At 48.4% G+C, this 72,089-nt stretch overlaps 2 protein-coding genes across 2 annotated transcripts; one reads left to right on the top strand and one right to left on the bottom strand.

Moving 5' to 3' along the window:
- The first annotated feature begins 37,536 nt into the window (after positions 1 to 37,536).
- Positions 37,537 to 67,697, top strand: LOC142588679 (peptidase M20 domain-containing protein 2-like). Its single transcript, XM_075700501.1, has 5 exons — positions 37,537 to 37,685; positions 37,875 to 38,028; positions 40,070 to 40,211; positions 41,704 to 41,946; positions 67,366 to 67,697. Exons 1-5 carry the CDS (start codon positions 37,537 to 37,539, stop codon positions 67,695 to 67,697), a joined length of 1,020 nt encoding a protein of 339 aa, XP_075556616.1.
- On the bottom strand, positions 57,577 to 59,068 carry LOC142587494 (uncharacterized). Its single transcript, XM_075698549.1, has one exon. It carries the CDS (start codon positions 58,987 to 58,989, stop codon positions 57,790 to 57,792), a length of 1,200 nt encoding a protein of 399 aa, XP_075554664.1. The 5' UTR covers positions 58,990 to 59,068; the 3' UTR covers positions 57,577 to 57,789.
- Positions 67,698 to 72,089: the final 4,392 nt, after the last annotated feature.

The raw sequence follows: 72,089 nt of genomic DNA, 5'->3' as shown, positions 1-72,089 counted from the left end.
CAAACTCTCTCCCTTTGCGCTTGCGTTTGCCCTAATACCGGACTCGCGAAACGCTATTGCGTTAGTAATCTTCCGGTGTAAAGTGACGGCCACAAACGCGGAAATCCTGGCGCCGATCGGATAGCGGCAGTCCGATGCCCAGGAGCCAGTTCGCTAGTACGCTGCCTTGCAGAGGGACACGATGTCGCGGCTTGACACATTGCCACTCGCTACGTTTGCAGTCCACAAGGCAACAAAGTCAAATCATAGTGCTCGCGAAAAGACTGAGACTGATTCTGACCACGGAGCTCTCGTCAAAATGGAGTACGTTGTAACACAAGCAGACGACACTTACTGTGTGCCGAAAAAATTAGGTAGTTAGGTTGAAGTGTACTGAAAAATTATTCTTGTGCATTCTCTTTATGTTACTTTCTTTTCATAAAAACAAATTAGCTAACATTCCAACTATTATGAAGATCATTTGTTTACCATAAAGTTGGAAAAATTATCGATCACGCGCCCTTGTCAACCAATCGGATAGCTCGCCCCACTGACGTCGTATGGGTGATTTCGGTCATATGGGTAGGGGCGGCTTAAAATTCCGCCGAGCACTGTGCTGCGATCGGCAGCGATGTGCATTTTTAAAACCTTATAATAAATTACACGCTTTACGCGGGGCACTTAGATGTGTCAATTAATGATCAGAAGAACGTACTCTAACGACTCAGTACGTTTGTAGAAAATCGTCAAAAGCGTTTCAGGGTCCCTTTAAACGACATCTTGAGTTTGTAAATTGGTCGTGTTCAAGAAAATGTTGTGTTAAAAATTCAACAATTGGCAGTGATTAAGCGTGTGCCCAGAAACTTATTGCTTCGTGTGTTTAGAGAAATCCAACGGCTTGGAAAGCGCGAAAGAGGAAACGTTGTGAATGCAGACAGAAAAAAACCTTTCAAGCTTACAACGCGAGAATAGGACAACCTGATCTACTGCAAAGTTCTTCCATGGTAGCTGCGCGATTGCAGCACCAGATTTTCCTCTATTGACTTTTGTAGGAAACTCTATAGAGTGAAAGAAAAAAATGTTTGAGGTTTTACTTCATGATTCTACATGTCTACTGCAGGCACACCGCAGCATGGTGTTCATCTTTTTATTTTTTCAATGCATGCGTGAGGCTGAGATTTGGTACAAGCTACGACAGTTCCAAGGAAGAATCAAGGGTTACCTGTGGCACATGTCCAACAGCATAGCATAGACCCCGTGTTGGTTGTTTGTCATGCAAAAGGGATGAATTCATCTTGTGCCTAGTACATGGTCTTTGATTTGAACGTCGGAACATCTAAATGGCGCGCACAGCCCCAGCATTGAGCTGAATGTCTTACACAGGCTACCATATGCATTAAACCCTTGGAAATACAAGTGTGACGTGGGCGAGCTGTTAATGCTTCATTTTATGCAAAACAGCGCGCATGAATACCAGAATGCGTAGACCCAACGTTCACATAGTACAGGTAGGTAAAACGGTGCTGGTTGTGGGTGTCGTTCCATTTATTCATCCTGGTTTTTATGCGCACTGTTTTATATCAAAATGAAGCCTCCGCTGCCCAACGAAACGTTGAGTTATTTTGTACAGATTTCTGTTCGCGAACATATTCAATACATCGACATACGGGTTGCTTCAGCTAGCTACTGCCACACTTTAAGTATGCACGGGTGCGTGACGAGAATGTAACAAACTTATTGTATGGTTCACTGTTCCTTGAGCAACTCAAAATGTTATAAGTCGAGAAGGTCTTCGTCTACGGAGAGCAGTAGCCTGATCGTTTCCTCACAGATGGCTGTAGAAACGATCAGAAGTACTCGCCAGACGTTGAGTTCGGCGACATATATGTTTAACTCGTGAACACGCCATGGAGAACACACTATATAGAAGCAATGAAATCGTGCCGCTCGCTTAAGGCATGTACGGCCTTCCCACAGAAAGACAGACATCTGTGTACATTTTGTTGACCTCACCGATCATTGAGAGTACAAGCGATCGACATCTACGACTGCCATCGGGAAGGTCCTTCTCGATTGAATGAATCATCAACGAGCAAACTTGCGATCGAAAATGTCCTTACTGGTTCTGACTCGGCCGCGATGGAAAGTGCCTCTGTGACCTCAATCAATGCTGCAGCAGAGTTAAATGCTTGTTTGCTACTGTCCCAAACCGCTATTCATGCAGTTCACACCAGTGGCGTAGCCAGGGAGATGGAGGGATGTAAATGGAGGTTGCCGGGATTCAGCCCCTCTCCTCGAAATTATTCCGGACGGCGCCCTGCTCTCTTTTACGCCTGGCACATCGCCTACGGACCAAGGCGCAAATCTTTCGAACGCCCGCACCAGACAAGTACAGTATGACAAACGCCCTCAGACAGGCCAGGTGCCTGCTCAAAGTAATAGTTGTATTATTATGCGTGTATTAGGGAAATTTAACTGAGAACAATGGTACCTCGCCCCTCCCGCCCCCCTTTCCGAAAAAAAATCCTGGATATGCGCCTGGTTCACACTGATCTGATACAATACGTCAAGTAGAGAGCGGTTTACGAGTCATGTTCTATATTCATAATGCAATTGCGAATGGGATCGCATTTGTCCCGGCGGTTGCCTACTGTATTTGCGCCCTAAAATAAACACCATCCAGCATGAAAGCACCAGCACACAAAAGGTGCGCTGAAGTCAACCACAGCAGCGCAGAAAATTGCTTTCCGTATAAGACAAGGTAACAGAAGTGTCACTTCTTCGAAGAATCTGCGGTTGCTTCAAGCTGTTAAGAATGGAGGATTCGTCGTCTTACGAGAACAAGATTTCAACGAAAAAGGCGGCGGTCAAGCTTTAGCTAGGAACTGTGAAGCATAAAATCCAGTACCACAAGAATCACGAGCAGAGCGGCCACTCTATGCAGGGGTCTCGAATTGTGTAGGGTTGCAAGTTCACCAATTATTTGTAGAAAGAAAGCGCTTTGGGTGTTCTTGAGGGCAAAAGAACACAAGGACTACGTGCTGTTCAGAACAATCGTAAGTGAAAAGGGCTCGTAACAGTTTCTAATTAGCCAATATCTGCAGAAACATTTGAATTGAAGGTTGAAGACGCATTTGCCACAAAAAAGTGGGGATGATGTACGTTTCTTGAATTCCAATGCTCATATTGGTGCGTTTTGGCTATTGATGTGGAGAATTTGTTTTATTCGGTGCCGCATGATGAATTGTTCGTAGCCGCCAGAGAATGCACTGCAAGGAATGGTGAAATATGGGTTCAAAAGTGCGCTCGAGTACCTGTAGACAGCTTCATTTCTTTGATCAAATTTTATTTGGAAGCCACCATTATATTATTACGATATCATCGAGCGATGCTCAAGAGACGAGCCGCCGCGAGAACGACAAAGAAGTTGGTCGGTGCCCTTGGCACGAGCGAGTGTCAGCCTGGCTGCCTGGCTCCAGTGTAAATAGCGTGTAAATAGCATTATTCGTCTGTGTCTTTCCACACATAACATCTCTGGTGGAGGTCAGCAATCCCCGTCCTCACCACGGAACTCCGAAGTGGTCGGCACACCGAGCTTGTCCCTATGCCTCCCTGTGACGAGCCCGCCTCTGCAACGGCTTCGGCTTGTCCGGCTGCTCCAATCGTCACGGTTGCCCCACATCGTGACGCAGGTGTGTTCTCTGGCCTGGAGGGACAGGATGTCGACGACTGGATAAAGCTCTATGAACACGCCAGTGCTAATAACAGGTGGGACCCAACGATTATACTCGCCAATGTCATCTTTTATCTCGGCGGCACGCCACGCGTGTGGCACCAAACGCATGATGACGAAATAACCAGTTGGGGCACTTTTAAAGAAAAGCTACGGGAACTGTTCGGCGACACCATCGGGCGCAAGGCTGCCGCGAGAAAGGCTCTTGCGTCTCGTGTTCAGTCATGTACAGAGCCATACGTTTCCTACATCCTCGACGTCTTGGCTCTATACCGTAAAGCTGACGATAATATGTCCGAAGCAGATAGAGTGGCACATGTGCTAAAAGGTATCGCCGACGACGCTTTCAATCTGCTTGTTTTCGGCATCGTCTCCACTATCGACCCCATTATAAAAGAATGCCGTCGCCTTGAACAGGCTAAGAGCCGTCGTATCTGACACCACATTGCGCGGCTACCCAACACTGCTGCTACGTCGATGTGTGAGGGTCGGCCGCGTCAGACCACCACCTGTGACGACGTCACCCGTATTGTTCGCAGCGAACTCGAGGCTGTCTGTTCCCCAGCCTTCTCCACGACGCCTCCCAATCCGCCAGCAACCACCATTGCGAAGATTCAGGCGGTCGTCAGACAGGAATTTGAAAACATGGTTCTGAACACCGTGTGTTCCACGTCTCGACCCAGCGTTCCCCAGTTATCTAGCGGCCATCCTCGTCCCCGGCAGTCCTTTTCTGCCACAACTCGCCGCAACCCGTCCGAATCGCGTACCTCTGATGACAGGCCGATCTGCTTCCACTGCTGTCTCATCGGCCACGTCGTCCGTCACTGCCGCAACCGATGGCCACCACCTCCTCGGACTTACGCCGCCACTTATTCCCGCACCTTTGGGCCTACTGTACCCTATGCCACTCGCCATGAACCCACTACCGCTGATGCCCCTGCTCCGAACCTTCGCTACAGCCGCTCGCCCTCACCTCACCGCCACCAGTCTCGTTCGCCTCAACCCCGCCGCTTCTCTTCGCCGCCTATCGCCTCCCGGACCCAGCCGGAAAACTAGGCACTGCAGCTTCTGGAGGTGAAGCTGCGTCGTCGACCCTGCCCTCAAATCCTCTGCTCACGTTACCTACTAACCGAAACCTTCTTGACGTTGACGGCTATCCTGTCACGGCACTCATGGATACAGGAGCACGTCTTTCTATTACGATTGCTGCCTTCCGACGACGACTGAGCAAGCTCCTCACCCTAGCGTCGGCACGCGTCGTCCGCGTTGCGGAGGGCGGTACTGTGCCTATCATCGGCATATGTACGGCACGTGTCAGCATCCCCAGCCGCCACACTCCTGTCCTCTTCACCGTGATCGCTCATTGCCCCCACGACCTCATTCTCGGCATCGATTTTCTCTCCAGCCATTCTGCTCTTATTGACTGCTCTTCCAGTACCCTTCGCCTTGAGTTGCCGATTCTCGCAGAACCTTCTGAAGCACCCCAGTGCCGCCTACGCGCCACTGGCTTTATTCGCCTGCCGCCAAAATCAATCGCCTATATTGAACTCTTCTCTTCCCCACCAGTCCTTGATGGCGAGTACCTCGTCACTCCTCTGCCCGACATTCTACTACAGTATGACGTTACCGTGCCTCACACTATACTTACTATTACTGCGAACTACACTCGCAGGCCTGTCTGTAACTTTGGATTTGCAAAGCAAATTCTACCGCAAGGTATTTGCCTTGCCAACGTTTATTGTCTCGGCGACCGTCACGTGGCAGCGTTAGCAACCGATGCTTCTTGCAAGCTTAGCAGGCCCATCGTGCCAGCCTCGGCCGCCGATCCCAAGACACAGAAAATGGTTGCGACGGACCTGTCTTCTGCGCAGGCTGAAGACCTTTACCAAGTATTATCGTCCTACCGTGATATTTTCCACTTCGACGATCGCCCTTTAGGCCAGACGCTCGCGGTCAAGCATCGGATTCTTACTGGCGATGCTGCGCTTATTCACCGACGACCGTATCGAGTTTCTGCGTCGGAACGCCGAGTAATTCAAAATGAAGTGAACAAAATGCTCGATAAAAACATCATTGAGCCTTCGCCGAGTCTCTGGGCGTCACCTGTGGTGTTGGTTAAGAAGAAGGATGACACGTGGCGCTTCTGTGTAGACTACCGTCATCTGAACAACATTACTAAGAAGGACGTCTACCCGCTCCCACGTATAGACGATGCCCTTGACTGCCTGCGCGATTCCAGCTATTTCTCGTCTATTGATCTTCGTTCGGGATATTGGCAGATTGCTGTTGACGATATGATCAGAGAGAAAACGCGTTCATCACAACTGATGGCCTATACCAATTTAACGTAATGCCGTTTGGATTATGCAACGCCCCTGCCACCTTGGAGCGTATGATGAACTCCTTGCTCCAAGGTTTCAAATGGTCCACATGCCTCTACTACCTCGACTACGTCATGTCATCGTCTTCTCGCCAACGTTCGACATTCCCCTTGAGCGTCTCACAACTATACTTGATGTATTTCGAAAGGCGAAGCTGCAACTTAACTCGTCGAAATTTCGTTTTGGCCACCGACTAATTACTCTTCAGGGCCATCTCGTTGACGCTTCCGGAGTACAGCCTGATCCCGACAAAACTCGCACTGTCCGAGAGTTTCCGGTGCCGTGGACAGCCGCAGACGTTCGAAGTTTTGTAAGGCTGTGCTCGTACTTTCGTCCTTTTGTTCCAGATTTTGCGACAATTGATACGCCCCTAACTAATCTTTTGATGAAAGGCGTGCAATTCTCGTGGGGTACTGCAGAAGCCTCCGCCTTCTCTTGTCTCGTCACTCTTCTAACCTGAACACCCATTCTCGCCCACTTCGACCCTGAGGTCCCTACAGAATTACGTACAGATGCCAGCGGTCATGGCGTAGACGCCGTCGTAGCCCAGCGTCAGCGTGGCAAGGATCGCATTATTGCTTATGCGAGCCGCCTCCTAGCACCATCGGAGCGAAACTATTCCATTACGTAACGAGAGTACCTTGCTGTTGTCTGGGCGGTTGCAAAGTTCCGTCCTCACCTTTACGGTCGCCCTTTTTCCGTAGTCACTCACCATAATGCTCTCTGCTGGCTCTCATCGCTAAAAGATCCTACAGGCCGGCTTGGTCGATGGGCTTTGAGGCTACAGGAATTTTCATATACCGTGATGTACAAGTCTGGCCGCCTCCACCAAGACGCTGACAGTTTGTCGCGTTACCGTGTTGACGACTCCTCCAATATTGCCAGTGCTTCTTCCCTATTCCCTGTATCCCAGCTGCTTCATTTCGCCGACGAGCAACGCCGTGACGCCTACATCAGGGCACTCATCGACCGTTTTGAATACTCTCCGGCCGATGCTGCTCTGCGCCTCTTCGTCCTCCGCGACGGTACCCTGTACCATCGTAACCTTCATCCGGGCGGCTCTTAGCTCCTGCTTCTAATACCTAAACACCTCCGCTCCACCGCTCTAGAAGAGCTTCACGACGCACTAACGGCAGGACACTTCGGCGTATCTCGAACCTATGACCGTGTACATCGCCGTTTTTTCTGGTCGGGCCTTGCCCGTTCCGTACGACGCTACGTCACCGCTTGTGAACTTTGCCAACGACGCAAGAAGCCTTCCCAGCGCCCGCCATGTTACCTACAGCCGCTCGACATCCCTGCCGAGTCCTTCCATTGTGTCGGCTTGGACCTTCTCGGCCCATTTCCAGAATCCACGACAGGAAACAAGTAGCTTGCAGTCGCGGCGGACTACGCTACCCGCTACGCCGTAACCCGTGCTCTTCCGACCAGTTGCGCAATTGATGTTGCTGACTTCCTTCTACATGATATCATTTTGATGCATGGTGCTCCGCGTCAATTGCTTACAGACCGCTGCCGCACCTTTTTGGTCAAAGTCATTGACTACATCATGCGTGCCTGCTCAATACAGCATAAATTTACCACTTCCTACTACCCCCAAACGAACGGCCTCACTGAGCGTTTGAACCCCACCCTTACAGACATGCTATCCGAATACGTTTCAGACGACCACCGTGACCGGGACCTGGCTCTACCTTACATTACCTTTGCATACAACTCTTGCCGTCTCGAAACTGCTGGCTTTTCCCCATTTTACCTCTTGTATGGCCGCGAACCAACGCTACCACTGGACACTGTGCTTCCCTCCGCCACAGCTTCAACTAGCGATTATGCCCGTGATGCAATCGCCCATGCTGACCATGCTCGCCAACTTGCGCGCGCTCGTCTACAAGTGTCTCAAGACAAGCAGAAACAACGCTACGACCTCCGTCACCATGATGTCCATTTTGTGCCCGGCGCCCTTGTGTTGCTTTGGTGACCATCCCGTAATGTCGGCCTTTGTGAAAAACTGCTTTCCTGTTACACAGGCCCATATCACGTGATACGCAAAGTGACCGATGTCACCTATGAAATCATTCTAGCCACGCCCACTGCGTCCTCCGCTGTGACAACCAGTGACATTGTCCACGTTGCCCGACTCAAGTCCTACAACTCTCCATGCACCTTGGATATTTAACAGCACCGTGACGGTGCTTTTGCCGACGTGGGGTAATATTACGATATCATTGAGCGATGCCCAACTGACGAGCTGCTACGAGAACAACGAAGAAGTTGGTCGGTGCCCTTGGCCCGGCTCCAGTGTAAATAGTGTGTAAAATATTATCTTTCGTCTGTGTCTTTCCACACGTAAGATTATCTTTTAAAGACGGCTTGTACATACAACGGCAAGGTATTTTCAACGGTGCTTGTGCACCCTCGATCATATGCGATATATTTTTGGGAGCCATCGACGGCTCCCTGAATCAAGAGTTTTGTAATCAGGGTGTATTAAAGCTTTTATATTTGTTGAGTATTTTTTATTGTTGTATCTAAACAAAAAACATTCATCTGCACTGTCTCAGTGAGCAGAATTTTAACCCTATTTAAGACAATATGAGAAGGGGGGGGGGTGGCATTTACGCACGAACTTCCAACTAACGGTTCCTTGCAGTTTCTTATATTTTGCAGTTCGGCTTGCATCAATATCTGCTGGCATTACGCACCACCAGTACAGAAAGAGCTCCTTCCTAGTAATTCTGCGCATTCGACGCTAGTTAAAAGGGCAATTGCAAGTTTGTGTCTGGAATCTGCTCTTGCAAGATTATGGCCGCACGCAGCACAAGACCGCTTCTATAATCAAAGTTACAGACCGCTTTCAGCCGGCTGCCCCTGCGAGGTCATCACAGCCTTCTTAAGGAGGTAAACAAAGAACAATGCAGCAAAACTGAGTGCTTGCTCTGAAAGAAGACCACGATTGTGCCGGGGGCAAGAACGGGGCCAAACAGGTTTTTTTATGCTCCAAATAAGATCGCTGGGTTATACCCGGGGCTCAGCGGAGAAAGAGCCCGACGATGCTCTTGCGGAATAAAGCATGCCGAAACTTTAGTGAAACGTGCCACGGGCGTGGCATATGGAATCCCGCTCAAGTGTGGACGATTATATCTGCGCCAAACATTTCGCTACGTGAACTCTACGCACAAGGAAGTATATGTTGTCAATTCGGAAAAGCGAATGAGCGAACTTGCCCACTCATTGCATTGTTGCAAAGGATGCGGACCGCTGTTCAAGAACATTACTATTCTAGGCAGCAGCAAGGACAATATAGCCCGTGATCTTTTAGAAGATTTTTTAAACAGCGGAGCTGTTTAAGCTTTTAGTTTCACCGTGGAGCGTTACCAGAAATGTCCGCCCAGCTGCGCACCGCCTCGTGTTGCCCAGCAAGGACCTGCGAGAGCACCGAGCTACGTAACCTCCTCGCACACCACGCTCGAAGGGCAGAGTCGTGACATCACAGGCAAGTAAAACCTCGGAACAGCCGGCGCGGCGACACACTGCTCGGCTCCTCTAGTCCGTGCGTACGTGCAACTGCCATGGGAAGACCGAAGAAAGTCCGGACGCCCGAAGGAGAAGCGGCATACCAGGAAGAGTGCCGTACTGCCAAGCGAGGAGCGATGCTAGACCGCCGAGCTGATCCGGAACACCACCCGAAGCTGCGGCTGAGAAGATGCCATGCCGAATCTAGGATCCCGAGTTTCAGTCCAGGGAACGCCAGAGTCGGCGCCTGAACTTTCCACGTCGCCGAGAAAGCGATCCCGACCCGCGACTGCTCGAAAACTTCCAGCGCCAAGCCCGCCGAGACATGAGGGGTCCGAACGGCCGATTCCAGCGCGAATTCCTGGGCATGGAGTTTTGACACAGGCCTCGCAAAACCTAGAAACGACTTAGCCAAGCCTACCAACAACTTAGTAAAAACTTGCATAACCTCGCAAAACCTACACACAACTTAGGCAAGAAACGTAAAAGCTAGGTGATCACAAGTACCGCTGTTGACTCCAGCCTTGCAGCACTAGTTCAAACTGCGCACATTTTTTACAATAAAGAAAATATCGATAACTGCCTAAATGACACTTCTGCTACCTTGAGAAGAAATTAAAGTGGACGTAAATATACCTTGTTGCAGGTGGGAGCCGTACCAACAACTTCCCCTGTATGCATGCTTTGCTCTACCAATTGTGCTGCGCCGACGGCTACCAATTCGTCCCCTTATTTGGGTATTTATGTTTACTACATATGGCCCTAGCAGTGTTGGCCAGAGCCACTCAGAGCCAAGGTATGCGGATGTAGAACACCCTTCTTTGCCTGATGGCGTCACGTAACATGTTATCTTATGAGAGCAGGCACGCAGCTATAGTAAACCCTCGCACGCTACCTAATGACATCAAGGCTGCCATATTCGAAGCCGTCGTAATAAATAAACGAGAGAAGGAGGTGAACTGAGGAGCTCAGTATTGGTGCTAACATTCCTGGGGTTAGATCTAGCAAACATAAGCACACAAGTTTATGGACGAATTGGTGGCCGCTGGCATAGCACAATTGGTAGTACCTCGCACGCGCAATGCGGAGGTGGTGGGTTCGGCTGCCACGGGCAACAAGTTAACTTTTCGTCCATTTTCATTTGCCTCTTCCGCATTATTTTCTACATCGCAATTTGAACTAGAGTTAATTGCCCCATGATTTCCTTGGCTTCATTATCTGTTGGCTTTATGTAGTCATGATTAACAAAATCGAGCCCCTCAGTTCCCCTTCTTCTCTCATTTATTCATTGCTATTGACTCGAATGTAGCAGCCTTGATGTCATTAAGTAGCATGCGAGGGTTTATTGGCCACGTGCCTGCTCGCCTAAGATCACGTGTTACGTGACGCCATCAGGGAAAAAGAGGATGTTCCACATCCGCCCACCTTGACTCTGAGTGGCGCTGGCTAACACTGCTATAGGGCTCGATCTAGTAAACAGAAATACCCAAGTTAGTGTACGAATGGGTAGCCGTCGCCGTAGCGCAATTCATAGTGCAACGCACGCGTAATACGGAAGTTGTGGGTTCGGCGCCCACCGGCGACAAGCTTTCGTTCGCTTTCTTTTCCCTTTTCTCATTATTTTCCACATTCCAATTTAAGCCACAGTTAATTTTCCCGGTGCTTTCCTTGGCTTAATTGCCTGTTGGCTTTATGTGGTCAATTTAGTTACCTTGTATTATGCCCAAAACAATTTTCTGCGCAGCGTTCTTTTCGCTTGAGGCAGGCTTGATTTGTCGCCTCCCCCAGCCCTTCCTTTTTGGCACGTGCGAACACTGTGCAGCTTCGACATAACTAAAACCATTTTATTGTTTATGCTCTTTCTGACTACTTCGTTTTTCCTGTGTACGTCCTTTTGTACGCGCAACTGTTCCTCACATAGCAAAAATACGTCGACGGTGAAATCATGTTCCATTGAGCGAGAAGCTCAGGGGCCCTATAACGTAAAACATTTCAAATCAATCTCCTGACGTCAAAATTACGTAGCCACAACGCAAGCAGTGCTAACGCTTTACGTTGTTTGAAAAGCCCAAGGAAACGGGCTGCTCGTTTGTAGGAGGTCACTTTTTTTTGTTTCAGAGCGAATAACATTGCCTACATTGAGCAACCCTCTGCACATCAAGTGCAAAGGGTTTTGATGGGGTTGAGCGAGGGGTCCTATAACGCATAACTATTTCAATATGTTTTTATTGCAATCTCCTGACGACAAATTTGCGTAACGGCCGACACAAGCATTGGGCGGTGATCCGCAGGGCTGTCTCAACAGACTAATCAAACATCTCCTCGTTCATAGGAGATCATTTTTGTTTGCTTTAAAAAAAATAACGTTGCCTGCAATGAGCGGCTTGCCTTAGCTAATTGGCTGCTAAGAGGCGAGGAGCAGGCTGACGTGGAGAGGGATTGGATGGGACAAAATCGATAACCGAATGATGAGGGTGGTGCCGGTGTCTGCGATTGGTCCGTTTTCCCTTACTTAGCTTCACATGTCTTGTCAAAAATCGCGGTGGCATGGAACGGAAGCTGAAGAATGCCGCTAAAAAGGATCCTCTGCAAAGAAAAGTTGGCAGAACGAGGTCTTAAACGTGCCGAAAGTGCTCGAAAACGTTACGTGGCCACGCAGAAAAGCTTTATTGTACGCAAATAAACCCATGCTGTCCGGCAGGTGCGAGTATTCAGTGCCTGAGCAAACGGTGGCAGTCATTTTTTATTCCTTTAGAAACTGGACTGGCAGCCTGCAGCTATTCAGAGAAAATTTCAGTTTTGTTCGGCATATTATTGCACCTTTAACGCGTACACCTCACTTTCACGCGGCGAGTTTTCGCGGTTTTCTGACGCCACGGGACAGGCAGGTGAAGTGGGTGCAGCCCGAATAGTTTCCCCAATAACAGAGGGCTAATGGCGAAAAGGCGTCGAATCAAAAATAATTATATTTCTTTTGTTCAGTCTAATGATGAATAATGAGAATGCACACGTCATATCAGATGGGGAGCTATCGCGCTTTGCGTGACGTCGCGTGACTGACAGGCGAAGTGGGGGTGGCCCAAAAAAGTTTTTGACCAATCGTGGAGGGCTGATTGCAGAATTGGAACGGAAAAGTTTGGAACAGCTTTACGTTATAGCGCCCCAGCAGAGTGAAAGTAGATAACCGGATAAGGAGGAAGGTGCCTGCATCTGCGATTGGTCCGCTTCTCCTTACTTAGCACTCGGTAGCTGGTCGAAAATCGCAGCGGCGTACAACGGAAGGTTAAAACTGCCGCTAAATCGGATCCTCAGCAAGGAAGAGTTGGCGGAGTGATGTCGTATATGTGTCGAAAAGGCTCGATTAGTTCTACAGCCTCGCAGAAAGACTTAGCAAATGCAAATGAATCCGTGCTCTCCTGCAGCTCCGAGTTAATTGCCAGTGCTAGAGAGATCGGCAGGAAGCCATCTTCTATTCATTTAGGAACTAGGAAAAAAACAGCTTTTTCGGCATATTATTGAGTCTTTAGCGCGTGCACTTCACTTTGACGCGGGGACTTTTCGTGGTTTTATGACGTCGTGTGACAGACAGGCGAAGCGGGCGCTGCCCGAAAGCGTTTTACCAAGAGGAGAGGCCTAATGCTGAAAGAGGCGTCGGATCAAAACTGATTATATTTCTTTCGTTTATTCTAATCATGCATTATCACAGTGCACATATCATATCAGATGGGGCGCCTTCGCGGTTTTAGTGACATTGCGTGACAGACAGGCGAAGTAGGGTAGGCGCGAACATTTTTTGGTCATTTTAGAGGGATGAATGCAGAATTGGAATGCAGAAGTTTGGAGTAGATTTGCGTTATAGCGCCCAGTACGTGCTACCTCCCTAGGAATATTTCGCTCTTATTTCCAAGTAGCTGACTCCAAAAAAAAAACATATAATACTAGCTCCATATTATTCTGACATTATCAATGCACATCATTAGGTGAGTTGGCATATAGTTTAAAAGTGGTAACGAGCATCAATTGGCAAGAACGCAGTAGGACACAAGACATGTCACTCTTACTTGTCGTTCTCCTGCTGTCCACGAAAAAACAATGTCGCAATTTCGCCCGAAAGACTAAGCACCGATTGCGATGGCAAACTAGTGGATAGCTGTACGAAATAAGGATAGTAGTTTTAGCGGCCGTATAAACTTGTAAACATTCACTTACTAACTAAATTAACAGTGATAGAATGAGTAAGCATAACTGAACGAGGACGTAGAAAGAAACAGACACTCATATACAGCGCTGTCTCTGTATGTCTTAAGCTGCTGGAGAGAACACATAGGTATGTCACGAATCGACTTATATCTATATCAACTCATACTACAGCTAGAGGAGTGGTGCGTAACTGCTCTGTCCTCTACGGAATTACGCAATGAAACAAGCAACGCTTCCTAAACATTGTCACAGCGTTGTCTTCACTACCGCCCCGGAATGGACGAACAGCTTGTTCATAGAAGCATTTGATTACTTGCTTACATTGACAGTCATGATTATGTGACAATTATTATGACATTATGACAATTAATTTTTGCACAATTTCTTTATTGCGACAGAAAATATACACTTGACCGGGGGGAGGGTGGGATATGAAGGTGTTTATCACGTGTCGTTTAATGCCGGGTAATCCTGGTAAAAAATATTTCGGGGAGGAGGGAGTGAAACGTGCCAGATGTTGCCTCCCCCCCCCTCCCCTGAATACGCCCTTGCTTCAAGCTATACAAACACTGTCGGTGTTCTTTCGGTCTAATTTCGTGCACCATCGATGTGGCAGACCTGCGACGCCAGGTTCAGTGTTTCCTCGATACGCCAGCTATTTGAGACGCCGAGCAGCTGCCAGGCAGATGTTTCTGCTGCACAGCGGCAGCTGCCTGGAACGCTGCGTAGCGGCAACACGTCGCCCCGGCGTATTGTTGGGACACTGTTCGAGGAACCTCAGTGCAACGCTAAGCGTTGCTAAAGCTTTTATGGCTTCAGCGTTCGTGCGAAACTGCCCTGCATTTTTCAACGCACACGGTATACGCACCGGAACTTAAACTGACACTGGCGTTCGTAACGCAGCAAACGTCATTCAGCGGTAACGACGGCATCCAGATTGGCGGCCTGAAAGAAAACCTACATTATCTTGCGCAATGTGACTTAATCTATCCTTCGGAGAAACTATATATATATATATATATATATATATATATATATATGTGTGTGTGTTTGTGTGTGTGTGTGTGTGTGTGTGTGTGTGTGTGTGTGTGTGTGTGTGTGTGTGTGTGTGTGTGTGTGTGTGTGTGTGTGTGTGTGTGTGTGTGTGTGTGTGTGTGTGTGTGTGTGTGTGTGTGTGTGTGTGTGTGTGCGTGTGTGTGAATGCATTCACTACGCTGTAATAAGTTTTTCTCTTCAAAAGATCGTTCTCGCGCCCTCCTTCCCGCGATAACAGCAGCTCCATTAATCCTTGTGCGCTCATCTTTGGGTGTTTCTGAAATGGGTCGGGCCGTTTTAAATTCAGTTTCGCTTTCCCTTGCCTTTTCTAAGCCGGTCCTCACGCGGCACTGCTACCCTTGCTACGAGTGCTGAGGCTCTTGTCATTTATGCTACGCATACACCATTTCACTGCTCGTCCGCGTCTGGGCCCGTATTCACAATTAGCTCGCGCGCTAGAATTATTCGTCAGAGCTGATTTTAGCCAAGCTTGATGCTGGATATATATTTTGGGAAGGCGGCTGCCCAGTGCCAAACAGGACTTACGAAACGAACGAAAACGCTTCTGAATTCAGTTTCTACGTTGCAATAATTCAACTTAATCAGTGCCTAACTTTAAGTACGTACTTAGACATTGCTGGGCTTGTTTTCGTACAGGTCATTACCGCTTCTTTACGAAATTTACCCAAAAAGGCGAAGTAGCGTTTTCCGCCGCTAGTGAACTTTAAGGCGTCTGTTTAAACTAAAAACCTGGTAGTATATGATTCGCGTTATAGTCGTCTACATGCATACTTGGCTACCAGCGTGATCGTAAGGTCGATAGAGTTTGGTGATAGAGTCTGGAGCTACCAATCGAGATTTATCCTGTTTAGTTCCACGTCAGTTTCCGCCGTCGTGCAAACACAGTTGACTGGCCTCAGAGCAAATGACGCCTGCCTGCTGCTAACCAAAAGTTTGACAGGATGTGGTGCGTGTTTATATATATATATATATATATATATATATATATAAAGCACGCTGTGAGTCTGAAATAAAATCTATAACAGTTCAATCACACTGGAATTCTTGCTGCTCTGGCCAAGTGCACTCGCCTTTCACCATTTTCTCTTCTTTTACATAATGTGAGCTCGAACCATGCGACAAGTTCTTCTCAGCCTTCATATTGCTTAGTAGGTACAGTGGGACAAGTCTCTAAAACTAAGCTTAATCAGGGGCACACCTTTACACTTTTATACGGCAACTCTCTAAAGCGATTTTACTCGCAACTCCCATTTTGAGGAAGCGCAAAGACGTAAAAAAAAAGGTTCGCTGAGTAGCTTTCATTACACGGCTTCTAGATTGGCCAGCATCGCTGCGCTAGTTCACTATATTGAGCACGGAATATATTATTCATCAAAGGTTAATATTTGGCAGATATTTGCCCACTTGGGGACAACGGAATGAAAGAACCCAGACAACTCCAACAAAACTTTATTCCATTCACCCCACCTGCCACAAGTTTTGTATAGTCCGAAGCCTCTGCAATAGAATCAAAAGAATTTGCTCGTCCCCGCACCATCAGAAGGAAGAGAAAAAAAAACACAGTAATATGTGCCCTTAGGCAGAACGGTTATGCAAAGGCATTCATTCACCGCGCCCTCTGCTGACGGCAAGAGAATGGGAGGAAGGCGTCGCCGGCCGACCCACCCCCGGCAACGATGCCGTGTCTCGGTACCTTACGTTCGAGGGGTCAGTGAGACATTAGCCTGTGTGCTGCGAGAGACAGGGGTTGACATCACTCACAATGCCTCTCCCCACGGCCGGAAGCCTGCTCCCTCTTTCAAAAGGCGGCCGTCCTGTTGAGAAAGTGCAAAGGATTGGGTACAAGAATACCTTCACTCGAATGCCTCGCGGTCCCCGTACATTGCCGAGACTACAAATTTCCTGAAAAGAATTCGTCAGCACAAGAATGACTGTCGCCATCTAAACAGAGAACGCAGTACGATGACAGGACCATGTGAGGTTTCATTGCGATAACAAGTATATGGACAGTTCAGGCGAATTTCTGCCGCCATCGTCCCCGTCGGCGTCACTGTGATGTTCCGTGTAAAGTCGAAGTGCGATAACATGGCGGAAAAGCGCCGTGTGCTGCAGGTGCGAGCGAAAGCTTGCGAGGGCGAGCCCATAAGGATGCTGGCTTGATGGGGTGGTGTCTTCTCGCTCTCGCCAGGGAGAAATGGGAAAAGGTACTCACCATCTTCTCGTGCCTGCAAGAAGAGCACAAATGTGCGCGCGCTAGTAAGGGAGGAGAAGTGGATAGGTTAATGGGCGCATCTCCTGTTCAACTCCAGCAGCAGCGACTGAGCACGGCAGTGCGCGTCCTGTCTTGGCAGCAATCTGCGCTTGGTTGGAAGGCCAGGCAACCCGAGATAACCGATGGCTTCTTGTGTGCTATGTTCTCGCGCGCGTAGTCCGCGTTGAAGTGAGAGGCGACACGAAGGGGAACTCGTTCGCCGGTCTAAAAGCGAGTGTCGCGGTCAACGAGTGAGATGTGTTCATGTTTGCCTTTGGGCACGTGATAACCTGTTTCTTGATTTGGTTAATAAGCGAACGTTAGCAGCAGTTTATGCAGCTGATAAAACGAGTAGCTTGATTCTGTATAGGGCTCTAATAATTTACGATCGCAATCAGTGCTTCGCATCTCGCGCGAAACATACTTTTTAGAACGCAGCTCTTCCACGCCCGTTGCAGCGGCGAGCGTCGGCGTCCCTCGTAACCGAGCGAACAAGCACGGAGAAGGACGAAAGAGCGAATGCGGAGAGCAGTGGGAGAATAAAGACGGCGATAGCGAATAGAGCGCGAGAAGAATGGTGGAGGAGGAGAGCCCAGTGGCACCGTGAGGCGGAAAGCGCAGGAGGAGGGTATGGTGAAAGCGTGAGAATAAAAGCGTAATGCCACGCAAGACGGGTTCTGCGGCGACGGTGACTACGAGATGGCACCAGAGTAGCGCGCGTCCTCTGTATGGAAACAAAGCGCTGCGTGAGCGGAGGTCTGCCTGCGGCGGCTGCTGGGCGTTGCGCCCACGCGTCACCCACACGCTGCCTTTCGATATCGCCCGATGAGCGAGGCAGTCGCGCCACACTTCACTCCGTGCGCAATGGGGAAAGAGACTGTCCACGTCAGCCAATATATCGCGAAATGAAAAGAAGTACACAGCGGGGCTCAAATCTCGCATTAGGGATTATCGTAATCGTCCGAGAATTTCTTGACCACTAAATTGGCCCCGACGGCGCCGTGGCCTTAGCGAGAGAAAACAACCACCGGTGGCGGCTTCCTTTAGATTACTGGCACTCTCAAAGACGTCGGGTAACATCAATCATTCGTCAGGAATACTTGCCGCCGTTATCTCACGGACTGTGAACGGTGTCCGCACGCCTGTCAAAGCGTTAAAAAAAACTCATACCGGCACTACTACGCCTCACGCGATCTCACCCCTAAAGATGGATCCGGTTGGGCTCCAAAACGTTCTGTTTTTAAAATTAAAATAAATTTTTGAAGGAGTTTTTTTTTTGCTCTTTAAGTTATATGATTTATGCACGTACTTTAATTCTGACAAACATTTGTGCCTCTCCAACGGAAATTTGCGACTAATCGGTGGCTTCTGGTGGTTGTGAAAACGTTCCGAAACAAACCTTTCATATTGAATTCCCGGAATATCCCATCTTGCGCTTGTACTACACGAAGGTAATTGGCGCCCTTGAAAACAATGTCAGTTCAGTCACAAAGAATGAACTAGTAAAAAAGATCAGCCTACCGCTTGGGGTGTTTCCACGCTGCCTGTATCTGGCAAAGAAACTTAAAATACCTCCCTCCATGATAGCAAGCATAACCCGCTTTAAGATAATTAGTACAGTTTTATAGGAATAGCAGTTATCGGATCTGTGCTGGATCAAAATTATGTAGCCGCGTATTCAACTGAGGTGAGCTATGGAATGAAAGAAGGAACAAGCTCAACTGCGTAGCTAACCAGTTTTTAATATCTGATCCACGACGTATTCGTTTTCTGACCCGCTGTTGATCCCTCAGGTGACATTGAACGTTTTGCTTTGAAGAGCCGTGTGCAGCGCGACCATGCGTGTCTCGTGCGCATTCTGTGATGACGCTGGAGAAGTGAAGTGCTTCTTTCGTTTCAATCATGCATTTTTTTATCCAGTAGAAAATTATGACAACGACTCTGCAGCCGGCTTCATCACAAAGAACAGATTGCTCAATCATTGGATGGTGAAAATTCCGGCAATAAAGGACTGTTCGCGAACGCGAGTGGACAAGTAAATCGAATGTAAAAAAAAAAGAAAGGAACACTTCATGAAAAGCGCTTTCCCTGCATATTTTGCAATTGCATAGAAACTATTAAAAGCACCATCCCTTGGAGTTTCGGAGATATTTAACGTAAATATCGCGCGAGTCCAAGAAAATGAACTGCGCGAACGATACAAACGCAAGGAATAGCACATTCCATTTAACACAAGTCACCAAAGCTACTAGTAAGCCAAGTTAGGTGACTTCTTAATGAAATACAATCAACCCTGGCGAAATAAAAGAAACTAACTAACAACGTTAGTTAGTTTCCGAAAAGTTCGCGAACTGTGCCAGTAAAAGAGTCGGAGATGGTGAAGAGGTGCAACTCGCTCGCTCTTTCCACTCGAAGGAACCGTTCTGACCCCCAGCACATGGCCGGACTGCTGTATGACAAGGAGATTTTATGCGTGCACTTTTTGTACAACCCTTTTTTATTCCTTCTTGAAACGGAGAACGAAAAACAGACCGAACACAGGAACAATATCGAATCTCTTGTGAAATTAGACCGGAATGGCGCATAAGCTTATTAAACATCCTAACACGCCTATAGAAAGGATGTGCTATAAGGAGTGAGCTGCGTTTGCGTTCTAGTTGGGCCAGTATTTTCGGGAAGGTTGCGAAGCCCTCGAAGACGATGCTAGATTTCGACGGCCCTCCACTTCAGTGATAGCAGAAGCATTTGCTATCGTTGAGAATGCCGTCCGTTCACCACATTTCGGCAAAACAAAGTTTAAGTGAAAAACGGTTGCACCAGAGTTGTACAATCAATCCAGTACAATCGACTCCTGAGCAAAAGTTTCGACGAAAAGCATCTGGCATTGATCGGAAAGCTGAAAGCGACATAAAAAATTGTTGCAAATGGTCGTACCAGAAACGAAACGTGGATATATGAATGCGACGTTGAGCTGAAGACGCAAAGCGAGGAGTTGGAAAAGACAGACAAGCCAAGTTCAGAAAATCACGGAAGTGTAACCTAAGAATCAGTCAAGTTGATCGTGTTTTTTGAATGCCATGAAATTGTGCATCACGAATTCGCATGTCGAGGTCAAACTGTCAACGAATAATAGACCTGCCATAGCGGCAGGTCCACATGGACCTGCCGCTATGGCCATTTCGTAAGTCGCAATATATGCCGTAAAGCATTTATTTAAGAAACTAATTAGTGAAATTTTGTTAATTAGCTATGCGTTTCAATTTCTCGCGCTAGTAATGTCCATCTCTTCGAATATTTCAGCTCAAGGACAAGAATGGTCCTATCTGCCAGAGGAAAAATTTAGAAATTCCATAAAACTTAAATATGGTCACCCCGTATACGACCGGCTAGCCTTCGACGCAAGCGCAGGCTGCCTCCAAGATAGGACGCGGGCGGCCGTGCTCAGCAGTAGAAAAGGAGATGCGCATTAATCTGCCCCCGCCCCCCATCCCCCTCCTAGCACGCTTACATCTCCCCCAACCTTGCGCGTGTGAGAAGACGGCATGCACCCTCCGCGCCTTCCTCCCTTGCGAGTGGAAGAAGACATCACTTCATCAAGCCATCATACTTATCGCCTCAAATGCGTAAGGTTTCGCCCGCACCCACCGCATGCGGAGTGCAGCCGTGAAGTTTGATGTTGGACTTTGGGCCCAACATCAAAGCGACACCGATGCCGACAGCTACGACGATGGCAGTGGAAGTTCGCCTAAAGCGTCCATATAAATTCTGCTTCAATAAAAAAATTGGTAATTTTTAATGCCTAAATGTAATATTATTTTACTTGTGAACGCGGCTTTCAGAGCAACTTTTTGCGTAGACTCCTTGCTCAAAGCGTCAACAGTTTTTTTCTCCATAATTATAAAACGCTAATTGAGGCAATTCTTCTCAGACCTCCAACCCACAGTGCCTAACTAGTACGGACTCCTCGCCACGATTCTCTGGGCGAGAACCAACGCACGTCGTGGCTGACGTCGCTGCTCGAGCTTATAGCATTTGGGGCACGCACAACAGAGAGGAAAGTGGAGGCTCCACGAAACCCATACCTCTCATCCAATCCAATCCTCCTCCAACACTACCACCTGTCCCGCCATCCATATCTCCCTGCTCATAAAACTCTCACTCGGGAGGAGGCAGTTGCGTGGCGGAAACTGCGAACCTTTATCCTTACCTAAGCCTGTATCACGCCATACAACCCACCTGATGCTCCGGCGAGTGTCGGCACTGTGGGGGTTATGCCTTGCTGTATCACACTACTTGGACTTGCCCCAACATTCGCAACCTTCCGCTGTTCACAAACCCCACCTCCGAACAGCGGGAGGCTATTCTGTCCAGTCCAACCCGCATGACCAACAGCAGATGGTGTGATGGGCCGGGAGGCCGACGGCAGCCTCCTTGACTGAGGGGTCACCTGTCTGCGGTGACAGAGAAGCAAGGAGAAGCAGAAGCTCTCGTCACTGGTGCCTTTCCATTTCATTTATTAGACGTTTTCTCTTCCTTCTCCTCCTCCTCCTCCTCCTCCTGCTCGCTGAGCTAGTAGCATGTATTCCTAATGTTTCACATACGTTCCAGCTAAAACAGCGTTGCTTCTTTCCATCCGCAACGATCACAAGATTGTTATGTGCATCTGGCTGCTTTATGGAGTATTTATTCAAAACAGACACTTTCATTCATTTGAATTTTTTAGCTATTTAAGTGTGCTCAGCAATAGGCGGATCACGGCGCTTGCCAAGTGGCGTTTTTCTTTCGGTGCCAGTCGAGCTTCCAATGCGAGGTCGTTAAACTGTTCTATATCTGGAAATTGTACTCCAGCTATCCACATTATTTCTCGTGGATCGTTGTCTCGCCTGCAAAACTACGCCAGTGAAAAAAGCGGCGCTGACACTCGCCAACATGTCAAGCTAAGCGCTTATTTAAGCGTGGCGATGGCAGCGCGACCGCACGCAGCGGATTTCTTTAGAACGACAACACTTGTGCCCGTGAGCGCCATCACCTGTCGACATATTACCTTGGGCGTTTCGATACCGGGACTACATCTTCAAAAGCGGCAGCTGTACTCGGAGAAAAATGACATGTATTCTGGATAATTTTCTCGTCTGCGAATAAATGTTTTTCTCTCTCTCTCTCTCTCTCGTCTGCGAAATGATACTGAATTTTGGCGACTGGCAATGGTTCGGAGTTGTTGGAGCCACCGGTTACATCTCCACGCATTCTTTTCGAGGTGGTAAGTGTTTGGTCTTTCTAAATAGTGCGTTCTTTTGGTCCATCGAGCCTGATGCCAATGAAGAGTGACTGAGAAATAAACAAAACAGAAGGTACTGCCGTTTTGTGCTGTTAGTGATCTGCCCATTCTCTGTTATTTCCTTCTTAATGCATAGGTTGCCTCACCAGGTTGGAATATCTGCAGGGCTTATGGTTGACTATTGAATGACATTACGCATGAGCGGAGTTCACTGACTTGACGGGCAAGCAAGTAGCGATAGCGGTTAATTTTCGCAGACAAGCAGTGCAAGCAAGCATTTCATTTTTTTCAATATTGTTGCAAAGCTTTACTCACGAGCATTGTTACTCCGCAGAAATCGATGAACGAAATCGAAGAGTTTATTGCAACACGTGGTGTAAATTGCGTCCCGTAAGTATGGCACCTAAGCTGGACATTAAAAAAGTCGATTGGGTCTTTTGTTAACATACCGGAGTCGTCCCTAGACCAAATATACATTTGTTTGTTCATGCAGTGGGTTCGTCAAACCTACCTGCCTGCCTTGCAGATTTATAGTGTGCTGTACATAGGCATGGAGTGTTCTTCAGCGGTCATCATGTATGACGTCCTTATAGGCGCTTACTGCAGAAGTATTAACGTTACTGGTTTCCTCGCGTTTCTAGCTAGTCTTAAAATAACAGAACTCAAGCTCGATCCATTCCCAATTTCTCATTCGTGACCAAAGAAATCAAAGGCAGGTTTTTACCTTGCATATAATTTTATTTAAATATAAGTCATGGTGGTATTGCGTGCCAAAGCTACAAATATTGACTACCTGGGGCTCATTAACCTGCATCACCCAATGCACGCTAACCGGGCGTGAAGGCATTCCCCTCCTCCTCCTCCCCGCGGAAACGCGGCTGCCGTGGCCGGATTATGGCCCCTGTGGTTAGCCGGCTCCATTATCTGCGTGCTTCATATGCTTGTGATCGACGAAAGTGGGGGCGCCACTGGGTTTTCTTATTCACATTCTTAATTGAAACTATAACGAAGAAGTCTCCGTCGTAATACCTAATGCAGTGACCATAGCTAAAGCCTACATTGTTTGGTTGGTCTACCTCAACAAATTATTCTTCGAAGCGGGGCCTTTATTTCCATAAGCAGCCCACTAAACGCCTCTAATGAGAACCATCTCGATTATAGCATACTCGTCTCCCAAACCTGTTTGTAAAAGCGCGCATTGTATCATGTCATGAATAATGATAAAAAGATCTTACGATTAATTTTTTTCCTACTTGTGCCACACTGAAGTTATAAGAATTTCTTAACGCCCGCGATCAAGGTGTTTAAAATTTACATGGTTGTGCCATGCAAGCTTTCATTGTCGCTTTAGTTTTATTGCTGTCCCGGGATTGTATAATTCTATGAAGAAAAACTGTTCATCGATTACAATGTCATTGTTCGTTTTTCACAGAGAGTTTTGCTGGAGCTACCACTTAAGAATTGCATGTCAACATCAACTGGTCGTACTATAAGTACATAGCTGTTTTTTTTTTTTGACGGTACAAGAAAGTACAGGGAGTCTCACAAGCAAGTATGTCTCCTGCGCACACAGCAAGACACTTGTCCTGCGAATCACCTTCTTGTCAAATCCCGGAGTTAAATTATTGGACACTTTCAAACGTTGTTGCTTTTAATTTCACGTTTTTCTGAGCACGTGTTTAGACGAACCTTGAGGCTCAGTGTCGTTTTCAAAAGTCATCGTGCTATAGCCTTTCTCTACTTGTATATCCTTTCACCTAAACATGTTCTCCGCAGTGTCTTGTGCAATAAACTATTAAAAAGCATTTCTTTTTCAGGCTGTTTTCACGCTGTGATGCCTGTCAGATGCCCAGGCTTCAAGCACCAATATTTTTGCTCCGGCTTGCCTTAAAAAAAAGCCTGTTCTCAGTGTCGTTTTCAAAAGTCATCGCGCTATAGCCTTTCTCTACTTGTATATCCTTTCACCTAAACATGTTCTCCGCAGTGTCTTGCGCAATAAACTATTAAGAAGCATTTCTTTTTCAGGCTGTTTTCACGCTGTGATGCCTGTCAGATGCCCAGGCTTCAAGCACCAATATTTTTGCTCCGGCTTGCCTTAAAAAAAAGCCTGTTACGTGAAACGCTGTGGCCAAATTTACCTCTGTACGTGGGACAACAATCCAGGTTAATTTGGCGTTGGCGTATATGCCATGTGGATCCAGACAAAAGAAAACAACTGAGGAACTACTCTAGGTATTTGTGACGACCCTAATATGGGGCAAAGGTTCGTGTACTCAATGGTTCGGTTGGTTCTCTTAGGCGGAGCCTCCGAGAACCCAATTGAGGACAAAGCCGTTGGTTTGAACACACACACAAAGACTTTTAATCAAACTAAAGAGAGTCATAAAGCAAATAGAAGGAAATGGGAAGCATGCCTAAAACAAACACTCAAGAAGGCATTGCGGCAAAGAACACACATAGGGCTTGCATGAAGTTAACGGGTGCGCGAGTCCGGGCTTGCCACGAGTGCGGGGACGCGTAACAGTCTCGACACGGCGACGCGGCGACAAGCTGGCGAAAGGAATGGCGCCGGTCTCACCATAGGTCGCGGCGTAAGCTGACCGACCGGGCGACCGGAGCGCGCCCGCTCTGGCTAGGCGAGGTAAAGCAGGCGGCTTGGTGGCGCGAGTAGACGGCGTCAGCGTTCTGGCCGGGCAGCTGGGTGTAGAGCTCGGGCCCGTAGCCCGACTGCTCTTGCCCTGCCCACGGGCACAGAGGCTCCAACGCCGGCCTCGGGCAGCAGGCGGCACGACAGACGGGGCGGCGTTCTGGCCGGGCAGCTGGCGTAGAACTCGGGCCCGTAGCCCGACTGTTCTCGTCCTGCCCACTGGCGCAGAAGCTCACCGGCCTTGAGGAGCTGGCGGCACGCTCGGGTAGACGGGCGACGCACAGGAACAGGTTGGCAGGAGGCCCCGGTCGGGTGAAGTCCTGGTGGGCTCGGGTCGGGAACCCGACGGCCCGTCTTCAACGCCCGCTCCGGTGGTTGACCTCCTCCTGCCGTTGCTTCCTGGAACTCTCCTGGCGTCTCCCCTGCGTCTCCTTGCGTGTCCTCCCCTTCTGCCAGCGCATCACGCTTTTTCTTCTTGTCTGGCCGATTTGGCATTCTCGGATTGGCTGACTGACGCCCCGTGGTCTTTTCTATTTGGTTGCTTTTCTTCTTTTTGTTGTCTTTCATGCGCCGCGCGTTCTCGTGCCGGACGCTCTTCGGCGTCGTTGTTTTCCTCCTTCCACCTCGGCGCGCGTGCACTCAGTGTCGTCTGCTCCTGACCGTCCCGATCACCGCACCGTGTCGCGCACCACACATCACAGTATTACGTTATTCATTTCACCAGATGAAAGCTTATAAAGAGTAGATGTTCTCTCTTTGGAGCACTCACTGACCTAGGCAACTAGGCTAAAGAAGCGTGCAACAACGACACTACCACATTTTGTGTTCCACAGTTCACCTGCATGCCTTCTTATCGACATTTTTTTGGCGACCTTCACTAACACTCGTAAGCAACGCAAAGCATCTTATTTTATTGTTGCTCGCGTGTGCCTTCCCCAAAAGGCCAACCACTGCAAGTTCAATTTTAGCTATGGAGTGCTAATTCATCCGTATAAAAAGAAAACTGTAGCTTGATATCACACTGAATTTTGCGAAGATTGTTTTTCCTACCAGCCAGATACGTATGGGCAGTATTTCTGCGGCTGAATACAGTTAGGGATGGACTATCTGACTTTGAAAACTAATTCCACACCTGGCACATTAGTTTAGGAACATTGGCGTTGCGTTGCTTAGCTCGAGGGGGCGGTTTCGATCCAGGCCGCATTTCGATGTTGGGCGAAATGCAAAAGCGCTCACGCACTTAGATTGAAGTGCGTGGTAAAAAATCTCTATTGGTAAAAAATGAGTCCCGAGTCCTCCACAACAGTCAGTCTTATAATGCAACATGGTTTTATCGCGTAGAACCCCAAAAATTATTTACCACATTAGTTACCACTGCAGGAATCTAATGGGCGCGGAGAGCCCTGCTTAACTAAAGGTGGACATGTGACCCCTTTCGGCCTTGCGAGACTTCGCTTTGACTCTGCTGCTTTAAAAACAATAACCCTGCTGCATTTTCTTTTACCGGCCCCGGTCACTCAATGGATATGGTGTTGTGCATTCGTCTGCGGACCACAGCAACGACATTTTCACGGGCACAGAATGCACAAACGTTCTTCTACCGCGCTCTAGGCGCGCGCTAAAAAACGCTGGACGTTGGAAATTATACCGACGCCCCCCACTATAGGTAGCTCGTATGTTGCTTTAAGACTATACGCTGTATGAATCAAAGTGTTGTGTCTGTAAGCGGGTGTGCCAGTGTGTGGCTACAGTGCTGCAGGCACTGCACTAGCGGCGCAATTTCGGGTGTCTCGCTTTCTTCCGTTTGTTTCTGACAATACATCGCTCTCATCCGGCTTTCACCGCTTTATCGTAAAGCTTCACTCGCTGGCGGAACGTTAGCAATTAGGTCGAATGATGAGAGAACAGATGTACGATGGGGCCTGAGTGCAAAGACAAAAGAAAGCAGGACTGAACTTTTTAAACGCTTCTCTCACGTGTTTTTTTTTCTTTTTTCCTGTACCGAGTTTCCGCCTAAAATATATCAAGCGCATGGGGCCGGACGCAGATTATAATAGGCTATAAATTCTCCAATGTTACTGGCGGCGACTTTTTTTTATTATTATTGTTCATTACCAAGGCAGCCAGACAGAGGAGCCATAAAAACAGCCCAGAAAGAAGCACTGCTTATGCAGCTCACAACCGCTGTGCCTGTTGAGCAGACGACCCTATGTTCCATTAGGCAGCGGCTCAGAAACCTCTAACCTAGACTTTTTTCTTTAGCAGTGCTGCTCGCCAGCCCAAAACCATCCGTTGCATCATGGCTGCCACAGATTTTAAGCCTCTGGTTAATAGAGTGGTGGACGACCATAGCAAAGAGCTCTGGGAGCTGAGTCGCTTCTTGTTCGAGAACCCCGAGTTGGCTCTGGAGGAGGTCAAAGCCCACAACAAACTCTGCTAATTCCTGGAAGGGAAAGGTTTTGTCGTACAGCGAGAGTACTGCTTGAAGACAGCCTTCAGGGCGGAATTCGACGCTCCAGCGGGATCCGATGGTGAGCTCAAGAGTTTCTTTCTGGGCGAGAGCAAAGTACCAAGCTGAGAGTTAGATTTCTTACATGCGGTAGCAGAATTCTGGTGCGGGACAGAATGCAAAAATGTTCGTGCACTTAGATTCAGCTTCAGTCTAAATAAGCCCCAATTCAACGTGCTCTACGATGCCTAGTCTAAGTGTTGCTATCAGGTATTGAGCCTCACGAATCAAATGAATCAATTTCAAACCTTAGAGGCGAGCTACGACGACACACTAAATTGTTTATTGATATGAAAGCACAAATTTGCCAAGAAAAGGCGCGGCGAGTCCTACCTGAAAGCTGTTGTAAAAACTATAATAATGTGCCAGTTTTAAAGCCCTGCAACAACACAGTTGGTCATTATCGACTGCCTAATGAACTGCTCCGGTTAGTTTACAGCATCTGGTATTCTTTAACGTGCGCCTATAAAAACAAGAAAACGAGCGTTCTTACATTTTTCATATATCGGTATGCGGCCGCCACGATCAAGATTCGAACACATGAACTTGCGCTCAACAGCACTACGCCGTATTCAATGAGTAACCGGGGCGGATGCTAACGGCGTCGCGCCATTTCCTGGCTGAACCCCTGAAAGATGGAGTAGCGGATCTCGCCGTCGTCTGCTTCTAAAACGCATATTCACAAAAAAAGAATGTTACCCTAAAGCTGTTTTCGGGGAATGTTCCTGTCAATTGTTATCGTGAACAGATTAGTGAAGGCCACTACCGTTTTTGCGGCTACATACTCCTCTATGGCACATTACTCAGGTTTGACCTGAAACTATTGCCAGTAATCAATGAACATAAACATGCTGCGTTCAAATTGTCTTACAATTTCCGTGTTTCTCGCGGCTCAAACACTTCACAGGGCCGTGCGTGGCGTTGCTCTGCGAATTCGACGCCCTCCCTGACATCGGTCACGGCTGCGGACACAACCTCATTGCCGAAGCATCGGTGGGCGCCGCTCTCGCTGTGCAGGAGGCGATGAAGACATGCAAGGATATGCGGGGCAAGGTGCTGCTCCACGCATTTATTTATTTATTTATTTATTTATTTATTTATTTATTTATTTATTTATTTATTTATTTATTTATTTATTTGTGATACCCTCAAGGTACGTAGTTGTCCATTGCAGAGGGGAGAGGCGAGAATACATTCCAAGAGTAAGAAAACGCAAGATTAGTTCTAGGAACTCACAGTGCAGGGAACAAAAGCGATATGAAAAAACTAGTAATACGTTCATAACAACGAAAATACAGACTTACATAATAGAAGAATACATAAATAGTACACTTTAACAAGCAGACAATGTTCACGAATAAGTACGTAATTATGCCATTTACCACCATACATATATTATGTTGATTCTTAAAAAGCGTAGAGTCACTCTTGCTTACTAAAGACGTAGGTAGATTATTCCACTCGACTGAAGTCCTAGGAAGGAATGATTGTGAGCACCTATATAGACCATAGGAGCTGTATTTTGCGCGATCACGCGTTAAGCAGTAGCAGTAGTAGCTCTGTGAAAATTGAAGCTAACAGGAGGAACAACGTGCGCTTACATGTGAAGGTGACATTCCGATTTCGTCCTTCTCAATTTAATGCGTCAGCATTACCATTGTTACCCGCCGTGGTTGCTCAGTGGCTATGGTGTTAGGCTGCTGAGCACGAGGTCGCGGGATCGAATCCCGGCCGCGGCGGCCGCATTTCGATGGGGGCGAAATGCGAAAACACCCGTGTACTTAGATTTAGGTGCACGTTAAAGAACCCCAGGTGGTCGAAATTTCCGAAGTCCTCCACTACGGCGTGCCTCTTAATCAGAAAGTGGTTTTGGCACGTAAAGCCCCATAATTTAATTTTTTTTAGCATTACCATTGTCAAAGTGAGAAAAAATGCATCTCTGTGACACGCGAGAAACGGGCCGTGGCATGGCCTAAGCGCAACGAACTAAACATTCATTTTTTTGTGTGCTCTTTCTTTCCACACACACAGACACACACACACACACACACACATATATATATATATATATATATATATATATATATATATATATATATATATATATATATATATATATATGTATATATATATTGTAAGGAAGATGACGAACGTGCGCGCAGTCAGCACCATCAAGCGCGCAGCAGAGGCTCGAGCTCGGGGACTGTGCTCGGTGCATCGTAGAACCGGCGGTCGCTACGAACCCCAATGGCCTGAAATGGCGTGGCCTCAAGTGGAAAATATGTCTTTGCTATCTTCACGACATTGTGGTGTTCGCCCCTGATTTCCCAACACACCTGCTCCGCCTCCAGCACGTACTCACTTGCTTGACCAACGCCGGGTTGCAACTTAACTTGAAGAAGTGTCGATTTGCTGTTCGTCAGCTAACAATTTTAGGCCATGTCGTGTCAAAGGAGGGCATTCGCCCGGATCCCGAGAAGCTACGTGCTGTTACTGCGTTCCCAAAACCTACTACTATGAAAGAGCTACGCAGTTTTATCGGCCTCTGCTCTTACTTTCGGCGATTCGTTCGAAACATTGCGTAAATTATATCGCCTCTCACGCAACTCCTTCGTGGCGCTAGAGATCTCTCATCATGGTCTCCAGAGTGTGACGAGGCCTTCACAACCTTGCGCCGTCTTCTCACGACGCCACCCATTCTTCGCCAATTTGACCCACAAGCGCCAACCGAAATCCATACCGATGAAAGCGTTGTAGGCCTTGGCGCTGTGTTGGCACAGCGTCAACCTGGCCACACAGAATACGTCGTCGCATACGCCAGTCGCTCGTTAACCAAGGCGGAGACCAATTACAGCGTTACAGAAAAGGAGTGTTTGGCCATTGTGTGAACGCTTGGCAAGATTCGCCCATATTTATACGGCCGATCGTTTGACGTAGGGACCGACCACCACGCACTATGTTGGCTGTCGGCGCCAAAGATCCATCGGGCCGCCTTGTCCGCTGGGCATTGCGAATCCAAGAATAGGATATCCACGTGGTTTACCGTTCCGGGCGAAAGCACTCCGACGCTGACGCGCTATCCCGATCACCGCTTCCCCCGAAGGCCAGTCACGACTGCCCCTGCGAATGCACATTATCCTCTCTGGACGTTGACACTATCGCTGCTGCACAACGTAATGATCCCTGGACTGCATCTCTCCTCGACTTTCTCTCGGATGCGTCGAAAGTTCCGGCGTCACATACGCTTCGGCGCCAAGTGCCTCATTTTGCGATTCGAGACCAGCTACTATGTAGACGCAACTATGCCCCAGAGGGACGCACCTGGTTACTCGTCATTCCGATAATCTTGCGATCAGAGCTCTGCTCCTCGTTCCACGTCGACCCTCAGTGTGGCCACGCGGGAGTCTTCAAGACCTACGAAAGACTTCGATACCGCTATTACTGGCGGGGAATATATAATTTCGTTCGAAAGTTTGTCCACTCTTGTCATGAGTGCCAACGCCGAAAAACGCCACCGCACAACTCCGCCGGTGAACTCCAGCCTTTACAATGCCCCTCGCGACCCTTTGATCGCGTGGGCATAGCTCTATACGGGCCACTTCCGTTGACTCCTGCCGGCAACAGGTGGATAATCGTTGCGGTAGACCACTTAACCCGTTATTCTGAGACGGCTGCTCTACCAAATGCTACAGCGCAGGAGGTCGCCAATTTCCTACTTCGCCGTTTTGTCCTTCCTCATGCAGGTCCACGTGAACCTTTAAGCGATAGAGGCCACGACTTCTTATCTGAAGTCATCGAACAACTGATTGCTGAATGCGGAATTGTTCATCGTAAATGCACCGCTTATCACCCACAGACTAACGGTACCATGGAACGCTTTGATCGAACTCTCGGTGACATGCTCGCCATGTATGTCTCACCTGATCACTCTAATTGGGACCGAGTTCTTCCGTTTGTCACCTACGCCTAGAACACCGCGACTCCGGCCACTACCGGATTCTCACCCTTTTACCTTCTTTACGGCCGTCATCCTTCGCACACCATCGACACCATTCTGCCCTACCGGCCGGACCCATCCGAATACCTGCCGATCTCGGAAGCCGCCATACAAGCAGAGGAATGTCGCCAGCTTGCCCGCCGATTCACCTCGGACGACCAAAACCGCCAAAAAGCCGTTCGCGATGCCCAGAACTCGACTCCCACTTTTCTCCCGGGCGTTCTCGTCTGGTTGTTAGTGCCACACCGCACGCCTGGGCTCGCTTCAAAACTCCTTCCGAAGTACGACGGTCCATACGGCGTTCTCGAGAGAACATCACCTGTTAATTACCTGGTTGAGCCGCTAACGCCGCCGTCCGACATGCGACGTCGTAACCGCGAAGTCATTCACGTTCAGCGTCTCAAGCCGTATCACAATTCTACCGTCCTTCCAGAAAACTAAGTCGCCAGGATGGCTCCTTTATTTCCGCGGGGCCATTGTAAGGAAGATGACGAGCGTGCGTGCAGTCAGCAGCATCGGCAGCATCAAGCGCGCAGCAGAGGCTCGAGCTCGGGTACTGTGCTCGGTGCATCGTAGAACCGGGGGTCGCTACGAACCCCAATAAACCTCCTTTATAAGATATATATATATATATATATATATATATATATATATATATATATATATATATATATATATATATATATATATATATATATATATATATAGAGAGAGAGAGAGAGAGAGAGAGAGAGAGAGAGAGAGAGAGAGAGATTCATAAGCATCGCCACCGGTATGAGCCCACCACGGTTGCTGTCCTTAAAAGAAAGCTTGTGGCTGCTACCCATTCGCCGGCGTCCGTTGCTAATGCATCTCTTAGCAAGTGGTGGAGGTGCGGGGTAAGGTGGCGCTCGCCGGATGTTCGGAAAAGGAAGCGTGCAACGACGACAAAGGCACGCCATGTGTCCAGCACCACCACAATCAAACATGGTCATCGAAGGTGCGCCACTGGCGGGGGTAAGGTCCGAGTCGTGGTTGAGGAGTCGGAAAATTCTGTCGGTGCGGTAGCGGCATAGATAGTGGCAAAAATGCTGGCCGTCGATGCATAGAGGCCGGCAAGCGTGTTTGTGGGCCAGATCGAGAAACTGCTTCAGCGTACGTGAGATGTGCGGTGACTGGTGCCTGCTCACGGGCTGGATGAACGACTTGAGAAAATTGCTCTTGAATGAAGTCGCTGATCGTAGGTGGCAAAGTGGGTAGTGGTTCCGGGACAGAAGACATCGAAAATAGCTGGCGAGCGACTTCCGCACGAACGAACTCCTGAATTTTTAGGAGCAGAGCAGCATGGTTGTCGCCGACTACAAGGCTTGACAGAGGGTCGGTTGGCATTGTGGGACGTCGGGTGTGAAGCCGTTGCCTGCGCAACTCGTCCTAACTCTGACACAATTCTATCATTTCGACGACAGTGTGAGGACTCTTCGATAACACCATTTGACACGCTTCGTCCTCAATACCCTTCATTACATGTTTGATCTTCTCCTCCTCTGACATCTACGCGTTCACCCACTTGCCAAGGTCAACAATGTCATCAATGTAGCTCGGGAAGTTCTCTCCAATCTCTTGAGATGGTGTACGCAAACCTTGTTCTGCACGAAGCTTTCGTACTGCTGGCCGACCAGAAACATGAGTAAAGCTGGTCTTGAAGACCAACCACGAAGTGAGTTCGGCTTCATGCTTTAGAAACCATAGTTTCTCAATGTCCGTAAGATAAAATGCGAAGTTTCTCAACTTGGTAACATCGTCCCACTGGTTATGGGCACTCACTCGCTCATAAGAGGAGATCTAATCTTCAACGTCTTTGTCATCTGTGCCGGAGAAGATAGGGGGATCTCGCTGACGCACAGCATCCGTTGCCGCCATTTGGAGGCGCAACTGAAGCGTTCGCTCCTCCAATTGTAGCTGCCCTTGGCTTGTCTCACCACGATTGCCCTCAGCTTCCGCGACTTTAAGCCGTAACTGTAGATTCTTTTCCTGTAATATAAGCTCCAGGTTCTTGGCTTCGCGCTCCGCTGCCTGCTCTTCTCGCTCCGCTGCTCGCTCTTCTCGCGCCCGCGCTTCCTGCTCGTTCAACCATGCCCTCAACTCCGCACCTTCTAGCCCCATGCGCTCGGCTAAGGCTAACAAGTTTCGTGAGCTAGCCATAGTTCCTAGCCTTTAGAAAAAAAATCCGAACGAACGGCTTTGTCCTGTCGTGGACGCCAATTTGTGATGACCCTAATATGGGGCAAAGGTTCGTGTACTCAAAAGGTTCTGATGGTTCTCCTAGGCGGAGCCTCCGAGAACCCAGTTGAGGACAAAGCCGTTCGTTTCGAACACACACACACAAACGTTTAATGGAACTAAAGAAGGCTTAAAATTAAATAGAAGAAAATAGCAAACATAAAAGAAACTCAAATACACATCAAGACACACATTTGGGGCTAGTGCGGAGCTAAGTAGTGCGCGAGTCCGCGCTTGCCACGGCGGCAGGGACACACAACAGTCTCGACGCGGCGACAAGCTGGTAAAAGGAGTGGCGCCGGTCTCACCAAAGGTCGTGGTCTAAGTTGGTTGACCGGGCGACAGGAGCTGGCCAGCTCTGTCTCGGAGAAGTAAACCAGGCAGCTTGGTGGCACGAGCAGACGGCGGCGGCGTCCTGGCCGGGCAGCTCGGTGTAGAGCTCGGGCCCGTAGCCCGACTGCTCTTGTCCTGCCCACGGGCACAGAAGCTCGAACGCCGGCCTCGGGCAACAGGCGGCACGACAGACGGGGGTGGCGTCCTGGCCGGGCAGCTCGGTGTAGAGCTCGGGCCCGTAGCCCGACTGCTCTTGTCCTGCCCACGGGCACAGAAGCTCGAACGCCGGCCTCGGGCAGCAGGCGGCACGACAGACGGGGGTGGCGTTCTGGCCGGGCAGCTGGCGTAGAACTCAGGCCCGTAGCCCGACTGTTCACGTCGTGCCCGCGAGCATAGAAGCTCACCGGCCTTGAGGAGCTGACGGCACGCTCGGGTAGACGGGCGACGCACAGGAACAGGTTGGCAGGAGGCCCCGGTCGGGTGAAGTCCTGGTGGCTCGGGTCCGGAACCCGACGGCCCGTCTTCAACGCCCGCTCCGGTCGTTGACCTCCTCCTGCCGTCGCTTCCTGGAGCTCTCCTGGTGTCTCCCCGGCGTCTCCTCTGCGTCTCCCGGCGTCTCCTTGCGTGTCCTCTCTTCTGCCAGCGCACCACGCTTTTTCTTCCGATCTGGCCGATTTGGCATTCTCAGATTGGCTGCCTGACGCCCCGTGGTCTTTTCTAATTGGTTTGCTTTTCTTTTTGTTGTTTTTCATGCGCCGCGCGTTCTCGTGCCGGACGCTCTTCGGCGTCGTTCTTTTCCTTCTTCCAGCATGGAATCCGCCTCGGCGCGCGTGCACTCATTGTCGTCTGCTCCTGACCGTCCCGATCACCGCACCATGTCGCGCACCACACATAACACACGTCCACCACTTCCTAAGATATTTGTTAGCAACGGGCGCGGGCGAATGGGTAGCAGTCACAAGCGTTCTGCTAAGGATAGCAATCATGAGCTCATATCGGTGGCGATGCTTCTGAGGCGCACGCTACTCTTCTTCACTACAATATATATATATATATATATACATATATATAGTGCGACTGACGGCGGTCTGCTCCGACGTGTGTATAGTAAGCTCCTGAACAGCAGTTTGCAATATGGCGAACGCCGCTTAAGTCATGGATCCAGGACCTCGAATAACTACGACGTATTGCTAACGCATTTCTTTCGCATTGACCACTAGATAATTTTTCTCACCACTGAATTGTTTGCCACCTTCATTGCTGAGGAGAACCTGCAGCACACAGCCAACTCATGCCCGTCTATTACAAGTAACCCCTCCTATTGAACATTTCCTCTGAGCTTATATCGAGGGCGTTTGCCTTATACAGCCATCATCTAACTTATTGTCATCATCATCGCTCATAGTAACTTTATGTCCCCTTTCACTATAGTGCGGAGTAACAATCTAGAGCCCGCCAGCTCAAACTGACCTCTCTGCCGTCCTTGAAACAAGCTCTCTTTAGTCATGACGCTTGTTTTATTTTCCTGTGGCCGGATAGCGTGGTGTACGAATGCTGCCAAGGAAAAGAAGTGTGTGCCTTGGCCAAGACAAGTCCCTCTGTCGACATGTCAGCTTCAACCTCGGACATCCGTGGTTCGAACACTGTTGATTAGTTCAAGTCCTCTTCCTCTTGTGACCTTTTCGTCTTTCCATTTAGTATAAAAAGTAGTAGTAGTAGTAGTAGTAGTAGTAGTAGTAGTAATAGTAGTAGTAGTAGTAGTAGTAGTAGTAGTAGTAGTAGTAGTAGTAGTAGTAGTAGTAACGATAAAAGTCGAAAACTAGCAATAACGAAATAATCAATATTTAGGACTTTGTGACACAGCGTCCTTATACCTTTAAGGACTCCAATGCGTCATAACCATCAGTAGCAGATGCAGTTAAGATCAAACATCGTAACCAAGTTCTTAGAAACGCACTTCAGGTTTGCGCGGGAAAATGCCAAGTTGGCGGGATAAATTCAGCAGCAACTCATTCCACATGTTTAGTCCGTGAGCTTGTAAGTCTTAGTAACCCTGCCGCAGTCCAATTTTGATTAGTCTGAACGAGTTTGTTGGAAATCTTGAAGGCTGAATTTGAGAGCCTGGTTTCACCTGAGTTGGGAGGACTTTGAGACTGTGTGAGCAAGGCTGTGTCTGATATTGATGATTATAAGCTCAAGTGAGCCCGGATATGTTTGATTTTGGTGAGCGCCAGTACGTCCTAGGACAAATAGCTTCAGAGAGGCGGAGTAATACTTTTTATTTCTTTTGTGTCCTGGTCTCCCTCATGATTTGCGCTTTTTTTACCATAAACCTCGAAGCCACCGATATTGGAACTGCTTCATTTTAGCTCCTATCAAAAAAAGCAAATGCCCCTTGAGTGCAGTGCCCAAAACACCATGTCAATATTCATCCGGGGTGAACTATAACTCTGTTTAATTTAACAGAGTCATATTCAATTCTCGTATCATGGGGCTTGCGAGATTTTAAGTAGAAATTGAAGTGTTTAACGTATTTCATTCATTTCATTGTTCGTCCGGCCAACCCCAGTTTCCGTTAAATTTTGTGGCTCTTTTTTTGTCACCAGCTTGATATTACTCCGTTGGTCAGCACTTGCTTAAAATATTGTTACGAAAGATGTTTATTTCCGGAATGAAACGAGGTCCAGGGAGAAGCCACCGGGAGGGACCAGCCGACGCGAAGTGCAGCCGAGCTCACGAGTGCCAACTCTACTTCTTTCCATGACTGGGTCGCGCAGTGCTGCGATAATAGGAAAAAAGATACTTGCATTTCAAGGGTTTCGCTGAGTTCGGTCTTATCCTTTAAAAGTGCTTAACAAATATACTCCAACTCGCCCTTACGCTCCTGACAATTGCTTCCTCCTGATCTCTTGACCTCACGATGGTAAATGTGCTCCTTCACTAGGTCCGGTTCATTGCGACCACATTGTCAACTCCGTTCCTGCTATTGGACTGCTAAAGCAAATTATTCTCTTACACTAGCTCTCAGGTCAGAGGTTTGTCGCTCCTCGGCAGCGCAATAACGCCAGCGTATTCCGTCTCGCTCTTCTATTTTTCGTAACTGTTATGCCAAACTATTCAGCACCTGAATGCGTAGGCCCCTCGACAGGGCCCTCCGAAGTATGGGAATGGGAAGACAGAATGACCAGGTACCAGGTTGATTGACATCACCAACCATTACGCGATGCAAAGATGCACTTATCCACCACCCCATCCACAACTCACTAGATCGCAAGCTGTCCAGTGGCGACAACTACAAATCAAATCATACAAAAGCCCGGTACTAATGCACGCTATTTATCCAGACATATACACAACAGATAGATGCAAAGTGTGTGGCACCAGAGCTACGCTAGAACACATGCTATGGGAATACCAGCAAGTAATAGAGGACAATGCGAGAGAAGCCTCCATCGACAGCCTCCGCGCGCGACGGCAGGCCACGCTGCTAAGCTCGAACCTGGAAGACCAACTCGGTGCAGTCCTGCGGGCAAAGGAAGCCGCCGAGAGGCAAGAACTCTTGGCCGTAACCTCGGCGGGTACCCCAGCCCACTAACTCCCCGGACGCGAATCGTTCTGGTTCGAAATAAAGTTTTCTCACTCACTCACTGAATGCGTAACGCAGGCTACAGCACAACCTTTCTCGTTTCAAAACGTCTGTGCGTGCGATGCAAGCGCATCTTTCCTCTTTCCCTCGAGACAGCTGGTGGTTCTTGGCACGCCAGCCGAGGAGTACTCCTGTGGCAAGGAACTGCTTATCCGCCAGGGGGCACTCGAGGGCATCCAGGTGGCCATCATGTCGCACCCGACGCCCGCGGATCTCGTGGCGCCTCTCTTTTCAGCGTCGCAGGAGGTGAGCTAGAGCGTGCAATTACACCGAGCGTACATGAAATGCACGTTGACTGGACACCCCCAAATAGAGAAAGCGAAGTTAAACCAGTGGGAGCCATTCTACATAAATGCAACTGAGACAAAGAACATTCTCCGAAACTGAGCATAGAGAAAGGTAAAAAAAATATATGTATATGCAAGGGCTCGGCAACATCTGAAATCCCAGTAACGTTTGCACTAAGCAGGCGCCTTCATTAGACGCGCCAACTTTCTCTTTGGAAAATGAGCGATTGAGTCACAATTAGCGTTTATGAATGAATGAATGGGAAGACAGAATGTTCGTGGATTTTTCCTGTGTATTCTGCGTCAATTCAAGCAAATGTAAAATCTAACCTTCAACTTCGCAGTTATTGTGCACAGTGCATGCGCTTCGCAAGGTCACGTCCTAGGCGTCGTTCATGTGCGCAAGCAGGTAAAACCTGAAATTTTCTTTTGTTGCATCGCCATCAGCGCAGCAAGTATTCTGCTCAAAGTGTGTTCTCTTTGCTTAGCTCACTTCGCGACGGGACAGTTAGTTCTTATCTAATAACCATATTAACGAGCATGAGGTGAAGACGAAGACGAAAAAAAGAAGCTGACAAGAATAACCTAGATAACTGCGGACCCATATTCATGTTATCCATTCTTTTTCAAAAATTTCCGAAAAAGCTCTTCTCTCCCGCTTGTCCTTTTTCACAAACAAATATAAAGCAATGATTGATGCTCCATTCCGTTGTAGAAAAGAAATCGGCTGACAGGGCTTGCTATACACTGGCAGAAAAGCAGATATAGGAACGTATTGAATGTTTGCACTTGGTGCTACGAATTTTTATACCTTTCAACAGAGCCTTTGGCTCTTTTAACCATGGTTTCCTTCTGCATTTAGATCAATTTTACGCAAAACGTATTGCAGCCTTCAACATCATTAGGTCATAGTTGAGCAACCGCACACAGTGTGTGCCATTGTGAGGAGAGATCTACCGTAAGACTAAAATCTTCCTGCTTCCCGCAGGGCATTAATAAGGCCCTACCCATCGAATTTATTTATAAAGGATAATACATTATCTTGCCAAAAATATTGAATTATATATATACACAGACGACGCGAGTGTGTCCATTGCTGATAGAAATTCTCAGGCACAGTTCCGTCGAGGCAATGAAGTCGTTTCGAAACTAGCGCCCTGTAGCACTGGCGTGTGCTGGGCGAGCTGTTATGCGAACTTGGATAACATTTTTGCGCAAGCAGACAAGGACAAAAGAGAGGCGTAGACACTACGACGCGCTACTGGTCCTCGAAAAATGGTCTATCAACATTAACAAAAAAAGGCTACGGTATCGAAAGCAAAATGCACGCAACTCGGGACATATTCCCTTCTTCTAAATGGTAATCCAGTAGACGTAGTTAAGAGTTAACATAATCTTGCACGTGCCAAGCGACGTTGCGAACGCGCCAGTCATTACAAAAATCTATTTGACGTTGGCATGAGAGAAGTGCGCGTGTTATTGTGGCCGAACTTTTAGAGCATCGGGCTGTTTCGCTGGGAGACCGTGGGTTGATACAACCATCGGCGCGTAATTCCTTTATTTTCTGTGTCTGAGCTTTTCGCCGACGCAACGACCAACGAGAGTTTCGCCTTTGAAAGCCTCAGCACCATCTTTCTTTCCATATTATAGCACATCAAATGCACTGGCGACGAAACAAAATCACCATTGTCTGTATGGCCAGTCCACATCAACTCCTATCTTGAGCTACTTTTACTTGAACACGGTGAAGTCGTGTTGAGTCGGCTTCTCGTGCCTTAATATGGTCAACCAATTTACTTTAATTGGAAGGCTAGCGGGTCGCGCCGAACAACCGTCGAGAGGAATTTGGCCAGTCCGCAAGTTGTAAGGTGTGGGTTTACTCGCCCGAGTCGCTAGGCAAGACGCGTGTTGACGCGGTCGGGTCGGGCTGGGTCAGCTCTACTTCGGACTGAACTGCTCGCGTCGAGTTCGTCTAAATAAAGCTGATATTCACTCTGCAGCTCGTGGTGCGATTCAAAGGCAAGTCTGCTCACGCGGCTGCTTACCCTTGGGAAGGCGTGAACGCCCTCGATGCAGCCATTGCTTCCTTCGTCAACATTGGTCTCCTCCGGCAGCAGTGCAAGCCGTCTTCGTGGATTCACGGTACGGTTTAAGGTGAAAATCGTGTAGGGCGGCAACAAAAATACATCTCAATTTTGTTTTGAAAGCGGAACCTCACAGTGCGTTTTAAGTCGAGACACTCAATGTGTGCAAGTGCAGCTAACACGAAGTGAAGCAACTATATAGGCTATACGATGGGTGTTTCGGAAGCCATAACGGTACGTTCTACGCTCACGAACAACTCTCTGTGCCTCTGAAGGGAAAGCTACGGAGGCAAAGCGCGCGCAAGTGAGAGCGCTTCTGAAAAGAGTCCCGCGTTTTAATCCACGTTCGGTAAGGCCGAGGAAAACGAAACATAAACACCTCATTAGCAATAGTTATACAGGATAGAACACACTACTAAGCGCAAAAGTTTACTTATTTTGCGGCTTTTCCCTTCCGTGGTGGGGCAAACGCGAATCCGTCACACGTGGAATCTGCTTCGTTTCCGCGTCTGTTCCGAGCAACCAAAAGCACTGTCGACGCTGCCGGACTACTTCGCGGAGTAAAACGTGTGCAGCAACCCCGCACCCGTAGCTTTCCCTTCGTGGTCACAGAAAGTTGTTCATGAGTGCAGTGTCTCACATCTTCCGCTACTCTTGTTGGCTTTGGCCACTTTAATGGTTATACTAGCTGTAAACTTTATTATTGGGTTTTGTGGCGGATCGAGTTGGAGCTCTGTCTTATGAAGAGCTTATAGAAAAGTTATAGCTCAACAAATATAAGACCCTGCAAGGACGCACGTGCGCCCGCATCCATGACGGGTGTTATGATTGTTGTAGTTTTTTTTTATTCTTGGCCGCATGAAGATTGTGTTGCTTCGAAAAAAGTTCTGACTTACGATTATAGCGCTTGCCCCGCCGGCTTCTCCTTGTATCTCTTCGTCTCTGTTACGGAACTTACGCTTACTCCTCTAACCGTCAGTTCTGGTAAACATTATCTTGCGTCTATTCAGGACCTGCCTGAACTCCTGGTACTTTTCGTTCCTAAGAGCTGTTTGTCATTGGCTGGCCAATGTTCTGAAATTTAAACTCGTTATCACGAGTGGTCCGCTACCATAGTTATTGCGGCGTCCGGATCCTTACGCATGATGGCGCTTCCTGTGTGGACCGCCACTTCCTGGTGTCTACGGATAGAGGTGGTGTCGTTGTAAAGCAACAAATCAAATAAAGGCAAATTTGTTGTAAGAGTCCTCGCTGCAGAGGTGTGGTCAGTACATTTGGAAGATAGTAATTTGGCCGGGACGTGTGAATTCCACTTTATAGAGGTCATTTCCTTGTAGATGCGTTAGACCGCATCTAAAAGAAAACTCCAGCTTTGTTGAGTGTTCGCGAGCGCGAAATTGATAAATAAGTGCGTGCAAAGTTGTCTATGACGCAAGCATGAGCAGCTGCCAAGACGTCACAATCTAGGTAAGCATCTCATACTTAGAAAGTTCTAAACGGTAAGGGGTGGCTTATATTTTTTTTGCTTGTTTTAATCTGCGTTCCCGCAGGCATCATCACGGAAGGTGGCAAGTACGCCAACGTCATTCCAGAAGAAACGGAGCTCCGCTTCTGTGTGCGCTCCGAGTCCAACGCGGAACTTGTTCATCTCCGGGATCGAGTAGAGGCTTGTTTCAAGGGCGCAGCCGAGGCCACAGGCTGCCTAGTGAGCATCCGCAGGGCAGTCGCTTACATGGATGTCATCCAGAACGCCACAATCGCTGCCTCCTACCGGAAGCACGGGCACTTACTCGGTGAGACCACGGCCAAACGAGCTCAAAAGTATGCACGAAAAAACAAACTTTCTGTGCAAACACTTGGTAACTCAAGTGTACATGGGTAGATTGCGCCGACGGACGCACCACTGGTGGCGGCCTTGATAAGTGCGCTCGGTAAGGCACGGCCGGACTCGACTCTCCCCTCGCGGAGGAGCGAGTGAGTCGAATCCGGCCGTGAGTAAGGAGGGATCCATCCTCCGTAGATTTCTGTGTCGCTGCTCATACGTGTCTGCTTGGTGCACATTTTCCGAGTAAAAAAATTATGCGTGGCTCTGCTATCGCAAACACCAGAGACCAACGGAGCTGGGGGAAGGCCAGTAAAGTAGTGCTAAACTGCACACAGTCTAACTTTTTGTGGGCGTCTCCCAGCTTCAATGGTCGCTGGTGTATGCGATAGCAGAGCCACGCATAATTTTTTTCCATTGGAAAAAAGAGGGCCGCCGAAGCGAGCGCGTGGGTTTTTATCGGACGGTAATGACGTCACACCAGGTGTACCCCCGCCGCGCCGCTCCTTCTCCCCCGCGAGGCTCCCCCCGCCCTCGCCGCGTCACTATGCAGCGCGATGCTACATTTATCCTTTGCTTTCACATTCTCTTAGCTCTGTCTCGCCCAGTTCAGCGAAGCTGCGGACGTCAAGAGAAACCCAGCGAGGTTCGAACAGCTCCACTGTTAGCAACACCCGTCACTTGTGTTTGGCGGCCGAAGCTTCGAGGCATGTCGAAGAACAATTGTGTGGGGATGGTTAGGGCAGACAGACAGACAGACAGAAAAAGACAATTACAAGGTCCTGAGAAGCTTTGCCCTAGGGCAGAGCTGCGGGCCGCTCCCACGTGGGGACGGGTAGGCCGAGCCTAACCGCCGCATCGTGGGCTCTCTGGACAGCCCAGGTTTGACGTGAAAGTTCTGAGCTCTGGATGGCAGAGCTCCATTCTTCTTCTGTGATACGATTGGGTCCCTGTAACGAGGGGCATCGCCAGAGCATGTGTGCGAGATTGCTAACAGCCCCACAGTCGGGGCAAGTAGAGCTAAAAGCCTCTGGAGTGATCGTGTGGAAAAAGGCCAGGTTTGGATAGCACTTAGTCTGAAGCATGCGTAAAGTGGACGCCAGAGGTCTAGCCAGCTTGCTGTAAGGGGGAGGATAAGTCCTCCTACCCAGGGGATAGTGCGTAGTAATTTCGCTGAAATTAGTGAGAGTGTCCCGAAACTCGAAAACATCGGAGTCTGAGCTCGATCCTGCTCCCGCGCGGTGGGTTAGTGCACGCGCTTGGGAGTGGGCGATGTCATTGAGATGGGGAAACGAGTCAAGCTGGGGTTCGAGGTGAGCCGGAAACCACGTGATGGTGTGTGGAGAGATGATCTTGTTCTTGAGAATCTTGTGCGCCTCCTCAGCGATGGATCCTGAAGTGAAAGCCCTGACCGCCGATCTCGAATAAGTGAAGATTTGTGATCTGCTGTTGTCTAGGAGTGCTATAGCAACTGGGACCTGCTCCGCTCTGGTTGGTGTTGAGCACTTCAGGGAAGCCGCATTCACTATCTGTCCGTTGTGATCAACGAGGGCAATGGCGCAGTTAGACGACTGTCCATATTGGGCGGCGTCGACAAAACATGCCGAGTAGGGATCGTCCTTGGTACGCTTGAGGAGGGCGAGGGCTCTTGCCCTGCGTCTGCCTACGTTGTGTTGAGGATTAACATTACGGGGAAACGGTGCAGCTCGTATGTTGTTCCTTTGATCTTCTGAAATTTCATATTTCCGCTCTTCCATGAGGATAGGGTTGATCCCAGGAACCGCCAGGATCTTCTTTCCAGCCGGGGTACAGGATAGACGGGCCAGTTGGGCTAACTCCTGGGCCTCGATTATCTCGTCCAATGTGTGGTGCACTCCTAGTTGCATAAGAAGATCCGTACTCGCCCGTAACGGAGTGCCTAGTACTTTTTTTATACTTTTTCTGATGAGCGTGTTTATTCGTATCTTCTCGGAGTTATACCAGTTGTGCATGGGTGCCACATAAACTATATGACTCATGAGGAAGGCGTGGAACAACCTGCGGAGGTTGTCTTCCTTTAAGCCTCCACGCCTATTCGAAACTCTGTTGATAAGTCTGATCATGTTCTCAGTCTTGGCTGTGAGCTTGTTGAGCGTCGTATTGTTACTGCCATTGGATTCGATGAATATGCCAAGCACCCGAATGGTGTCTACTCTGGGGATGGTACAGCCGCTTTTAGTCTGGAGTTTGATGTTTATTTCGGACAACGGTTTCCAGCCTCTAGGTTTGGGACCTCTCCTGACTGGCCTGTAGAGGAGGAGCCCAGACTTGCTCGGGGAGCATCTAAGCCCCTTATTTTCCAGGTACATCTCTGTGTGATCTACAGCCTCCTGTAAGCCTAATTCAACAGCTCCTTCGCTTCCTCCGGTGCACCAGATTGTGATATCATCAGCGTAGAGCGTATGATTGATCCCTTCTATGTTGGAGAGCCTTTGCGATAGTTTCTTCATGGTGATGTTAAAAAGCAGTGGTGAGACTACGGCTCCTTGTGGCGTGCCTCTGGGGCCCAAACTGTAATTGTCGGACTTGAGGTCACCGATTTTGAGCGTGGCCTTGCGATCCCGTAGGAACGAGCTTATGCATCTGTGGAAGGCGTCTCCCAAATTGAGCTCCGAGATGGAGTTGAGAATGTGAGCATGAGATGCATTGTGAAAGGCCTTCTCCAGGTCTAAGCCTAAGATGCCTCTTACATCTCTTGTGGTGTTGTCAATGATTTGACACTTGATAAGCTTCATCACGTCTTGCGTTGACAGGGCCGGACGAAAGCTAATCATGTTGGACGGAAACAATCCTTGTTTCTCGATGTGCTTGGAAATTCGATTGTGTATAACATGTTTCGCTACTTTCCCCACGCAGGACGTGAGGGAAATGGGTCTGAGGTTTGAGAGACTCGGGGGCCTTCCAGGCTTTGGAATGAGGATGACCAACACCATTTTCCAGGACTCCGGGACAACCCCCTCGTTCCCATATTCTATTAATTTCCTCTGCCAACCATTCTATGGACGTCAGACTCTGGAGTTTTGCAAGACACGTAGCGCCACCTGCCGTTGCGAAGAGGCAGTAATTGAGTAGTGCGAAGCCCGACTTCCTTGCTAAGTTGCCTATGCAGCTAGCGACTGCGAAACAACGATTTGACTAGATTTTGGTACATATTGCGAGTGTTTTGCGCATTGAACACCCAGACAGAGAGCTATGAATTTTTACGTTAGTCGGACGCGTCGCTGAACTTCCATAAAGCGCTTGCTGGCTCACTCTTCGGTCTGATGGCGGAAACGACGGCAACAGCGATAGCTTGTCGCGCTACGAAGAAACGCCACAATCGACGCTACTGTTGTGTTGTAAATTGCCATGAACGTGAAGGACGGAACAACAACGTTCAGTTTTACAGATTTCCATCGCGATCGTATGAAGCGGAAAGGAGAGAGCGCTGGATACGGGCTGTTCAACCTGTTGGGTAATCGGATTACTTGCATTCCCCACAACACAGCGGTTCGCATGAGAAAGTGCGACAATTTTGTTCTTCTGTAATTGTGTTCAGTAGCCCTGACGGAGGACCGTGGTGACCAAGTGAAAACTCAAGAATCTGCATCCGCCAATTCGTTGTAACAAAAAAAACAACGTTGCGAACCATCCTGTTTATGTGCTATCGATATCTCCACCTTTTAACAGACGTCCGCCTCCGCTTGACACAACAAGTGGAACGGAGAGATTTGGCAGGTCAGCTTAACCAAACATTTTGGTTCGTTTATGAATTCAAAATCCTGTTCTAGAGCATCGTTGTATTGCGAGCTCATTTCTACTTTAGGTATATTGTATGTCCTGCGCCGATACAACAAGCACGCTTCGCGATGTGCTGAGCCTGCTCGACGGCGTTTTTCAAATGTGAGCAATAATGTTGCTGTAGGAGCACTGGATGAGTAATTGCGAAGTAACGCACGTGTGGAAAGAAAAAAAATGTCGCGTTTATTTACATTTACAATTTTACAATTTACATATTTACAAGCATCAGCGCTTGTTGCTCGAAGCGTCTGCGAAAAGTTAGGGTACAAATTAAGGTACTAAGCGATGCTGTAGCTCCTGCGAGAAAGAAAGATGAAGCGCGTAGGCACTGTAGGAAGCTTACTTTCGTTATGATCGCATGCTGTTTGCTGCCTTGGAAAACGTTTTCTGTTTGCTGCCCTGGAAAAGGCAATGAAAGGATTTACTCTCTGTAAATAATTGCGAGATAAAACATTACGATAAAATACATAAATATATAGGAGATACATACGTCTTGTGTTTCATATGACATATTCAATATGAACCAATTTGAAATGCTTAGATATTTATGCTGATATGCCTATAGAGAAACCTGCTGCTCTTTGTATTTGCGACTTGCAGCACGTCGAAATAACACTTGAGACTTTATTTTATATTGTACACGCACTTAGTCCTGCTGAGCTTCCTTTCCGAAGCGTGGATGGGCGGAAGTAGCTTTTCAGGTCCTTGATTTTTAGGAAACCGTCCCTCAACATTAACGAAAGAGAAGGGTCCATTGTGGCCTATGCGCCTTCGCTTGCGGACAGCTCTCCTTGCACTACTCAGTTAGCGCCAAGGCTGCGATGGGGGCGCTGGTGACGGGTTCTCCCGCAGCGCCGCCTGGGCATAGTCTGAGGTCTATAGAGCAGTCGTCCAGGTTTCTGAGGGCCCGGTTGGGGATGCCATCAGAACCAGGGGCCGACCTGCCATTTAGATTCTGGAGAGCTTCCCTTACTTCGCATGCCTTGAAGGGGTTATCTAGCTCGAGGCAAGATGAGCCTTTGTAGGGGGGATAGTCTTCGTCACTCGAGTTGCCCAGTGGCAGATACTTGCGAGCGAGTCTGTCGAGTACGGTCTGCCATGTCTCTGATTGTGATGCCTGGTGTAGAACCTTCGCTATCACTTGTCTTTGGTTTGACTTGGTGTTGGTATCATCGAGCAGATGCTTTAGGAGGCTACATTTAGCTCCAACTCTCATCTGGCCATCCACGGAATTGCAGACCTCATCCCACTGTTGTCAGCGCAAGGTTTGGCAGTGATATTCTATAGCTTTAACGCGATAGCGTTAAGGAGCTCGTGTCGCAGAAAAGCCGGTGGCGTCGGTGTCGGCGTCCGCGGCGTTGGCCGTGAGCGATAAATCACGGCAGGCACTTCATAAATAAAAAGCAACTTCCAAGATGGGCTGGGTGGGAATCGAACCAGGGTCTCCGGAGTGTGAGACGGAGACGTTACCACTGAGCCACGAGTTTTTTTTTCTTTATTACCTTGATTTCAACACCACTCAAACGCGTACAAAGTAGGTCATTTGGTGCAGAAAAATAATATTACATCGCTTCGAGAGACTGTACATATTTAAAAGGCACTCAAAGAGGATATCACAGACGCCAAAGTGTCAAGCTCCTCAAACCACTCTGGAGGTTCAATCATGTGCTTGAGGGCATCACGTGTGTACCTAAGACTTTCACTTAGGTGTTCCCTCGCAGACCTTTCATCTACGCGGGCATTCCTGATATCCATGCGCGTTTTCCACACGCTGCTCATACACAAAAGCATTACCAAGTCAGCCGGCACTCCCCCTGTGTCTGCACACGGTAAGAACCGAATACCGAAAGGACTTAACGGCAGTTCTTTCTTCAGAGTTCGTTTTAGAACATCCCACAAGAAAACTGAGTCATGACAATCCAAAAAGATGTGCTCAATAGTTTCAGGTTTCTTACATATGATGCAGTTAACAGACCATGGAACAAAGAGGCCCTTGCTTTGCAGCCATGGCTTCACAAGGAGAGTGCCCGAATGCAATTGAAAAAAGAAGGTTTTCGCTGAAGATCTAACCGGCATTTTTCTAACGCGTTTCAGCACATTGCGTTCAGGTCCTAAGTTATACATCATGCGGTAAACAGGATGCGGCAAGAAAACATCAACCAGATCACTATAAAGTTTCTTACGCGTCACTGAAGTCAAAAATTCATTCGAAAAATGCGCTTTCAGTAAAGAAAAGGACATAACAACTTCCCTCAGAAAGCCAATTGGTGTTCGAGTACGTTCATTTGCTGATGAGACAACCCACTCAGGCAAGGAAGAACTCAATCTCACCTGAATAACAGTACGCAGAAATATATCACTTCGGTCCCTTAAGAAAAAGAACCTACTAACAATCTGTTTCAAAAACAAATGTGTTAATCCTAGTCCTCCATTTTTCACCGAATGAAACAAGTTACACCGGCTAGTTCTCTCCCAAGTGGATCCCCATATATATACCGCAAACACTCTGTGAAGTTTCTGCACCGAAATCCTTGCCATGCATAACACTTGTAGTACATAATACACCTTTGTAACTAAAAACAAATTGCAAATACTAGCTCTTGAAAACATCGAAAAATTATGCCGGCCCCACTTTTCTGTCTGATCTTTAACTCTTTTTACTTCTTCGATCCAATGCGCGGCACTGTCACGATAATGTTGTAATGGCACCCCAAGATATTTTCCAGGGGTAACGCTCCAGTTCATATTGCAAAAAAACTCGGGTACCTGTGGCCAGCTGCCGTGCCATAAACCTAGGCACTTAGCCCAGCTGACAACACTTCCAGTTGCGGCGCAAAAGGAAACAACCTCTTTCACAGTGTTATTCACGCTTTCTGTATCACGGCAAAAAATTGCCACGTCATCTGCATAAGCCAGAACTCTAGCCTCAATTCCTGCGTAGATAAACCCACGAATAGATTGGCTCTTAATTATTTTCAAACAGAAAGGCTCTAAATAAAGGCAAATAAAAGAGGCGACAAACAGCATCCTTGTTTTACTGATGATTCCACTTTTATACTGGCGCCTAATTTTCTATTAATTACTAACTGCGCAGTGCAATTTTTGTATACCATTCTTACTCCATCTGTTATCACTGCACCGGCTTTAACATGTTCTAAGATCAAAAATATGACATCATGGACGACTCTGTCAAAAGCCTTTTCAAGGTCAATTTGTATCATAGCGACTCTGTCCTCTCTCTCATCGCAGCATTCCAGTATGGTCCTTGCAGTATGAATATTCGAAAAGATCGATCTGCCTTTGATACCGCATGTCTGATGGGGGCCCACAAGTTCTTTTATAACGGTCTGCAATCGTCGCACCAGTACTTTAGTATAAACTTTATAGTCCGTATTTGTCAAGCTTATTGGTCTGTAGGCTTCAACCGCCAAAAGTCGCGTACGATCTTTTACTTTAGGAATTAAAATAACGTGCGATGTCCGAAAAGAAGGAGGTGCTTCCTTATTCTCGTACATCTGCCTTATCACGCGATGTAGTGCTACAGCTATTCCACTTTTAAAGCTCTTATAGAAAGCCCCTCCCAGACCATCAGGCCCCGGCGACTTGCCGGGAGTAAGTTCGTCAATCGCATCCTCAACTTCTGAAAGGCTTATTGGTCTGTCGAGCGTTTCACAGACCTCGTCTGATAATGTTGGCATTAATGGCAAGAAGTCAGTTCTAAACCTTTCGATATCACATGTCTTTTTCCCCATCAAACTTTCATAATAAGACTCAAATGCGTGCTCAATCATTCCAACATCACTAGTGACTTCCCCTTGATAACTTATTTCTGTTATTTCTTTGGAAACCGCGTGTTTCTTCTCGTCACTTATTGCTCGCTTGGTAGGCGTCTCCCCCATCCATAATCTCTCCGCCCTTGCCCTTAATACCGCACCCCTGTACTTTTCTTCATCGATGACTTCAAGTTCAGACTTAACTTCTTTAATTTCTTTCGAAAATAAGCCAGGCGAAGAGCTTTCTGCGCTGAGCATATATTTTAGCCTAAGGTGTAATTCCTTCTCACGCTCTTTTTCTTTGTGACAAACTACGCATGCTCTTTCTATCGCGGTGAATTTAACGTCTCTTTTGAAGAGTTCTGTTTGAATCGCACCGCTGGTACGAGTTGTTGTGGTCGTACCCGCTGGTACGATTTGTTGGGAACTCGGCGCTGACGCCCGTTGTTGCACCTGGGTCGCAAGCCCCAAGGGTAGCGTTGGCCTGGCGGCCTGGGGTACAACTGGAAGCATCCGAAGGTCCCGGCAAAGCATGAGTCGACTGGTAACAACAAAATAACTTGTTTATTTTAACATCGCAAAGAGTTGGCGGTCAGGTTGACCGAAGTAGAGAGACGGGAGAGCACTTTACTCAACAGAAGAAATCGGAGCCCCCCTTTTGGCGTCCGGGGGCAGCTGTTTTTATACTCTCGCAGTTGAGGGCAAGAAGGAACCCCTTAATAGACGAGCACGTGATTGTACAATGGGCTAAGGTGACGCACACTGTCGTAGCGCCGCCGGTCGGGCACAAAAACTGGGAGGAGAAGGTAACCTCGGCTCTCGTAGCGCCTCTGGTCAGGCACAATGACTGAGAGGAGAAGGTGACCCCCTGCTGTCGCATCGCCGCCGGTCGGGCACAATGGCACATACACTCACACACGCACATGAAGACACGTGGCATCGGAACATGCCTGGAAACGCCTGGAAACGCCTGGCGGGGAGCGTAGCGGCGACGCCGAACGGGCCAAAATGTCTGCCGCTTTGTTGCAATCGCGCCGGCTAAACCGCGCGTCGTAGGCGAAACGTAACAGACCGCCCCGCCGGGGGAAGGAGATCCCGATGGACAGGGGACTGCATCCGCTGTCCGGAGGGATGTCGCTCGATGATACTCATAACCGAAGTCGGGCGTCCCTCGACGTTTCTTGAGCGCAGCGCACAGAGAAGGCCTCGTTCTCTCGTTCAGGTTCGCACAGGACACTGCAAAGTGACTTCGGGAGAGTTCACATTCTTGTTCTCGTTCCCGGCAAGCGTTAGAACTACGCTGAAACTCAACCGCTCAGTCAGCAAGCACGGCACAACCCTCACTAAGCCCTGCCAGGCTCTTTCCCCTTTTTATACCACTGCCTAGTTCCTTACAGTAGTCTAGCATCACTCAGAACGCGTCCACAAATTGGAAAATTGCACTAGAAAGCATATCATCACTTTGAAACACTAAACAAAAGCAATATGTTAAACAATCCTGCCTCAGGAAGAAAAACATCAGTAACAAACAATTTTGAGGCTGATTCCTACGTTAGGGGCTTCGACTTAAGCCATCGGCGTTACCGTTGAGACTCCCCTTTTTGTAACGCACCTCAAAGGAATATTGTTGCAAAGCGAGGCTCCAGCGCAGGAGGCGGCCATTTTTGGGAGAGATGGTCTGCAGCCATTGGAGAGGGCAGTGATCCGTCTCAATGATAAACCTCGAGCCGGCTAGATAGCATGACAATTTCTGAACGGCCCACACGAGACATGCACACTCTTTCTCGGTGGCGCTATACGCCTGCTCACGACTGGTCAGCTTACGACTAGCATACAGGACGGGGTGTTCTACTTCTCCCTTTTCCCGTTGGCACAGTACAACGCCCATGCCTCGCTCACTAGCATCGCACTGAACAACGAACCCTTTTGTATAGTCTGGTGATCGTAGCACAGGCTGGCTTGTTAGGGCACTCTTTAGGGCGCTAAAAGCTCTTTCCTTTGTCTCGTCCCAGACGACTGTTTGAGGCTCTGACTTTCTTAGAGCATCCGTCAGGGAAGCCGCGATATCAGAGTACCTGGGGATGTACCTCTAATAGTAGCCGGCGACACCTAAGAACGACCGAATATCGGTCTTTGTGCGCGGTTGCGGAAAGTCTCGCTCAGCGGCCACTTTTATTTCAGAGGGGCGGCGACGACCCTGACCAATCATGTGACCGAGGTAGACAACCTCGGCCTGTGCTAACTGGCACTTAGGAGCCTTGACCGTCAAGCCCGCTTCGCGCAGGCGGGTTAGTACTGCCCGCAAGTGTGCCATATGCTCAGACCAGGATGCGGAGAATATCGCTACGTCGTCTAGATACGGTAGAGCGAATTCTTGCTGTCCTCGCAACACTTTATCCATGAGGCTTGAAAAACAGTATGGCGCGTTCTTCAAACCAAAACTCAATACTTTAGGACGGAATGTTCCCATTGGTGAAATGAACGCCGCATACCTACTAGCCTCTTCTGTAAGTGGAACCTGCCAATAACCCCTGACAAGATCTAGGGTGGAAATAAACTGAGCGCTACTAACTTTCTCAAGGCGCTCCTCGATGTTAGGGATCGGATAAATTTGATCCTTAGTGATGGAATTAAGCCTGCGGTAGTCGACGCAAGGACGAGGTTCCTTGCCCGGTACCTCAACGAAAATCAAAGGGGAGGTATAATCACTCTCACCCGCCTCAATAACACCGAGCTGTAGCATTTTCTTTACCTCAGCCTCCATAATATCGTTCTGGCGGGGTGACACCCGATACGCCTTGGATCGTACTGGCTCTGGGGAGGTAAGTTCTATGTCATGAGTAAGGACAGAAGTCCTACCAGGCCTCTCAGAGAACAGACCTTGAAACTCTTGTAATAGCTGGTGTAGTTCGGTTTTCTGCTCAGGCGACAGCGGTGCTTTACTGATAAGGTCACTAATGACTTGACCGGTGTCTTCCCTGTTCGTCACTGAGCCTAGTCCCGGAAGCTCGACCGGAAGCTCTTCAGGAACGTTTACCATCATGCACACCACTGCTTCGCGTTGTTTATAGGGTTTGAGCAGATTACAGTGGTAAACTTGCTGTGCTTTCCGCTTTCCTGGCAGACTCACCACGTAGTTAACGTCCGACAGTTTCTGAACAATTCGTGCTGGGCCCTCCCACTGCACGTCTAGTTTGTTGTTTAGCGATGTGCGCAATATCATGACCTCATCGCCCACCTCAAAACGACGGGCCCTGGCTGTCCGATCATAATAAACTTTGGCCCTCTGCTGGGCCTTTGCCATTGCTTCACCTGACAACTCCTGTGCCCTTCTTAAGCGTTCGAGGAGCTTAAGCACGTACTCCACCACGACTGGGTCGTCGCCCCTGCCTTCCCACGATTCTCGAAGCATGCGAAGCGGAGACCGAAGCGAGCGACCGTACACCAGTTCAGCTGGCGAAAACCCCGTAGCCGCATGCGGCGCGGTCCTTAATGCAAACATCACCCCAGGCAGACACAGCTCCCAGTCAGTTCGATGTTCAAAACACAAGGCTCTCAACACGCGCTTCATGACGGAGTGGAGCTTCTCAACGGAATTCGACTGTGGGTGGTACACTGAGCTGTCTAACAGCTTTACCCCACACCTTTCGAGAAAAGTTGTCGTCAAAGCGCTAGTAAACACTGTGCCCTGATCTGATTGGATTTCCGCAGGAAAACCAACTCGCGCAAATATGGACAGTAGTGCATTGACTATCTCAACTGAGCTGAGTTCTTTAAGCGGCACTGCTTCAGGGAACTTTGTCGCTGGGCAGATCACAGTCAAAATGTGTCTGTACCCCGTGGCTGTTACCGGCAGAGGTCCCACAGTATCAATAACGAGCCGTCTAAAAGGCTCCGTAATGATAGGTACCAATTTCAACGGCGCCCTCGATTTGTCCCCTGGTTTGCCCACCCGCTGACAGGTGTCACATGACCTCACGAAATGGTCTGCGTCCCGAAAACACCCTGGCCAATAGTACTCTTGCAAGAGACGGTCCTTAGTTTTCTTAACTCCTAGGTGTCCGGACCACGAACCCCCGTGCGTCAAGCGCAACAGATCCTGACGATAGCATTGAGGCACGATCAGCTGATCGAACTCCACTCCTCTGCGGTCTAGATACTTCCGGTACAGGACTCCACCTCTTTCCACAAAACGCGCATTTTTCCTGGCGATACCTTCCTTGACATTGCAGCGTATGTTTTCTAGGCTACCATCCTTCTTTTGCTCGGCTATCAAAGCCGACCGGCTGACTTTTAGCAACCTATCAAGTCCGTCTGACGTAGGCGCGATGAGCAAATCAGTAGATAGTTCTTCTAACTTTCCCGTGTCGGGCGTTTCCTCTCCAGTATCTGGCGCCTTCAACGCTACAGACTCAATTTTATTCAGTTCGGGCGTGCTATGAATATCAGCTTGCTGCGCCTCTGACCCTTTTTCGTTGTTTGATAACATCGGCCCCGCAACTACCGCCTTTGCAGCGAGCTCCCGAACCTTCGATCTGGTTAAGGCCTGAACGCTAGCCTCACCAAACAAAAGCCCCTTCTCGCGCAGGAGGTGATCGGACCTGTTTTAAAATAGGTACGGGTACTGGGGTGGCAGCATAGATGACACTGCGGCCTCCGTCTCAAGCTTTCCGAAAGGTCCTTCAATAAGCACCTTTGCTACTGGCAGACACACGCTATGAGCTTCCACGGCTTGCTTGATCCATGCGCACTCGCCCGTGAACATATGGGGTTCTACATAAGACGGGTGAACTACATCCATCGTAGCTGCGGAATCTCGAAGCACTCGGCACTCTTTCCCGTTCACGAGGAGGTCTCGCATGTAAGGCTCGAGAAGCTTCATGTTCTCGTCAGTGCTGCCTAATGAAAAAAACACAACTTTTGGTGTTGTTTCCGGACACTGCGCCGAAAAGTGACCCGGCTTCTGGCACGTATAACAAACGCGCGCTCGCCTCATCTCGAACCGCTTTCTGCGTTTGGCTGCCGCCGTCTCTTTACGTTTGGTCGGACTGCTTTCACTCGCATCCTCACTACGCGTGTCCCCCTTTAATCTCATGGGCGTGAACCTCGGCCTCTCAAACTTCGAGCCAAATTCACCCTTTTGACCGTCCTTAGCTCCGCGAGCTCGACGCGTCACAAACTCCTCGGCTAGCTCAGCGGCTCTAGCCACCGTACTAACGTCTGGCCTATCCAAGACCCAGTATCGCACGTTCTCCGGTAACCGACTATAAAACTGTTCTAGCCCGAAACACTGCAGAACTTTCTCGTGGTCACCAAACGCTTTCTCTTCTTTGAGCCACTCCTGCATGTTTGACATAAGCCTGTACGCAAACTCTGTGTATGACTCCCTTCTGCCTTTCTCATTTTCCCGAAACTTCCTACGGAACGCCTCCGCAGACAGCCGGTACTTTTTTAGCAGACTCGATTTTACTTTGTCGAAATCCTCTGCCTCCTCTCTATCCAAGCGAGCGACTACGTCGGCCGCCTCGCCGGGTAACAAAGTGAGCAAGCGCTGTGGCCACGTTTCCCGAGAGAACCCCTGCTTCTCGCACGTTCGCTCAAAGTTAACCAGGAACAAACCAATGTCCTCTCCAAGCTTAAACGGCCGCATCAGGTCAGTCATTTTGAACAATACGCGTTCTCCTGCACCGTGTGCCTGACTTCCATTACGAGCGCGTTCCATCTCTACCTCAAGACGCTTCAATTCCAAAGCGTGTTGACGGTCACGCTCTTGTTGCTCTCGCTCTTTCTGTTCTTTACGTTCACGCTCTTCTTTTTCTTTCTGTTCTTTAAGTTCGCGCTCTTCTTTTTCTTTTTGCTCTTTAAGTTCGCGCTCCTGTCTTTTTGCAGTCTCCCTCTCCTCAATGGTCTCAAGGCATTCCGACAGCTCGTCATCCTCAGCTTCTAACTCAAGAATAGCCTTTAGCAGTTCTGGTTTTCTGAGTTTGTCCGAGACATCCAGACCCAACTCTCTTGCAAGCTCCAACAATTTTGGTTTGCGCAACGACTTCAAATCCATGGCTGCTCTGAATGCTGCTTTCTCTACTGCTTACTATTGTCTTGCCGCAAACTAACCCGGCAGCAACGACAACCACAATTACCAGCTCTGTTTCTGACACTAACAAAAGCCTGGCAAAGCTCAGAAGAAGAAAGTCCCGCACTCACCAAACCTCGCAGCCAAGAGTTCCGCGCAGTCGTTCCGCTGCAGGCAACCAGTCATCACACAGGGCTCGTTGCACTGCTCCCGGATCGTCGTTGAGCTGCTCAGCATACAGTCAACTGCATCTCTTTGCTGCTGGCCTCCGTTGTCGCGATCTCACCGCTGGCAGACAGTTGTTTGGATCGCACCGCTGGCGCGAGTTGTTGTAGTCGCACCGCTGGTGCGATCTGTTGGGAACTCGGCGCTGACGCCCGTTGTTGCACCTGGGTCGCAAGCCCCAAGGGTAGCGTTGGCCTGGCGGCCTGGGGTACAACTGGAAGCATCCGAAGGTCCCGGCAAAGCATGAGTCGACTGGTAACAACAAAATAACTTGTTTATTTTAACATCGCAAAGAGTTGGCGGTCAGGTTGACCGAAGTAGAGAGACGGGAGAGCACTTTACTCAACAGAAGAAATCGGAGCCCCCCTTTTGGCGTCCGGGGGCAGCTGTTTTTATACTCTCGCAGTTGAGGGCAAGAAGGAACCCCTCAATAGACGAGCACGTGATTGTACAATGGGCTAAGGTGACGCACACTGTCGTAGCGCCGCCGGTCGGGCACAAAGACTGGGAGGAGAAGGTAACCTCGGCTCTCGTAGCGCCTCTGGTCAGGCACAATGACTGGAAGGAGAAGGTAACTTCTGCTCTCGTAGCGCCTCTGGTCGGGCACAATGACTGAGAGGAGAAGGTGACCCCCTGCTGTCGCATCGCCGCCGGTCGGGCACAATGGCACATACACTCACACACGCACATGAAGACACGTGGCATCGGAACATGCCTGGAAACGCCTGGAAATGCCTGGAAACGCCTGGAAACGCCTGGCGGGGAGCGTAGCGGCGACGCCGAACGGGCCAAAATGTCTGCCGCTTTGTTGCAATCGCGCCGGCTAAACCGCGCGTCGTAGGCGAAACGTAACAGTTCCCATTCTGCTATGAAGAACGCTGACGTAGTTATGCTGAGCAAATTTTCGAGCTTTTCTTGAACTGCCTTTTGAAAAACGTCGTCTTGCAAAAGCTTATCATTTAGCTTCCATAAGTCCCAGCTGAATTTAGATGGTTTTTGTTTCTTTCCTATGGTTGACATAACGAGGCAATGATCGCTAAAACTAACATGTAACACTTGATAACTTGAAAATAATGGTACAAAGGTTAACGGAGCATAAATTCTGTCTAGCCTGCCATGACACTGACCTTGATAGTGCGTATACATGGTTTGGTTTTCACTTGACAACACGTAACCAATGTCTTCAAGCTCTTGTTGCCCTACAATAGAACTTAAAAGCAACGCACTTTTATCACAAACACTAGTCAACTTAGATTTATCTTCTGGAAAGCAAACACAATTAAAATCACCCAGTAATATGACATGTCTTTCACAATTCAAGTACTGCTGAATATCACCAAAAAAGACTTCCCGCTCCCGTGCCACGTTCGGAGCATAAACACATATAGCCCTCCAAGGCATCTCTGAAAAAGTAAAATCGCAGAGGACCATTCTGCCATCCTCGGATGATGTCACGGCTTCAACTACAGCAATACTGCTACGCAAAAGAATAAGGCAGCCCCCAGACCTACCCGCCGCATGACATACACTTACGGTATATCTAGGACGGAAAACGTTAACCATTTGCTCCGTGCATTCATCAGTTGCAATTTTTGTTTCTTGAATGGCCAATAAGTCAATATTATTTTCAATAAGAATACGGTTAACTTGGCATTGCCTTCTACGCCCGCTAACTCCACGCACGTTCAACGTCGCGACACAAAGACCAGTCGAAAAATTAGCTGCCATTTAACGGGAGGAGAATCCAAACCAATTACCGCACATCGTCCGTCTCACATCTGCTACGATGACTCGACGGTCTAGGGAGGCGGACCATGGTTTTCTAGACATCAAAGCCCAATGACGACGCCCGACGCACATCCTGCCCACAAACCCCAGTCCCCACACCCCAACAACAATTTTTCCTAACCCAGGAACGCCTCCGCTAACGCGGAGGCGTCTGGATTGTAGAACGGCGTTTGGCAGGAACGCCGGGCTTGGGCTTGAACGCCGGTCGGCGTCCCGGGGTAGCTTTCGGAGGAGGCTCGTCATTCCCAGTCTCTTGATCCTTTTCCTCTTGCTCATCCGCCTCTTCGTGAAGCCTCTTAGCAGGTGCACTACTTGACGTTGGCATCACGGTGTCGTCAGTTTCGTGCTTTTCACCGGTCGTCACTTCTGCTGATGTGCACGTTTCTTTGGCCTCTTTTACCTCGACCTCTATTGAGTTAGTTGGTTCCACCGTGTCATCCCATGGGTCTTTCCAGCCGTCCGATGACTTTTCTTCATTAACGGTGATTGCCTTCTTCAGGGGCGTTAACACCGAGGGCTGGGTCTCTTTCCCTTCGCCTGCGGCTTCCACTGCGTCGACCACGTCCATCAAGTGATCTGTGACATCTTCCTTCAATGCCGGGCCTGTCACTGTGGCATAGGTTCGGACGCACTGGCTCTCGTCGTGGCCGAAGCGACGACAAAGCCCACAGCGTGGTACACGGCACTCGCGTCGGATGTGCCCGATGCCGCGGCATCGGAGGCAGAGGGGAGCTCTGCCAGGGACGTGCACGAGCGCAACATCTTCCGCCACTCGCAGCTGGTGGGGCAAGTCTTCAGCGGTGACGCCTACCTTCAGCTTGATAGTGACAGTACGGGTGGTTGACCCTTTGTCAACGCATCCTTGTACCCGCCACCTGTCCCTGGTGATCTCAGTCACCTTTCCAAAAGGCGACAAGGCAGTGCGAACGTCGTCGTCAGGTACACCGTGAAGGAGCCAGTGGAGCTTGATACGGACGCCTCTGTCACACGGGTCGACGACCACACAGCGGTGGTCTTTGACAGCGAACGCGTCTGCAGCGATAATCTTCTTTTTCCCTTCTTCGTCCTTGAAAGTCACCGCCCACAGATGGTTCATTTGATATGCACCCAGTGCAACCACTTCCGGCATGAGAGACAGCCGTGTAAGAGCGTCTCGAAAATGTTCCACTCTGTAAGGCCTCGCCTTAACGTCACCATGTAAAAAAACCGTATGAAGAACGGACGCACCTGTTGGCAGCGTTGGCAAAATCATTTGGTAGTCCTGACCTGGTTTTTCAGTTGACCTGATACCGCGGCCCAAAAGGGTCGCTGAAGCCGCTCGTGAAGAGCCCGACATTCCGCGTCCGCTCACCTGGGTGGCTGAAGAGGAAGTCACTGAGCCACGAGTTCGATGCTTCAAAGCGGTACAAAAGCGCCTCTAGTGAACGCGGTGTTGCCTTGCTTCAAAGCGGTACAAAAGCGCCTCTAGTGAAAGCGGTGTTGCCTTAGAAACGAGCTGTTTCTCAGGCGTGCGTCGCTTGCTCAGGCGCACATTTCGTTGTCGCGCCGAACGCTGCGTTGCTCGACGCTCACCGTGTCCGATGCGGGGCGCGTAGTCGCTGCGCCGTAGCCCATTGTCTTACACCCCTTGGCGGGTCGACGGGAACGCTGTCGCGTTCCACTCTTGAAGGCGAAGCTTAAGCGTCCTCCAATTTTTGTTGAGCTCCGCGATCTTTTTTCGGAGCCTTCGATTGAGTTTCTGCCTTTTCCATCTGTTCAACAGTGACGTACGTTTTAGCTTCTAGAAGATGAGCGAGGCGGCTATCCATCCTGTCTACCTCCAGTTCAGTCTGGATTTTCTTTGTCGCCGCGCTGATATCCTCCTTTAACTGCTCAGCCCACTGCTCTAGGCTAAGTGCTGAGTCATGTGTTTGTGCTCGCTCTTCCCTAATGTTGCGAAAGTAATCCCAATCTGCAATAGTGAACTCTTTGAGTCCCCGCTTCTTACGTTGACGGAGGTGGCCAGGATGTTGTGATCACTGCCAAGGTCCACTTGTAGGTTGGACCAAGATACAGATTCCACGTTCCGTATGAAAAAGAGGTCAAGTGTGGTATCCCTAGAGCAGGAGTTGCCGATCCTGGTCGGAAAAGCCGGATCTGTTATAAGCGTGAGGTTATTATTGGCTGTAGTTTGCCATAGGTCAACGCCCTTGTGGTTAGCTTGTTGGCACCCCCATGCTTGATGCGGAGCGTTAAAGTCTCCGGCCACCAGGAGTGGGAAGGTTTTGGCCTTGCTTGTAGCCTTGTTGATAATTGCCGCAAATCTTTGCCTGAGGTCTTTGGGTTTACTGTATATGTTAAGTATGAATATACTTATCTTGAACTGTCCGCTGGGGATGATTTCAAAGAGCGAGTGTTCAACCTTACTGGATTCAACATTCAGATCGTGGGCTATGAACGCACATTTGTTGGAGACTAATGTGCTGATTCCCCTCTTCCCATCACCATATTGGGCATGCGATTTATAGCCTGGTAGGCTGACCGTATCCGTGAGCGTTTCTTGTAATAGGATTACACGTGGCTTTTCCGGGTGGGTCCGAATGAACTGTTGGAGGACATTGTTTTTACGATGGTATCCCCTACAGTTCCATTGCCAGATATTAATTACCCTGTGATGTGCCGCCATGGTGGGACGTAACAGTTAGGTTGTATTATAATATGCTGCGGAGCGCAGCCCTTGCCCACCTTTCAGTGTCGGTGTTATTTACTTTGTCCAACGATGTAGCTGTAGCCGTTGTAGAAACGTGGCGCTCCAGATTGTCGCATCTGATTCCTAGTGATCTTACCGCCTCCGCGAGTTTGTCAAAAGCAATTTGAACTTTTTCGAGGGATTCATCAATTTTATCTATCGTTTTTTTTTTTCAATTTACGAACACTGGCGCTCTTGTCTGAGGCATGAATTGCCAGCGCCTTCTTTTTGGGTAGACCATTGGCAGTCGCTTCCGCTACGGGAATCTCCATGGGCGCTCCTACTGCAGGGGCCTGAGTGGGTTGAACTGTCTCTCGCTTGCTGGCTTTTTTGAGTTCTGCAATTTCTGCTGCGAGCTCCTCCATTGCGTATCTTAACGAAGCGTTTTCTCTTTCCAATTGTGCAATCCTGTTGTGCTCTGGCGATTGACCCCCCGTTACCTTTCTCGGTGATTCTTTGACCCGGTCAGCCCATGTGGTACCACGATCAGCAGGCTCCTGGATCTAAACTGCAGCTCCCCTGGAACGAGAGTGGCCCCTGGAGCGGGAGCGGGTCCTGAGGGCCTTGCGGCCCCTGGAAGACGAGCGTTCAGTCGAGCGATCCCTAGAAGGGGCACGGTCCTGGTAGCCGCCATCCTCGCCGCCGGGGTCTCGGGATCGGCTCCTGGAACTGTGCGAGCTGCTGAGGGCCGACTTGAGAGGGGTTGGCGACCCAGTTGGTTGTTTGGATTGTTCGCGGTTGCGCCTTTCTCTTCTCCGTTGTCTAACTACTAACGGAATTTGGAACCTTTGCATGCAGGTTCTGTCAGCCGTGGGATGAGGGCCACCGCAGAGGGTGCACTTCGGTGTACATTCGTGCTTATCGTCCGGGTTGCTCGCACCACAGCCGCGGCAGATTGCATTTTCAGGGGCTGGGCAAACGTAAGCTCTGTGGCCAAGCTTTCCACATGCATAGCAAACGTCAGTTTGTCTGCGATAGAGAGAGCATTTGACCAAACTGGGACCGCATTTTACGTAGTCCGGGACTTTGAGTCCATCAAACAGGATGACTACCGTGCTTGTGTTCTTGATTCGTCTCATCTCGAGGGCGCTTGTATTCTTGGATTGAATAATGAGGCGTTTGAGCTCCTCTCGATCGATGGTGGGATCAATTTCACGAATAACTCCCTTGCATGTGTTTTCGGGGGCTGCCATATATGCACTAACTTCATAGCTTGCTTGTCCAATATGTATAGCTTCCACATCGGCGTAGGCCATGGCGTTGCGCTTTGATGGTGTGCTTGCCACCAATATGTTTTGCACCATGTTCGGACATATGATATCCTCCGCCGTATCCGCCTCCGTAAGTCCATCAGCGGTAGTGAGGGCTTGGGCAACTCTGAAGTGGCCCATCTTCTTGCTGTCCAGTCCTCCATGGGGACGGATTATGATTCGAACATGCTCTTTCCGTAGCCGAGGCAATCTCGAAGCAGTCGTTAGCCGTGCCTTGACACTCGACGGAGCCTGGCTTTTATTCCCGCCACGTCGCATGTCGGTGACTCGGGCGCCCTGCCCGAGCGGGTCCTGGATTATGGGTTTTCGCTTGTGTAATGCCGTGGTCCACCTAGCCTTTCACTGACTTCGTCGGGAGAGATATCCTCACCCTCAACGGTGATTTGCATAGCCGTAGACAACGTGGCTTGAGCGTGCGGAACCACGCTGAGCTCGCCCACCGAGCCTCTGACGGGCAGAGGTCACACAGAAAAGTCCTCGAACGATTGGAAAAATGTCCACCCACTGTTGAAAATTTCGTATCGGCGGAATCCTTGCAACTTTAGCCGTCAATTGGTGCCAACATCACCAAGATTGAAGTAAGTTCTCGACCTTAATCATGTAGAAAAGCAGGAGAAGCAGATATTGACGCACGCTCTCGTTTCTTCTTGTTCTTCCCTTCTGGTTAGGGCTGGGGAGCTCAAATACATACAAAAAATCGACGGCAACACGGTTCCAATCATTCCCTGTCAGGCAACAAGAGACGAAGCGATGGCAGCAATAGATCGCTTGCGTTCGGCGGGAAACGTGTTGTTCTGGCGCTTTCTCTCTGTCGTGTGGGTTTCTTTCGCACTCGATGATGTCTACAAGACTAAGCGACGAAGTTGATCACGGCATACCCATGTTTCAGTTTCGTCTGTCCGCCGTGCAGCATACTGCTTCAAGGCCCTACGCTAAGGTTCTGAATGCCGCTTGCCGCTTCATTACCCATGTTGCTTTAGCTGGCGTCACACGACTGCACCATTGTGTCGGGTAGTGTGATAAAGCTGCTGCGGCTTACATGTATTGGTTATGTTTGGTTTTATACGCCCCGTGAAATCGCCGCAGCTGCTGTCACGCACTTGATGATTCTTTTTTTTATCTATTGAATGCGTAGCTTCACGAATGTGGAACTGGTGTTAGTTGCTTCAAGCAGAACTGCTGATTTTTCTTTGAGCGCGAGGTTCTCGCCTTGCATCGTTCGTAAGGGGAGTAAATCCCGCTGCTTCATCCGAATGACTACATGCGAATGCTTCTTTAACAGCTTTATTCGTTTTGCCCGAGAACATTTTTTGATATTGCGGTTTCTTGGGAAATGTGCTAGAGGAGATGTAGCTCAGGCCGAGGATTGCGGTTAGATGATGCATATGATATTTCTGTTCGATTTTCGCGAAAAAAATTCGCGTCAGATTCTTTTTAATGAGTTAAGCTTGTGCTAGCCCGAGCAGACTTAGCCCGCACAGTGCTTCGTTCATTGTGTCCCACTAAGTTCCTTCTCGTGAGCATCTTGTAGTTAGTGGAATGTTTTGTTAATATCTTTTGCAGCGTAGGCATTAATTGCACTCCTACGCTGCAATAGATAAGAAAAGAACTCTGTTGAGTAAAAAATGCGCACGCAAAAAGGGGCTACACTGTGAAACAAACAAGGCACTCTGTGTGGTAAGTGTTCTCAGACAGCATCAAGGCGCAAAGTCTTTCGAAACGCGACGCGAACTTTTCAGCGAAAATCGTACAGCAATACCATACGCAGCATCTAACAGGAATCCTCGCGCTGAGCTGCCTCTTTTCCAACACATTTCCCAAGAAACCACAATATTGAAGATGTTCTCGGACGAAAAAGAAAACAAAGCTGTTAAAGAAGCGCTTGCCTGTAGTCATTCCGATGAAACGCGGCGTGAGTTGAGCCTCTTACGAACGAGGCCAGGCCAAAACCTCGCGCTTAAAAAAAATCAACAGTTTTGCATGAAGCATTCAGCAACGCTTCAACGCGCGCGAAGCCAGACATAAAACGCATCCAAAAACAAGAACTGCGTCAGAGCTGGTGCGACGATTTACCGGGGCCTATAAGACCAACAAAATCAGTCCACGCAGGCCTACCTAACCAGCTATAACACGCAACGCGATTCACTCGCACAGTCGTGCACACTAGCTACAGCAACAAGGTAAAACATCGGAAAACGGTATAAACGGCAAGAGGCATTCGGAACCTAAGCGAAATGTCTTTAACCTCAATGCTGAGCTGTGGACAAATCGCGCAAAACGTGAGTAACCCGTGGTAAACTTCGTCGCTTACCCGTGGAGACATGTTCGAGCGCAAATGACGCCGAGATGACAAACAAAAGCATGAGCACAAGAAATTGCCCGCCGCACAGCGGTGATTCATTGCTGCCATTGTTCCCGCTCATGTTGGCTCGCAGGGAATGATTCGAAACGTGTCACCTGCAAGGTTTTACAGCCTATTTGAGCACCCCACCGAGCGACAACTATTCTTCGACGTGCCTTGATGCTTTGGCCAAGGCACACATGCGAAGGGTGCTCATTTTGCTCAAAAACCGTGAATGAAACAGAGAAGTAGGAGCAACGCCAGCAGGAAACTACGCCGGACGTCTGCCTCCTTTCACCATGGCCTGCGAGATTTACCCCTGCGCGCGTTTTTCCGCGATGGATCTCGGAGGCCATCCTTTGACGAGCGCAGTTCGCAAGGGCACCACCAGGGGCGCGTCCATCGGCGCGCATTACGCATGTTAGCTTTCAACGGGAACACTGGTTTGTGTTCGGGTATCATGCCTCCTCGATAAGCAGATGGCAGAAATCTGAATTTTGCTCTAAATGACTTCGAATGCGGCTAGTTTCTCTCAATTTATATGTCTCGAGCCACGGAGGAAATGATGTTGCTGTCAGAGTTATCGCCAAGTTCGAATTATGGGAGCTAGAATTTTAAAGACTACGCTGTACCTGGTGAACACTAGGAAGTGGAACTGGGCAGCCTTTTGCGTATTCTGAAGTCGTATCTATTACTGCTGCATTTATTTCAAAAAGAAGAAGAAAGAAAGCACTGAAGTCAAATTTGCCACCACTTACTTCATTTAGCTGTTTAATACTTCGAGTGTGCTAGTCCAAATAAGCAGGTCGAAATGTAACGTTAGCAGTTTCCGAAATGTTCTCGTTTCTTCGTTCACCTGCTCCGAATTCAATATATACTGCTCAAAAATCAAGATAATTTATTTCCTCACCCCAAAAAGTATCACAGCTCTCCCACTCCAGATTTTTTCGCTTTTTTACCCGCAAGTGGCACAAATGCGCCAGCAGTGGGTGCCAGTGATCTGGAATAATTTCCAAACGCAGTCTTCGGCTGAGGCACGGTGCTCACACTCCATGCCTCCATGCCAGATATTGGTTACCAAGTGAACTAATATCTAATCACTGCTAATCACTGATAATAATACAGTATGCGGAATACCATTCCACCATGAATACAACAAACCAATAACAACCGTTTAGCTTTAAAAAGACATTTCCTAAGTCTTAACTCCCCGTGTTTATAAAACCTAGAAGCGACGCACAAATTACTTTTCGCGACTACATATATCCCTGGCGTTCTACAGCACAATCTTTATGTCTGCCTTATATATCAAGAACTTTATTTGTTAGTGCCATTTATACTTCTTTTGTCGTAATCTTCACTAATACTATTGCTTTTCTGTCCAGTGTGTTATTTACTGCTTATACAAATCAGTTGTGTAAGTTAGTTCACGGCCACTTTCGAACGCAGCAGCAACGCAGTAGCAACGACGCGTTGGTACAATGCATTTTTGTAAAGTATTTATCCTGGATAACATCAATCAGTATACAAATCAATCAGTTAAGACGTATCGAAAGTGATTTGGGTTTCTAACGTTTTGATTTGATCAAGTTGGAATTGCGAGTGCATTGCAGGCTTCCAGCAATGAATTACAGAGAAAACTCCGGAATGCAAATGCGTGTGTTAAGAGGGCCCTCTTCCAACCAATATTTATTACACGTGCCCCTGCACGTATTTTTTTCTTCAACCCGCCGCAGTGGCTTAGCTGCTATGGTGTTACGCTGCTAAGCAGGAGGTCGCGGGTTCAAATCACAGCCGCGGCGGCCGCATTCCAATGGGGGCGAAATTCAACAACGACCGTGTCCCGTACATCTGGGGCACGTTCAAGGCCCTCTGGAGGTCAGAATTATACCGGAGTCCTCCAGTAAGGCGTACGCCATAATCAAGTCGTGGTTTTGGCACATAAAACCCCATCTTTCCATACTTATTTTCGTCTGGTGGATTGGTGATTTCGTATCATCTTTATAAGGCCGTGACTTTACATGTGCGTGCAAGTTTGTGATTAAGATTACTTGGAGGACAGCTCCGCAGTGTAAGTTAACGTTCCCTTATTTTCTGCGTAACCCTACGCTGAAATCCTGCCATGGATTTGTAACTTTGTTCGGGCTCTCTACCTGCTGCAATTTGTGCCTGCGCAGTTTCGGAATAAATGCGCACCTCACATTTCTTCTTATTTTCTGCGGAGGCGTGGGCGCATTTTATTGCCTTCCGAGACTAAATGTTCCGAGAAAAAAGACGAACAATGGTGACAAGTGCGTTATTGAACGATATTGGTAAGAAATATCCTGATTCTGCAGCGAAAAAAAAACAAGCATCAGTGAGGCCTAAATCTTCTTGTAGAGTTGATAGAATTAAAATGCTGTTCACTCTGTTACTATGCCGTGAAATTCGGTGTTATTATCGTCATGATTATCATCAAAACAGTCACTACCCTAATATTTCCTATACATTTTACTAGGAAAACTTTGGCGCTAGTTCCTTCGGGACCTGCGAGCCTTGGGTTTCAGCCAGCATGATAATGATGGTTAGAGAACGGCTTTGCCAAAGATCTGTCCTTTATGCTTCAAACAGCCGTTTGCCGTTGCGAATTTCTCACGTTTAACTAAATACTGCGTTATACATGCAACAAGTAGCAATGATTAGGCGTGTTCGCAAATATTGATCACCTTCATGGGCTTAAAAAACATTCATTGCTTGAAATTTTATGCACCGGAAGTGATTGCGGAGCTGGAATTGAGTCTGTCACGTATCGCCTATAGGTAATGCCACAAGTAATGTATAAAGTCGTGAGCCAAAGATTAGGCAAATTCGTGAATAATGACCACCATAACCGCACTAGTTGAAATATTTCAGCGCCAGTGTTCCTGCCATGGCGTTTTTCATCGTGAGAACAGTTTATGTGTAATGCATGGCAAGCGTAAAAATTAAGAAACGGAATGTGTGAACATATAAGTAGACCAGAAAGAAAATACGTTAAACTATTTAACTAGAGCAAGAAGCCAATCCACTTAAACCCCACGTGCTCTACATAAATAAATTAAAAGTAAAAGAACAAAGTCACTGGAGCGGTTTAACCTTGCCAGTGCAGTTTATTTTCCTTTGTTCCACCAAAATACCCGGATGACTTTATACGGAGTGAACTGTAACATAAGTATAACTGAACCATCTTTGACAAAGATAGGCCCACCAGTCGAAAAATTGGCGAGCCTTTCTGAGGCACTTTATCCCCTTTTATCTAACTTCTATGCCACACTATTAGGAGTATAGTAATTTTTTGTAAGAAGCTGTACGGGCCACTATCACCACTCTTGTCACTGCCTCTCAAACACGCAGAGCTGACATTCATCGACGACTACGTGAAAAAGCTGCCGGTCTCTGGCGCAGCTACGGACTGCGGCAACGTGTCCCATCGCCTGCCCACATTGCACGCAGTGTACAGCGTCGGGTCGACTCCGAAGGTGCGGGGACCGAGCAACCACACTCACGAATTCACAACCCTGGCCGGCTCGGAGCGGGCCCAGCCGCCGACTCTGAGAACGGCCAAAGTGCTGGCGCTGACCGTGCTCGACCTGCTGACGGACCCGGAACTGATGCGCAAAGCGCAGGCCGAGTTCGCCGCTCTGCAGCTCCAATCGGACGCGGAGCTGCAAGCAATGGCGCAGTGAATAAACCGACCTTTCCTTTAGCGTCAACGTCCATTTCGGTGAAATCGTTACGCCTTCCGAATCATGACATCGCCTCCGAGATATTGCGCTCCTGGACCAATCCCAAGAGTGGAGCTTAAATCAACAAATTTTTGTTCAGTATCATTCACTGAAATCAGCTGTAGTGTGCAGCACGAAGTGCATATTTTTATCGTGGAAGTCTAGATATAATTTCTTATTTTATCTCATACGGGAGACATCGCGAGCTCCTGACTGGAAGCTTACCGTTATCATTGAAAAGGACGGTATACAATCAGTGCGTTTTACCGGTGATGACATATTGGGCGGAGACTTGGAGACTGACAAAGAAGCTTGAGAACAAGTTAAGGAATGCGGAAAGAGCGATAGAACGAACAATGCTTGGCATAAAGAAGAGACAGAAAGCGAGCGGTTTGGATCAGACAGCAAACGGGCATAGACGACATTCTAATTTTTTTTTTTCGTGAAAGAATATTCAAGTTTTACTTTATTCATCAACGATGTCAGATTTACAAGAATTGTATTCAAAATGAGCACTACACAGGGAGTCCCAAAGTTACAAACTGTAAGGGGGACTCCCATACATGAAAAAATAATTAAAAAATTACCGACGATTACGTTACTTCCTAATGCGAAATGTGAGCGCAGCAAATAAGCTGTTTCACCTTTTGGATAGATTGAGGCAAAGAAATCGAGCAACACATGTATGCGCTATCACATAATTTTTTTTTATTTTTCACACGTATTCCTTTAACAAAGACTCCACTAACAGTTCTTGACAGTCATGAAGGAAGCTTTGTGGTCGGAGAAATAGACTGATATATGTTCGACTTGGTACACCAATGCTTGATTCTCAAAGACGAGATCTATACAAGTGCCTCGCGAGGTTGTCACAGCCGTGGGGGAAGCAGAGGCTAAGCGCCGCCGCCGAGAAGACCCTGCCGTTCGCGCCGCCGAAGCGGAGGCTCATCGCCGCCGTCGAGAGCAACCAGCAGTAAGCGAGGCTGAAGCAGAAGCTCATCGCCGCCGCCGAGAAGACCCTGCAGTTCGCGCCGCCGAAGCGGAGGCTCATCGCCGCCGTCGAGAGCAACCAGCAGTAAGCGGAAGCGGAGGGGGGCGGCGTGTACACCCAGCGGCAAACGATGGGGGCAGAAGCGCGCGCAGCAAGCGGACAACACGATAAAGGGAGGAGGGAAGAGATAGCAGCGACTGACTGATGCCGCTGACGGCGATAGTGAGTCAACCCCAGCTATCCGCCACACAAGAACAGGGGGGGGGGGGACCCTTTCCTCCTCTTTCTGCATGGCGGCGACGGTGTTCTATGCAGTCACGTTATCTTGACTCTCTAGCGGCGTCAGCGGCATCCAGCGGTATCAGTCGGTCGCTGCTAGCGCTGGGGGGATGAAAGGGGGGCGGAGCTGGTTACGAGGCCGACGACGACGCCGACGACGACGACGACGCGAAACCCAGGAACGGACGCCAAAGAGCTGCGCTCTAAAAAAGACAATACAGATCAAGCATTGGTTACGGTGGCATTACGGACTGAATAAGAAACAGCGCGAAAAAAGAATTCGAAACTGTTTAATAAGACAAAAAATTGCGAAGAAGACTTCTGTAGTGAACAAGCTATGCAAATGTACAATACAATAAAAATATGAGTAATATAACAAGTAGTATAATAGCTAAGTCAATTATGATTACATTCACAAAAGTCAGTGGTTAGGATAAAGAGAGTTGCTGCATAAAGTATTTCTTAACCTGATTCTTGAATATATGCTCTGTGGGGGATGATTTAATGCTATGTGGAATAGAATTCGATAGTTTTATTCCTGCAAATGGGGTAGTGAACTTACCATAGTTTGTGCGCACTTTAGTCAAAAGACGATTATCGAGTTCAGAGAACCTAGTAGTGATAGTATTTACAGAAGTTTCAATAACAATCCCATCTATGTGTGCAATATTACGAAATAACTTATAGATCACGATTGTTAATTTTAACTGAAAGAGCTGATGAAGAGGATGAATGTTTAAACTGCAATAAAGTGGCGTTGCATTCGATAGGAAATGGCTGAAAGTCATGAGGCGAATTGCCTGATTCTGCATGCGTTGAAGTTGGCTGAGGTGAGCGAGGTATCTGTTTCCCCAGGCTGATATGCAGTAAGATAAATGGCTGTGAATGTGTGCATGATAAAGGGAATGGATAATGTGTGGCTGAAAATACGAGCGGGTTTTGATTATGGCGCGTATTCCAAACGATATCTTACGTACAAGTGACTGCGCATGAAGATTGAATTTCAGATGCCTGTCTAAAACTACGCCAAGAAACTTAGTGCTAGCAGATATTGGTATTAAGTTGTTTTCAAGACGCACCGATATAGAGTTCGAAATTAGTGTCGGGAAGGAATGAAAAACCATAAGAACCGTTTTTAGCGGATTGATGCACATGTTCTTTTGACACCAGGAAGTTATGTTATGCAGATCAACGTTAACATTTTGCTGTAGCTCGTCGACATTGTTAGCACAAGTAAAAATAGTCGTGTCTTCTGCATATAACATACAGTCCGTAGTGGTTAGAACATTAGGTAGGTCATTGATAAATAGCAGAAACAGCAGCGGGCCAAGGATCGAGCCCTGAGGAACACCTTGATATATGCTCTTAGCAGATGAGAGTTTGCCGTCAATCTGAACAACTTGAGTACGATTAGTTAGGTAGCTAGAAATAAGCTGAAGTGCTGGGCCAGTTATGCCGTAATATTCAAGTTTATGTATTAGAATTTTGTGATTAATGGTATAAAAGGCTTTTGTTAAATCTATGAATACGCTTCCAGACAGCAAGCCTTGGTCGATTGCCTTCTTGACTTTATCGGCGAAGGTTAGAAGCGCAAGCTCAGTTGAGCAACCCTGCCGAAAGCCATACTGTTTAGGTGATAGTAGATTAAATTTTGCTAGGTAGGATGATAAACGTGTATGAAATAGTCGTTCAATGATTTTACTGAAAAAATGAAACAATACAAATAGGCCTGTAGTTATTCAGAAGTTCACGATTGCCTTTTTTGTAAACAGGTGTTATTTTACCAACTTTCAGAGAACTGGGAAATGTGCCTGCTTTAAACATTTTGTTAACAATATCGGCTATGATAGGAGAATGTTCATTAGAAACTAACTTGATACGTGATGGGTGAACAGAGTCTAGGCCAGGGCCAGTAGACCTAAGCGAAGATATAACATGAAGAACTTCCTTTACATTCGTAGGTCGCAAGTAGATAGAATGAAGATGACGAGGCAATATCGGTAATGGGGGATCTGTTTGAGAATCGCAAGTACTGCTAAAATACTCGCTGAAGGCATTCGCGATATCAGCTGGGTGGCAGTATGTATGTGTCTCAGTTTTTATTTTTGTTAAATGCTCACGGCATTTATTATTTAAGACTTCGTTAATGACCTGCCAATTGCGCCTCGTATTATTGCTATTATTCAAAATCTTGTTCTGAAAGTAATCTCGTTTAGCACATTTAAGTGCTGCTGCAAGCGTTTTAGAATATTTTTTGAAACGAGATTTAAGGTCACAGTTAAATGGTTCACAAATTACCCCTTTGTGGAGCCGATTTTTCTTCAATATACATCGAAGTAGCGCTTTTGTGACCCAAGGTTTTCGAGGGGAACTGAAGAAACGAGTTGTGATAGATGTAGTAGTGCATTCATGAATGAAGCGGGTAACTTCAGCCAAGAACAACTGATAAGCCTCTTCCGCGGAAGATTCACAGAGTACTGCGTTCCAGTCATTTGACTGTATCAGAGATAAATTTTTCAGAGTCAAAATGTACTTTCTCTTTCTTTTCAGTCGCTTTAGAATTCTCTCTACCTAAAGTCAAAAATACAGGGTAGTGGTCGGTTATGCTGTGCTCGATGACTCCTGCCGTATGATCTGTAGTAAAGTTGGTTAATATATGATCAATTAACGTATTAGATCCTGTCATGTCACATCTAGTTGGAGAAGTAATTAAAGAAGCAAGGCCATAGCTAAGAAAACACGCAAGATAATCAGAACATGATGGACTGTTAGGGTCGATAATGTTTATGTTGATGTCTTCGCAGATGATGACATTTTTGTTTTCGTTCGCAACAGTGTGCAACAACTTTTCAAACTGCAGACAAAACTCAGAGTATGACGATGATGGTGAACGATAAATGCACGCTAACACTGTGTTCCGGCCTTCAATTGAAAAAAACAGTGTGATCAAATTCTAACCATATAGATTCGCAGATCAAATTAGAAAAGGCAAGATCATTGCGGCGTTTGTATGGCAATGATGATTTAATAAATATGGCAGATCCGCCGCCACGTGGCGTAGCACGATAGCAGTACTCTGCATT

Source organism: Dermacentor variabilis, chromosome 7 (genome assembly GCF_050947875.1).
Source record: "Dermacentor variabilis isolate Ectoservices chromosome 7, ASM5094787v1, whole genome shotgun sequence".
Taxonomy (NCBI): Eukaryota; Metazoa; Arthropoda; class Arachnida; order Ixodida; family Ixodidae; genus Dermacentor; species Dermacentor variabilis.
Note: the sequence above shows the minus strand (reverse complement) of the source record. Positions and strands in the feature narration are given on the sequence as shown.

Coding starts and splice junctions, on each gene's coding strand:
- LOC142587494 (XM_075698549.1), bottom strand. CDS start 58,989: ATGTCGGGCTCTTCACGAGCGGCTTCAGCGACCCTTTTGGGCCGCGGT.
- LOC142588679 (XM_075700501.1), top strand. CDS start 37,537: ATGCTATGGGAATACCAGCAAGTAATAGAGGACAATGCGAGAGAAGCC. Junction 37,686..37,874: donor GCAAAGGAAGCCGCCGAGAG/GCAAGAACTCTT, acceptor CTTTCCCTCGAG/ACAGCTGGTGGTTCTTGGCA. Junction 38,029..40,069: donor TCTTTTCAGCGTCGCAGGAG/GTGAGCTAGAGC, acceptor TTCACTCTGCAG/CTCGTGGTGCGATTCAAAGG.